This window comes from Adiantum capillus-veneris, chromosome 19 (assembly GCF_014529385.1).
Source record: "Adiantum capillus-veneris isolate H3 chromosome 19, ASM1452938v2, whole genome shotgun sequence".
In the NCBI taxonomy this organism is placed as follows: domain Eukaryota; kingdom Viridiplantae; phylum Streptophyta; class Polypodiopsida; order Polypodiales; family Pteridaceae; genus Adiantum; species Adiantum capillus-veneris.
The window spans coordinates 127387626-127459714 of NC_140949.1; the positions used below are offsets into that span (position 1 = coordinate 127387626).

The window sequence follows — 72089 nt, forward strand, 5'->3', positions numbered from 1 at the left end:
CTCACATATGATATTCAACGAGTCTAAGATGCATAGATAGCTAGTGAAAGAGATCGAATATTGCAAAGTAAGGTTTGAGGATGTTGCCTCTCCACCAGTTACGCAGAATGCTGGACGTGCTAGTGATATACCTTCCACTAGTAGACAGACAAATGTTGCTCCGAAGATAGCGGAATCTAGGAGTTAGGCACTTAGAAGATCTACTAGTTTATCTCATGCACCTGAGCATTTTCAACCAGGATTGGACTATTTGTTAGTCACTAATTGTGGTGAGCCAACTTGTTATTAGCAAGAGATTCAGATGGATGATAACGTGAAGTGGGAGCAAGCTATGCAATTTGAGTATAACTCGATCCTAGCCAACAATACTTGGAAATTGATAGAGTTACCAGAGGGTAACAAGCATTGCCTTGCAAATGGGTGTACAAGAAGAAGTACACGGTAGAAGATCACGAGCCTAAGTATAAGGGTAGATTGGTTGGATTCAAACAAAAGAAAGCCGTAGATTTCGATGAAATCTTTCCCCAATGGTTAAGATGATTGCATTGCGTCTTGTGCTTGGTCCAGTAGCCATATAGGACATGGAATTGGTCCAGATGGATGTGAAGACGGTGTTTCTTCATGGGGATCTTGAAGAAGATGTCCACATGATGCAACCAGAAGGTGTTGAGATAAAGCCTGAGAAGCCAACACATGCAGAACTGGCGTGTAGACTCAAGAAAGCTTTTTATGGACTAAAGCAAGGCTCAAGGAAGTGGTGCATCAAATTTGATAAGTACATTCAATCCCAAGGTTATGTATGGAGACAAGAGGATTATTGCTTGTATACAAGGAGATTGAATGATGGTTCCCTTATCATTCTAATCTTTTACGTGATAAGTGGCCGACTGCCTATCACTAACACTAACTTATTCTTTGGCTATATGCAAGAATAAGGAGTGGTTCAGACTACTCTCACCAAGAGCTCCACCAAAGCTATTGTCCCCTCTCCTCTTCTCCTTCCCTCTTCTTGCACACACAAGCACGAGGATTCCTCCCCACAGCCACGTAAAAGCCTTTTCCCACTACTGTAAAATTGGCAGATTGTTCTTAGTCATTGCTGCTGGCCACTCCCACAAGTTTTGAGTCGACATTCGACGGCCCATAAATAGAGCACCATGGAGTGAGCACAACAATCCTAAAGGCTTCGTAACGCTACTTTCAGTCTGAACTTTGCCTGCAACACATACCCGTCTTCAACTTTATTCAGACTAAGCTCTTTAAGTTTTAAATGATAGTTTTCAATTATACTTTTTCAATATTGCCCGGATGGATGGCGAGCCAAGGGGCATCGGTTCCTTACCCAAGTGAAAGGTGTAACGGATCGCGACCCGTGGAAGAATGCTGATTAAAACAAACACCCAGAGTTAGGGAAGCCCTAGGCTAATTGCGATCACATCACCACTCCTACATCGCCAAACCGGCCTTGGTCATCACAGGGCCCAACGCAGAGGCCCACATGTTCACTGAAATCACATACTCACTGGGCCCGCAACCGTCAACACTGAGATCAACCCCTACTCACCGGCTCACCAACTCCATCGCGGCTATCGCTCACCTTAATTGCTATAGAGCACAATACTCATGCATATAGTGGCACTTTCTTTTCTAATTTGAAAGTTTCTTATTATTTCTTTCTATCTTTTGTGACCTCTTCATGTCACCTATGTTGGCCTAAAATACATGCAACGATGGAGGAAGGTGGAGTCGCTTTGCTTAAACAGCTAACTCAAATTCTGTCAGATCAGCTCATGTAATCCCCCCCCCCCTCCCCCCCCCCCCCACCACACACACACACACACACATGTTCTGCTACTTATTACGCTGTCCTGATGCAGCGACGAGGTGGGCTACGTTCATCCATCTCAACTTGCAAAGCTGCACGAGGGAAGCACGCATGTAGATAATGCTGTTGCAGACCCATCCGTCTTTTGGTGTGGAGAGCACAAACTGGCCATCTCTACCCAAGCCCTGGTCCCTTTATACAACTCCGCAAAATCGTCATTTTTCTCATCACATCAGACCCTCCTAGGAAAATCTAAACATTCTTTTCATGGATCTGGAATTAATGAACGGTTTCAAGAGCTCCTCTCTCTCACCAGAGTTGTAGTAGTGCTGAATCCCGCATTTAAGACGGCTTGGGATGCCAGGTTTGTGATTCGAAGTGTTTTTTTTACTTTGTGTTTCTGCATTGCCGCGATTGTAAAGAACATGAAAATCAGCATGTTGGAAATGGTGGTAGCTTGCAATGTGCACTTTGCCAACAACTGATTTTGGACACTATTAGTAACGTGAGAGGCAGCAGAGAGAGAGAGAGAGAGAGAGGGAGAGAGAGAGAGAGAGAGAGAGAAGTGAATTGAAATGAAATGTTATATTAACGTCTTCAAAAGGCCATAATGACCTATGAGACTTGAAAGTTACAAAGTGGTGGATCTGATACAAAGTCAGAGTAACAAAATAACCTAACAACAGTACAAAACAAAGATATATACTATGGGGTCCTAAGTTGGTCGATGTGAGTCAAGCAAAAACTAAGCAAAAAAATGGGCGGCTTGTTGGGATAGCTGAATCACAAGAGATCTAGCATCGGTCGTTGGCGAATCTCATCAATTTCCTCCATGGTTAGTAGTTTGACTGGGCGTCGTGCATGCCTGACCAGCGTCCTCCGAATTTTCTGTCGTAGCCTCCGTCGATGCTGTGTAGTTCTTCGCAGTCTCGCGGGCGCTTGGATTTCCCCAGTTCAATCGCTCGGGCAATCACTGTGCCTCTGATGTGAGACGAGGGGGAGCTCTGTTGTGGGAGTGGCTCTTGCGGCTGTTCCTTGTCTGCTCTGAAGAAGTCTGTGATCTGTCTTTGAGACTGGCTAGCCTCGCCATTCATCAGGCTATCTCTGTGTTTGTGCAACTCGAGCAAGAACAAACCCAGACATCTTTGATCTTCGTATCCCATGACTCTTGAGAGTGGTCCAAAACCCTCTCTGAACAAGCAATGGAAGCGGCCTCGTATCTCGTAGTAGACGGGGCAGCGGCATATATAGTGTAGCTCTGTCTCAGGTTCCATGTTACGAAGGTCAGAGAGAGAGAGAGAGAGAGTCCATTGTCATCCTCGGAGGTCAGAATATAACCTATTGGACCAAAAGATGTGGCGTGTGTGGAGTTGAAAGTGAGTATGCAATGCTCGGGTGACACATGTCTATGTGTATCGTTGATCCAAGAAGCAGTTTCGGGCTTGATGTAGACAGGTTGAAGAATGTCATTTGAGCTTGGTAATTGCTTCCTCAAGGGTGTTCTCTGTGGTACACCACGGTGAGTGTAGCCCCCCAATCCTGACCTTGAGGCCAAGAGATTCTTGTAGCCGGCATTCTTGTAGGGCCGCTTGTATCTTGGTGTCAATTTTCTTATGTGTTGCTTCATGTGATTCTTTGTGCATTGCCATGATAGTTTCGGTTAGTGAGGCTTCAACTTTGTGTGCTTTTGCAAGCAGAGCTTGGCTCTCTACTTCCTTCGCATCTTCAAGCTTGCGTAAACGTTCTTTGAGTCCCTCATTCTCCTCGATGAGTTCTTGAATATGAGTCTCAAGGGTTGTGATTTGTGCTTCTTGGCGGGCGGCGGGGTTCCTTGGTGCCGTTGCCACCGCAAGAAAGCTCTTGCGTGTAATAGGAGTGCCAAAGGATGACATCAGCCACAAATGGGACTCGTGATGCCTTCGCAAAAGCTATTCCTATTGAACACACAATGATGCTTGGGAATGCTTGTAACTCTGTGTCGAAACAAGAGTGTGGTGAGATCAAAGGCTTATTTTGATTTAAATAAGTGGAATGGAAGCCTTAAGCTACGCTTTGTGTAGGCGGGGCGGTAGAGAAATGCACATTGGCAGAGGTTGAAGAAGCACTATGTGCCTTGGATGCAGGTCGGTAGGAGATGGTGAAATCACGATGTGCCTCAAACATCGTAGAGGGCCTTGCAACCACTGGTGAGCAGGTCGCGCAGGAACTAGGCAGCAAGAGTCGAGCTCGGGCATGGGCAGGGTTCGTGCATTAACGCCCCCCCACAGGCCGCCCTCACCCAAGGGAGACGTGTAGAGAAGAGAGCTTAGGGTTTCGACGGGCTGAGAGAGAGAGAGAGAGAGAGAGAGAGAGAGAGAGAGAGAGAGAGAGAGAGAGAGAGAGAGAGAGAGAGAGAGAGAGAGTAAGGTGCAGCGGAATGAATGTTTGAACTTTGCCCAAGATGAGTGCTCCGAACTGTGCTCAAGGTTCCTTTTCGTTCTTAGGGAAGGTAGAGCCTTCCGTTCTTAATGAGAGAGTGCAATGATCACAAACAAGTGAATGTGGACACTGTGCGTGAAAGTGCATGAGACTGAGAGATAGAGAGAGAAGAGAGATACGACACCAGAGACGTTGTAAAACCCTTCTCCGAAGGCCCCACTCTCGTCGGCAAGAGTGGTCTACTATTGATTGCACAAACTGGTACAAACTGAATGCATGTGACTGATGCAAGTCTAGGCTATGTCGGCAATGACGACGGAGATGGCGAAGCGGCTGAAATCTGCAAGTGTGTATCTGCTGTCCAAAAACGCTATGGGCTGAAATCTGCTGATGCCGAAAACGCTAAGGAAAACGCTGATTCTGCTGGTCTTTAGGGCTGAAAATGATGGTCTTTTAGGGCTGAAACTGCAGGTCTTCATGGCTGAAAATCACCAAGGCTGAAATCTGTAAACGCTGAGAATCTGCAAGGCTTAGAACTTTCCAAAAACGCTAGGGCTGCAGATCTTCAAAAACGCTAGAAGCTGGGGTTTGCTGAAGCTTCTGCTGGCGATGATCTTCTTGTTGGAAACGCTAGGCTGAGGCTGTGGATGGCGATGGGTATCTGATGTAGAAACGCTAGGGAAGGGGGGTTTTTTGCTTGGAGGGGAGACCACCAAGTTCTTGCTTGAGAAGTTGCCTGTTGAGCTTGGCTCTTGTTGCTTCTTCTGCCAATTAGTGCTAGTCTAGGTTTGCTTATATACAAACTTACTCGATTTGCCCTACGTACTTTCCAACAAAAGTCACTTAAAAATATTAAAGTGAAAAATGTCAAAAATAGGGAAAATAGGCCTATGCACTATAAAAATGCTACCGATGGGATTTGACTGGAATCTGATGGTCATGCTGTGTGCAACCAGAGGATATGCATCTAATCTAAGTGTCTGGACATGCACGGTTTGCGAACAGACTCACAAAAGTGCCAGATCACTTTCTATTCTAAACTAACTTGACTGAACTGAACCTTGGTCATGCTTTAGCTTGTCCACGGACAATAGGGTTGGATGTGTCATGTGACACACACACACACACACACACACACACACACACACACACACAGAGAGAGAGAGAGAGAGAGAGAGAGAGAGAGAGAGAGATGAAATGAAATGTTATATTAACGTCTTCAAAAGGCTAAGGTGACCTATGAGACTAGAAAGTTACAATGTGGTGGATCTGATACAAAGTCAGAGTAACAAGATGACAAAATAAAATACTACCGAATCCTAAACTGCTAGGTGTGAACTAAGCAGCTACCTGGGATAGCTAGATCACAAGAGATCCAACATCGGTCGTTGGCGGGTCTCATCAATCTCCTCCATGGTTTGTAGTCTGACCGGGCGTCGTGCATGTCGGGCCAAAGTGATCCGAATCCTCTGATGCAGCCTCCGTCGATGCTGTGTAGTCCTCCGTAGTCGTGGGCGTCTGGATCTCCCCAGCTCGGTCGCTCGGTCGATCAGTGTGCCTCTGGTGTGAGGCGACGAGCTCTCCTGTGGTAGTAGCTCCTCCCGGTGTCCAGTGGCAGCTCTAAAGAAGTTTGTGATTTGTCTCTGAGAATGGCTAGTCTCTCCTCTCATCAAGCTCTCTCTGTGTCAGCGCAGCTCAAGAAAAAACAAACCCAGGCATCTCTGATCCTCATACCGCATGACTCTGGAGAGTGGTCCAAAGCCCTCTTTGAACAAGCAATGGAAGCGGCCTCGTATCTCGTAGTAGACGGGGTAGTGGCATGTGTAGTGCAACTCTGTCTCAGGCTCGATGTCACACAAGGGGCATGTCCTGGCCTCTGCTTGTACTCCGCTGTATCTCACAGTCTCGATCCGCAGCTAGTGTAAAGATGTGCGTATCTGGCCAATAGCACATCGTATCCCATGAGACAAGTGGGTGTCCATGTACCTGGGCCTCGTCACAAAACCATCCTCCGTAAGCTCGAGAAGATGCTCTTTGTAGAAAGCCATCTTCGTGCCCAGCTCCTGTACTAGCTGTATCCATGTCCTCTTGGTGTCGCTGCGTCAGGTCTTGGCGGATGAGCCTGGTGATCTCGGACTGTGTAAGAGTCAGAGAGGGTGCATCCTGTGAGTACTGGAAGGGAGGTAATCTGTCTATGCTGAACCCATGCGCCTGAAACCATGATGTCATCTCCCTACACCAGCATGCTGTATCTCCCTGCATGGCTGACTGTCGAGAGGACTCAAGTGCAAGGCCGGCATATCTGTCTCTGGGAAGTTCCCATATGCGGTGTATAAAGGAGACAGATCTGGTGAGCGCCTCAACCACTAGTGGGGGAGCAGCTAGCTCTGCTCGGACAATAGCACGTGGTACTGAAGCCTTAGCTCTAATGAGCCGCGAGATCATAGAGACCAGAGGCTTCTCCATGTCCCCCCATCCATCAGTGTGGCCTGTCCTCCCGTGATGATCCAATGAAGGTCCCCAAATCTTAGCTCCATAGAGCAATGCAGAAGCCACCAAAGTGTCATAGAGCCAGAGCTTCGTTCGAGGCTCCTGAAACTGAACTGGTGAACACATCCTTTCCAATCTACCCAATGCTGCATGGGCTCTGGTCAATCTAGTCTCTGCTGCCCTCCTCAATGAAAATGCTGGCCCACTAAAAACCACTCCAAGGTAAGTGTAAGCATCTGTATACTCCACTGTCTCCTGGCCGTATGTGAATGCAGGCGCTGACCTCCTGATCCACTATGGGGTGGTATTAAATACCATGACCTTGGTTTTACCAAGGTTGAAGGACAAACCACTTTCCTGGGCAAACCTATGCAAAGCATCTAAGTGACGTTGCATCCCCTCCGGACAGTCGGAGATCAGCTCAATATCATCAGCATATAACAATAGTGGAATCCATGTCACTGCCAGCTATGCACCTCTATCACCATCTCTCTCAATGTAGTCAAAAACCTCATCCACATACATAAATAGAGTAGGAGAGATCGGGCAACCCTGCTTCACCCCAATAGTTGAGTGAACCGGTGTGGATAGACCCTCTGAAGTGCGTACATGCCCCACTACTGACCTGTATAATGCCATGACCCCCCAAATGAGCTCTGTGGGTACTCCCATCTGTTGTAATCTGCGCATCAATCTAGCTCTGGGTACTGTGTCAAATGCTTTGCGGAAATCCACAAAGCTGCAATAGATCCTCTCCCATTTGATTTGCCCTCCTCAATGATGGCTCTGAGTGTCAAGATATGGTCAAGAGTAGAAAAACCCCTCTTGAACCTTGCCTGCCCGGCTGCACGTATCCCCTCCCTCTCTGCCCATCTACTCAGCTGCTGCTCAAGAATAGATGCGTACAACCGTGCCAATGTGTGTCCAATCATGATAGTGCGATAATTCCCAGGATCCATAGGGTCTCCCGACTTGAAGATAGGTACAATAGTAGATAGGCTCCAAGTATCAGGCAAGCCCTCACACATGGCACGGTTAAACATGACTGCTAGAAGCTCTGCTAGTAGATCTCTGGCATGCGTAAAATGCTCAGCCACTAAGCCATTATGCTCTCCCGGTCCTCATCCTGTCAATGGCCTTTCTCACCATCTTAGCGGTGAAAAAAGCACATCTGTGTGGGCATGGATCGAGGGGGTCGGGAAGGGGGGGCTGCTCAAGAACTGTGTACAGAGATGATGCGTACTGGCCCCAAGCCTCTATAGAAGTGATGGCAGGGGGGGGAGGGGGTGCTCATGAAAGAGCTGCCATGACTCACATGAGTCTTGACTCAAGAATAGCTGGTATAGATCCTGCTCTAGGCGAGCCAAAAATGCCCTCTTCTTCCGCCGCACTAGGTGTCGGAAGTCAATCTGTGACTGTCTGTAAGTGATATCCCCCAAAAGCACCTCCCTCTGAAGTCTAGCTCTAGTGTACCGGCATTCCTCATCATACCAACTGTTCTGGGGCATGCTCCCTGAACGGCGTCTCTGCTCAGGCTGGGTATGTGGGTATGCCTCTACTGCTGCACCACCTATGTTGGTGAAGGCTCTGTTCCAGACAATCTACCTCATAGACAACTTCAAACAGACGTCCCCTGACTGCCTTGCACATAGAGCTTTCAAGGCATCCAAATAGCTTGTTGAGGCAGGAGACATAGGTTCATGGTATGTAGAGGTGATACGATGGTTTAACACCATGTGTTAGATATTGATAGCTTTCACCATTGCAATATGGCAGGCATATCCACACCTCACTTGGTTGGAGGAACAATTAGACAATGAAGAGCATAAATTTTTTTGACTATCAAGGCGATGGTCCCCCTGCGCGGTCTCCAGGCAGAGCTTAGATGGCGACACATACAACTTAAGCCAATAACACGTGTAAGTTGTAGGTGTTGGATATCTACAACATAGGATGCTTGGCTCATGGAAATGGCCTCTATTTATAGTGTTTAGCAAGGGTGTAGGTTAGCGTGTGCAACGTGGGCACTGGGCGGTATTGAGCTATGTTTACTGTCTGCAGCCACCACGCACCACCACACTGGCCCCAACTATCGAACAATTGGCCACCAGCCATCGATCAACCGTTCACTACTATAGAGTACATACACATGCTATAGCATCGATGGGAATATTTCAAGGAATATTCCCTCTGAAAGCAGGTATGCCAAATACTCATGGTGCCAATATATAGGCTGGCATGAGAGGTCGAACAGCCATTGATCAACCGTTCACTACTATAGAGTACATACACATGCTATAGCATCGATGGGAATATTTCAAGGAATACTCCCTCTGAAAGCAGGTACGTCAAATACTCATGGTGCCTATATATAGGCTGGCATGAGAGGTCGAACAGCTAAATAACTTAACACTCTGAAACAACCCATGACAAGCCACAAATAAAGAAAATAGGAAAATGTCAGATGACATAATGGTGGCCCGGTGGGACATGCAAGGCTACTGGCAGTGAATTCAGTCATCAACCCACAGCCCTAGGGCTTGTGCACGAATGAGCATAAAGTCTAGAAGTCAAGAACGAAAAGTATTTGGAAGATGAACCTCTAACACTGTCTACATTACAACCTCCGCTTTCTAGGCTGTGCCTTCCTTTCTGACTGATCCAACCATGCCGTGTGAAACACCAAACAAAAATTACATGGACGAGCAGAACAGGAGCTGCATTAACATGATCATGTAGACCTTGCTTGGAAAAGGTGTTGCTGTTTCGGTACAGTTGTTTTTTTGTGCAACTCCTTTGATTTATGATAGTGCATTTTTATGAACACAAGGTTTACTTTTAAATCCACCTTTTTGTCTGAATGTGCAGAAAATGTATTTTTGGAATTCTTTCAGTTGTCAGCCCTCTTCAAGAGCTTCAGCTTTCTAGCTTGGTTCTGTCCTTTAATCCCAAATCTGAAGATGCTTGGGCTCACAGGTCCAAATTTCTGGAAGTATTCTCTAATCCACTCAATGTATCATAAATGTTTTCCTAAATGCATTTTTCCAGTTTTAAAGAGAATGCAAAAGTTCTTTAGTTATTATGCGCTGATAATGCAGGTTTTTCAACGATAGTGTGGTTTATCTGTAAGAGGTGTTCCTAGTTATTTTCATTCTGAGATAATTGGAAAATGGCCACATACGAGAGAGGGTATCAGTCATCAATAAGAGATATTTTATCGTAATGACTTTGTTGTACACATGGCTCCGTATTACCCTCCTTGCCAAGAGAAGGATGCTTCGGTACATGGCTCCCGAGTACGAAGTATTGATCTGTAATTGGTCTGGAGATTGAGGCTAGGGGTTAATCGATGGAATTGTCTACGCAGATTCTGCCAGACAGGTGGGTCAGAGAAGTGCAGATCTGCCCATAAGATCAGGGGGAGGTATCATCATCTATTTAGGGAAGGTTTTGGTCCTTTTAGGAGAATGATGGGAGTACTCAGACTAGGGATGTTTGAAATTTTACCTTACGGAGTTACGAGTTAGTGTAGTCACTGCTAGAGGGAAGAAGAGCCTTGTCGGTAGCACGTCTAAGAACAGAGTAGCAGGTCTCGAACACTAACACAATGAGCATGGGTGGCTCAGAATGTGCTAGGTGGTCACTTTACTTGAGCCCACTCAGATCTTATTATGTAAGGAAACAAGTGGGGCATGTGTGTACTGGCACTGCCCTTGAAAAAAGTACAAAATTATAAAATAGATTGAGCATGAGGCAAATAGTATGCCTAGTATGTTGCTGCTCGTATGTATTTGTGTGCCATGCAAAACAGAAAATGAGAAGTTATTAGCATCTTGGATTAAGAAGTTATCGCTACATCAATGAAGTATAGTTAAAGGCTTTTCCCTTTTCTGGGCAATGGTGTGTTGTCATTTTACAACAAGCTCTTGTTCCTTTTGTATATTCTTCTCTTTAGGTATATGTTGTCCAGGTACTTGCACCTTCAGTGTTTGCTTTCGACTCTATACTTCCTTTGTGGTGCAGTACACTTTAGACTCATGAATACGTGTTTGACGAAGAACTTGGAACTGTCAATTGAAGTGAGTTGAAGTTGTTGTCTCCTTGCTTTCCACATTGTGTTAATGGCTATTTACTTTTATGGAGTTTAATCAGAGCTTGCTCGCCAAAAAATCTACGACTGATAGCTTTCTGCATTTGTTTCTTTTGTTTATCTAAAAAAAATGTTTCAATGCATCACTGAAATGAAGTAGGGGTCTTTTCCTCTTGAGTCCTTTTGCAACAAGCTACTTTGTTTTTCTTCTTCTTCTTCTTTTTTCCGCACAATCTCAGGAATTGCGATTTATTTCTCGTTTCGTTTGCATTTTGTTTTAAGAAAATTGTGCACTAAGTATTTCTTGTCGTGTTACCCCCCCCCCAAAAGTTAGTCTGCTATCCACAATTTGCAGACCACTGATTGCTATCCTCGACTTGCTAACCATAAGTTGATATCCTCAAATTTCTATCCACAGGTGCCTTGTAGTATTACTTTCAATTTATTCTTTTTTGTAGTGTGAAATAAATGGCCGTACAAGAAATAGGTGGCCACAATCAAACACGGACACCGTTGCAAGAGATCAACTGAAGCATCCTTGCAAAAGACAAATCCACACAATTGACTTGCGGACGGAGCAAGCGAGCTTTGCAATAGAGGTGGAGCGCCTTTAGGCCACCTTTGTCATCTGCAAGATTATCCGCACCCGACCCAACAGAGGTGAGGTACGCGACCTCCTCCAGGCCCGCCTTCTTGTGGAGGTGGTAAAGATCATTGACATACAGCTCCTTGGGCGTAATTACTACCAGATTGAGTTTGTGTCACAAGGCTGTGACAACCACTAACTTTAGTTGTTGGTTTCTTTCCCTTGATTTTTATTTAATTTTGGGACCCTCTTGTTGAAGTCACGTGTCCGGACATTGTATGGGCAATGTGAAATGGCGGATGACCGAGCGTTTCACCCGCAGCAACCGGGTCACCACGAGATGGTTGGGCTGATCAACAATGGAATCCGAGTAGTAAAAGGGTGGCTAGGCTGAGTTCAAAGTCATTTAGGCCCCACGTGACACTTTATAAGTTGGTATTCTACTCTATTAAGGAGCTCAATTAACTCTAAAGAGTAAACCGGACACATGGCGGCTCCAGATCAATCTGCCAGACACATCAGCAAGGCTGGGCGCCCCAAATCGATCAAGAGTGAGAGAAGGGCTGATTTGACAAGAGAAGTGAACCACTATGTGTGTGATTAGTTGGTGCTAGTAATCACAACTTTAATGGAAAGCTTTGTGAGGATTAGTGGTGCTAATCCTAGAATTAAGACTAAAACTTCATACTTAAGATTAAATTGAGACTCGGCAGACGAGAACACTTGTTGAATTGATTTGATTGAATGAAACTGAGTACAATAGGCTCCTTATATAGGAGACGAAGAGTCACAAATAAAAAGACACGTCTCATGGTGAAGAGACACGACGTTAGACGTAAAGACACATCCTTTGGACGAAGAGCTGCAACCATTGGGTGAAGGGGTGTGACCAATCGTTGAAGGAATGTGGCTTTTGGCGAAGAGGCATGTCTCTAGAGCGAAGAGTCGTGACCTTCCAAGCGTAGGGGTCCTCCTTGGCATGTCACTTCTTGTATGTAGAACTAGGACTAGATGTAGTAATGTAAGATGGTCACAATCGTAACATTTCGTCCCATTTAAAATAAAGCAAGGGGTAGTTGTAGAAACTCTAGGAGATGAAAATGTATTGTTGTAGTGCTTGTGCAACCAAAGCTCTAATTGTTAAGTCCCATATCATGGCATTATTCTTGAGCACAACTATTTTGCTAACTTGGAAAATGATCATATTTGCAGCTCGTTCCATCTTTGTCAAAAGTATGAGTATCACATCTGCAACTTTGCAAGAATTCTTTTTGAAGTAAGGAATTTTGTCACAGCTTTGAGTTGTGTATGAGAAAGTACCGAATCTTTATTTGCTTTGAGTGAAACTATTGGTAAATTGAGTTGAGTTTTCTGTTGAGTGACGACCACTGGTTGGAAATCTGCAAGGTATTCCATTAGTTTTTTTGGAACACTAAAATCCTCCGAGGGATGTTGTAGATTGAGACAGAGTAGGTACGTCCATGTGTAAAGGTTTATCAGTAGAACAAGTTGTGTCCTAAGATTCAATTGCAGCGACCGAAGTCGTGCTGCAAGAGTCTGCATCTGATTTATCCTTTTCACCGCTGAAGGTAAGGACTGGAGTCTTCAAGTTTGAAAAATTATCATTCACCATTGCATTGGGTATTTGTTTAGAGACAAAGACTTTATTCTGCAAGGGCGGTGACGAGGCGAATTTTTCTACCTAGAACACGGCCAAAGAAGGGGTTATGTGCTTGTTGGTTGTCACATAAGAACCAAAATCTTTTGAATTTTCAGTTGTTTCAGCGGGTATTAAGGCTTCCAATTGAGAAGGGGGAGGTTGAGGGAGTTGTTACCTCTTGATCCTCTGAAGAATCCTCCTGCACAAGGAAAGGATCTTCAACATAACCACCATCAAACAAGAAAGACTTAAATGTAGGGCATGGCTCGCCAAGGGAAACTTGTCCAACGTCGCAACGTTCACGTCCGAGTAATCGACTAGGGTGGGATATATGTGCCACTAGGTAAGCTCATCTTGATATTGCTGATTTCTTTTTAAGACGATATCCTTTGGAAGCTTCATGTTGCTGTTTTTATTGTTGATGATTCCAATAAGAAGTTGATTGCTTAGAACTATAACATTTCCAAGAATATTCATGTCAATACTGTCAGCTCTCAGTATCCCTGAAGCTCAAAGAGACATCAATGACTCTAGTATCAAAATCGAGGCATCTGCTGACAAAGGAGCGGAGTAACTCCCCTCTTGTGCATCCCATTGCACCAGATCTCCAGCCAAGCTGAATTCTGGGTTCCATTTGGAGTAGACTATGCTAAACCAAAAGCCTCGAGGTAAAGTTTCACAATTTGAGGAGTATCTGCCAGGTCCTCCTCCTCCATCCACTTCGCATCCAATGCAGGATAGTTCTTGAACTTAATCAAGAACCGCCTTCGGACTTTAGCTTTATTCTTCGTATCCTTATGTGGCAAAATCTGTTCAAGAACAAGGATCTCCTCGTTTTCTTCCACTTCGGGTTGCTCATCAAGCTCCCCATCATCAGGCACATCACCTTTGAAAGGTTTCAAGAGACTCACATGAAATGCATTGTGAATCCTCCAAGTGTTAGACAGTTTTTTCAATCGGAAGGAGACATCATTTATCTTTTCAAAGATCTGGAAAGGTGCGTAGTATCGCATACTAAGCTTTGGAAAAAGCCTCTCCTTTCCCTTTTTCTTTCTCAGGCGTGCCTTCTCGAAACGTAAGAGCACCCAATCATCCTCCTTCAATTTCAAATCGCGACGATGGCGATCCGCTGCCTTTTTCTGTCGTTCTTGAGAACAATCGGCTCTCGTAAGCAATGACATGGCCTTCTTGCATTAAGACCGCACCCAGACTATGACCACAAGCATCACAATATACTTCAAATGACTTCTGCAAGTCCGGCAAATTCAAAACTGGTCCTGTAGTCAATTTCTCTTTCAATGTCTGAAAGGCAGTCACCTCTGTGGGTCCCCACAAGAAAGGGACTCCTTTCTGTGTCAAGATATGCAAAGGGGAAGCAACCTTTGCAAAATTTCAAATGAACCGCCTGTAGTACGAACACAATCCCAAGAAGCTCCTAACTTCATGGACATTCTTCAAATCGGGCCAATCACAGATAGTCTCTATCTTGGCCGGATCCATTTGCACTCCCGCTGCTGAGACAATGTGTCCCAAAAAGTGTATCTTTGGTAGGAAAAATTCACTTTTCTTTGCATTAATCACTAACTTGTGATCTCGTAATGCTTGAAAGACCTGAAGCAGATGATCTCTGTGTTCTGCCTCATTCTTGGAGAAAACAATGATATCTTCAAAGAAAGTGCCAACAAATAGCCGGTACTCTTGAAAAATCCTGTCCATCATCCGGTTAAATGTCGCGGTTGCATTGGTTAAGCCAAAAGGCATCACCAAAAACTCAAATAACCCAAAAGTCGTCCGAAAAGCTGTCTTGTAGACGTCTCCTGGCGCGATTCTAATCTGATGATATCCACTCTTCAAATCAATCCTGCTAAAGCACGAGGATCCCTGTAATTTGTCGAGTATATCATCGATCCTAGGAATCGGAAATCTGTTCTTGATGGTGGTTTTGTTGAGAGCTCTGTAATCGATGCACATTCTCCAAGATCCGTCTTTCTTCAAAACCAACAACACTGGAGAGAAATACGGTGAAGTACTAGGCTGGACAAGACCCTTTTCCAAGAGGTCTTTCACTTGGTTCATAATCTCTTCATTCTGTGCTTGGCTCACGTGGTAAGGTGGCTGGTTCGTTGGCGTGCTTCCAAGTATCAGATTAATGGTATGATCCTCATGCCCTCTAAAAAGCAATCGGCATGAGTGTGGAGAAAAATCTTGGTGTTCTTTTGTTCAGATCAAAACATATTCGACCTTTATCCATCGTTCAGTTCTCTCCCAAAAGAATGAGTCTTTAAGTGAAGTTCATCAAGTACAATCTCTGAGCCCTTCATTTGTCAAAGTCGCTTTCTCGGCCCGGTAGTCAACCACGGTGTAGTTCTTGTGGTACAAAGGGATTTCGAGTAGAACATCACTTGCGTGCCCTGAACACCCCTGTGATTGCAAACGAAGTTTGCCAATGCTCGGTGTAATGGCAACATCCCGTCCGGGTGCCAGTCAAACTACCTCTGTCTGTGGCCTCAGCCTGTCGGGCGTAGTTCCAAATCGAGCCGCCAATTCCAAGTGAAAAGAAGTTGGTCTTGGTTCCTTCAAAATAGCTTCCCGATCCTTCACTTTGCCTCAAAAGCGGCAATGTTTGTACTTTCATTCATTTGATTCAGTTCAAGCCCCACGCCATGTGGTACCAGTTCTGCTTTTTATCTGCCTTTTCTGCCACGTCTCTTAGCTGCTTTAGAACTTTCTGGCCTTTCTTCATCTTGTTCATTCGGTGCCTTGTTAGGGCACTTTGCGGAGATATGTCCATGTTCCCTGCATCCATAGCACTTGCCCTCCCTGATGAAGCGAGCTCTCTCCTGAAAAGTAAGCTTGGGTCGTGCATCCTTCTTTTCTGGGTTGCTCTTTCTCTTTCTACTTTCATTCGCTGAAGTCCGTTCGGCTTGTTGTGTCATGACCTCATTGGTGGGGTAGGTCAGACTGCCAGAGTGAATGGCAAAAACCCGCTTCGCATGACTCATCAACTCCTGAATAGAAGCTGACTTCTGTTCCAAGCAGTGATCTCGGATCTCTGTAGGTAGACCCAAGGTAAACCGTTCAATCTGTTCTCTGAACAAAATCTTCTTGAATGAAGAGGTGGGTAGAAAAGTGTTAGGTGCAGCGGAATGATTGTTTGCTCTTTGCTCAAGATGAGTGATCCGAACTGTGCTCAAGGTTCCTTTTAGTTCTTATGGAAGGGAGAGCCTTCCGTTCTTAATGGAAAGTGCTATGATCAGGAACAAAGTGAACGGACAATGTGCGTGCAAGTGTATGAGACTGAGAGATAGAGAGAAGAGAGATACGACACCAGAGACGTTGTAAAACCCTCCTCCGAAGGCCCCACTCCGTCGGCGAGAGTGGTCTACTTTTGATTGCACAAAGTGGTACAATGCGTATGCAATGGACTGATGCAATTGGACTATGCCGATGACGACGACGGTGATGACGACGATGACTTTAGGGCTGAAATCTGTGATCTTCTATCTGCTGAATTTCGGGACTGTTTCGGTGGCTGAAAATGACTGTTTTGGCTGCGTTTTTATGGCTGAAAATGGGGGTTCTTCTGCATCCAACTAGGGATGAATCTGCTGTTGCTGAGGCTTGCTGAAAGCGCTGTGTATCTGCTGCAGTTTGGGCTGAAATTCAAAAACGCTGATGCATGGCTGAGCGTTAGTAAAACGCTGGCTTTGATGAACAAAAACGCTGGTAGGCTGAGATTGTAAAACGCTAGCAAAACTGATGCTCTTGCTGGCGATGGGGTGGATCTGCAACCGCGAGGGGACTGATGATGATGGCGATCAAGGCAAGGGCTGAAACACCAAGTGCTGGAAATGCCTGGCGAAGATGGGGATGCAAAAACACTAGGGGTGTTGAGGGGTTATTGCTGAGACGTTGCCTGTTGAGCGGGAAGCTCCTGCTGCCTCTTCTGCCAGAAAGTGCTAACTTGGGTTTACTTATATATTAACTTAGCAAAATTGCCCTACCTACTTTTGTTGGAAAGTCACTTAAAAATAATAAGTGAAAATACCAAAAATAGGAAAAATAGGTTAAATGCACTGGAAAATTTCCCTAACTGAATCTGATGGATTCTGAAGGGAATACTGATGATCATGCTGTGTGCAACCAGAGGATATGCATCTACACTAAGTGACTGGGCATGCACGGTCTACGAATAGACTCACAAAAGTGCCAGATCACTGCTAATCTAGACTTGACTTGACTGACTGAACCCTGATCATGTTGTAGCTTGTCCATGGAACATAGGGTTGGATGTGTCATGTGACAAAAGAGCTCCTGAATCTCTCGCAATAAGCGTCCACTGTATCTCTCTCGGTCATCCGAAGATGGTTCCAAGCAGCTCATATATCGTGTTCATACTCTTGAATCAACCAAGAAGAAATAAAAAGCTTCTTAAATTTCAGCCATTTAACTGGCGCAATCTTGTTTAAAAGAAGCGTGGACCACCAAGTTCAAGCATTCCCCTTAAAATAAGAGGCAGCTCTCCAAATCTTGGAGTGCTCTGGGTAGCGTCCTCCCGCGAAAGCGATGTCAAACTGCTGTATAAAAGACAAAGCCTTCGAAGCATCTTTATATCCTGAAAACGTGTCAAATTTAATTGATTGTTCACCTTCCTTAAACTCTCGGACTTTCTTGCTTTTATCTTCCAGAAAGTCATACTGGTTGGCTTTATAAAAATTCATCTGGTTCGCATAAAAGATGCTGTCATCAGAGTCTGAACTGTCTCTAGACGAGTCCTCTGTAGAACTGTCACTCACTGGGCGAGATTTAGACTTCTTTGCCTTTTTCTTGCCCTTTCCGAAGCATTGTTTCTTGCTTTGCTTTTTTGCCTTTTTGTTTTCTTCGCTCGAATCCGAAGAGCTAGAAGAACTGTCAAAAGAAGAAGAAGAAGAAGAACTGGGTACTCCTTCAAATTGAACACGCTTCTTTTGTTTCTTTGCCTTATCAAATGTCGATTGATGACCCAAATAACCTGGGAAGTCAGTGCCTTTCTTCTGCTTTTTGCCGTGCTTTTTAGCTTTGTTCTGCGCGTCAAAAAGCTGAGCAATCCATGCATCAACCACCTCTTCTAATTCCTTCTCTGAATATTCCTTGTGAGCAGAAGGTTTCTTGAGAGCGGGTTTCGGGGGTGGTGTTGTGGTTTTCTGCCACTGCTCGTGCACTTCCTGAAAAGAAGTCTCGCTCATATATTTTGCCAATTTTGGGTCCTTCGCAAAACTGAGCATCATCTTTGTTGCATCGCCGATCAATTGACGACGCTTCATCTCTCGTTGCTCCGCCTGAGTTGGCCAAGGTGGGCCATACTCTCTGCCGGAATCTTCGTTGTGATCCCTTCTCGCATCTTCTGATGCAGAGGGAGTCGACTGATCCTTGCGTGAAGCCATAGGTGCCGCGAAAAAAAATTTGGGATCGGATTTCCCGTAGAAGAGAAATCGGCCGTGCTCTGATACCACTGTAACAGACTTGGACACTCCAAGTCAAGAATCAATCGTGACAACACCAAATAACCACTTCAAAACAGTTCATTTGCACTGGCCCGACGGAGTTCCGTGCCTAGAGATATTGCCCCCAAAGACTGGCGCCGCTTTTTGTATTTCTTTTTTGTATTAATCAAAGTTCAAAGTACAAGAGTGGTTGGGTCTCACTCTCAGACTCTGCGTCCAAATGCTCTGCAGAGTGGGAGCCCAAATCACTTAGTTATTTACAAGGCTTGCCAAAAAGCAGAGCCCCAAATGCTCAAAGTCAAAAGCGCTCTCTCTCTCTCTCTCTCTCTCTCTCTCTCTCTCTTTCTCTTTTCTGGGCTTTTTCATAACCAAGCAATCTCTCACTTTTAATCAACTAAAAGCAAGCCCAGCGTAGCCAAAAACTGCCGCAAGGAGATCTCCACGCAAAAAGCAAAAGCAGCTGCTGTAGAACAGCCTCTGCAATTTCCGGCATGATTTCCGGGATCTGCCCCTGCTGCCTTTAGGGTTAGGGTTAGGGTTAGGTTAGGATAGAGTTAGGGTTTGGCAGAAATTAGGGTTAGGGTTTCTGGCAGCATTTAGGGTTTCTGCAGATTAGGGTTTCTGGCCATTAGGGTTAGGGTTTCAGCAGTACAGCCATGTCATCCGAGCCCTAATAATCGGGCAGCCACGTCATCGCTTTGTGACAAGGGATGCCTTCTATGGTGCCCTTTCGTGAAGAGGTGCCCTTTTGATGTGTAGTAGCCAGCAAAGAGAATTCAGCCACCAACATGGGAGAAGGGGTAGCCGCCTCCGTGTCAGAGCCCTTTCGCATGAAAGGGTGCGAGCACAGAGGATTGAAGAGGTGCAACCTGATGAAAGGGTGCACGAGGTTCTCCGGGTACGCCGCCGCACACACACATCTGTGTTTTGTCCTTTGTTTATAGAATTGGAACATAAAAAAAATCAAGTTACCTCATGCTCGTATGTGTGTGTGCACCACCTTTCTTCTGCTTCCATGCAACTCAGGGAGAGGGTTAGAGTGTAGCGGCGAGGGTGAGAGGCTCACAACCGTTGGGTTGTGGATTTTTTTTTCTCTGATACCACTGTGAGGATAAGTGGTGCTAATCCTAGAATTAAGACTAAAACTTCATACTTAAGATTAAATTGAGAGTCAACAAATGCGAACACTTGTTGAATTGATTTGATTGAATGAAATTGAGTACAATAGGCTCCCTATATAGGAGACGAAGAGTCACAAATGAAAAGACGCGTCTCATGGTGAAGAGACATGACTTTAGTCGTAAAGACACATCCTTTGGACGAAGAGATGCAACCATTGGGTGAAGGGGTGTGACTAGTTGTGGAAGGAGTGGGGCTTTTGGCGAAGAGGCGTGTCTTTGGAGCGAAGAGTCGTTACCATCCAAGCTTAGGGGCCCTCCTTGGCATGTAACTTCTTGTATCTGCAACTAGGACTAGATGTAATAATGTAAGATGGTCACAATCGTGACAAGCTTGCCTTCTTCTCTGTTCTAAGTAGCACGATGATTCTGCTCTCGTGCACCTCTCTCCCCTTATGAATACAAAATCGTGATGCCCAACTCAAGGGCTATTCATCTGTATGTACAATTATGTGGGTTCATGCTCGATTGCCGAGGCAAGAGCCTCTTGCACAGGCACCGGATTAGCTGATTGCTAATTTTCAGCAAGTACGTGTTGATTCAGAGAGATTTCTCACAAGAAATCTCTTCCAAATCAAAGGACAAGTAGCTACAGGTGCAGGAGCTTGAGGGCTTGCTATGGATGCGAGCGGCACGTGAAACAGAGCCCAAAACAGAGAATTACAGCTTGCTGTAATTTTCTGTAGGTTTAGGGTTTTTATCCTTTTTGATGCTAAAAAGTCCGAGGAGCTTCGGGAAGCTAGGGAACTGCGAAACGGTGTTCCGGTGCAGTTTAGAGGCGAAAAACACAGATTTTAGCATGCTGTATTTTAGGTTTGTCAAAGTGCTCTCATGCGTGTGGGAAGTCACCTAGTCCATGGGGATTTTATCTGTGAAGCCTTATATTGTCGTTATGCTGTTGAAATGGGCTAGAGTAGGCCATTTTTAGCCCAATAAAAGTGGGACAGCACGTAGAAATATTGAAAGGGGCGCCAACCTTTGGGGCCAATGCGGTGTCACTGTCTACTTGGTAGCACCCTATCTGCCAAGTCGTGATTTGTTTTGAAATGTTGAATTCCAGTCACAGGTTTGTTCATGAAGTTCTTTTGTGTCGTAAAGTACTGGTAAAGTTAATCAAGGTAAAGATAGGGTGAAAGCCAAAGTCTATCTCCCTTTAGTGAGTCTACTGGCCGGTTTCATGGTTCTCTCGCTGAGACAACATCACTTTTTCCTCAAGAAGTGAGCCTTGTTCTGTTTTGGGTAAATACACAAAGCACGGGAACTTGGAATTACACTATGGTTGACAGGACGAATGACACCAGGGAAGAGGGTTCCTCTTCACAGGAGAGACTGGCTGTTCCTCTAGTGTTGAGGTTGGCGAGAGTTCACGGGCACCATTGTCTGTACCATTCATTGATGTAAATGCTCCACAAGTTTATGATTGGGCAACTAGACGAGGATGCGTTCAGGACAAAGTTGGTTGTTGCCGTGAATGTGTTTACTCGGTTGGTGCAGAATCCCAAATTTATGGAATTTTTGTAACTCCACCAGTGTCACAACAGACAAGGCAACTTTTTCATTCAGTAGAGCTTGTTGCGGCTCAAGCCCAAGTCCCTTATGCGTCCTGGCAAGGCAGGGAGCATTCGCATGTTGCGGAGTCGGTCGGGGCTCCAAGGAAAACTTTTTTAGTCTATGATCAGGTGGCTAGAATGCTAATTCCACAGGCTATACCAGTTCAGTCAGCCACCTTTCAGAGTCCAAATTTTCGTTTAAATGGACAGGGAACTACTTTCCAGGCTATGCATTAGTGTCACGTGACACACACATCCAACCCTATGTGTCCGTGGACAAGCTACAGCATGATCAGGGTTCAGTCAGTCTAGTCAGTCTAGATTAGAAGTGAACTGGCAATTTTGTGAGTCTATTCGTAGACCGTGCATGCCCAGTCACTTAGTGTAGATGCACATCCTCTGGTTGCACACAACATGATCATAAGCATTCCCATTAGAATCCATCAGAATCCTTCAGGGGAATTTTCCAGTGCATTTAGCCTATTTTACCTATTTTTGTCATTTTTCACTTATTATTTTTAAGCGACTTTTGTTGAAAAGTAGATAGGGCAAATTGAGTAAGTTTATATATAAGCAAACCTAAACTAGCACTAATTGGCAGAAGAGGCAACAGGAGCCAAGCTTAGCAGGCAACTTCTCAAGCAAGACCTTGGTGGTTTCCCCCTCCAAGCAAGAAGAACCATCCCCCATTGGCGTTTTTTCCAGCAAGTAGCCACCGCCATCAAATTCTTGCCCTAGCGTTTTGCATCAGCAAACCATCGCCAGCAGAAGCTTCAGCAACCTAGCGTTTTGGATTTGCAAGCCTAGCGTTTTCTACAGATTCTCAAGCCTAGCATTTTCAGCAGGTAATATCTCAGCCATGCAGCGTTTTTCAGCAATGAAGCACTTGCATATTCAGCCCTAAGGAGTAGCAGATTTAGCCCGGAAAGACCATCAGTTTCAGCCCCAAGAAACCTCAGTTTCAGCCTAAGACCTGCAGATTTTCAGCGACAAAGATCATCAGAAAAGAGCCCCAAAATCAACGTTTTTGGACTAGCCGCAGATTTCAGCCCATAGCGTTTTTGGACAGCAGATAAAGATTTCAGCCCTTAGGTCGGTCTTGTCGTCCCCGTCGTCATTGCCGACATAGCCTAGACTTGCATCCGTCACATGCATTCAGTTTGTACCAGTTTGTGCAATCATAAGTAGACCACTCTCACCGACTAGAGTGGGGCCTTCGGAGGAGGGTTTTACAACGTCTCTGGTGTTGTATCTCTCTTCTCTCTGTATCTCTCAGTCTCATACACTTGCACGCACAATGTCCATTCACTTTGTTTGTGATCGTAGCATTCTCTCATTAAGAATGGAAGGCTCTACCTTCCATAAGAACAAAAGGAACCTTGAGCACAGTTCGGAGCACTCATCTTGAGCAAAGCGCAAACATTCATTCCGCTGCACCTTACAATTAGGTTTTTCCACCACCTACGGTACATCTTGGGTATTTCGAGGGTGGATCTGTGTTAAGCATGGCTGGTTATGTGCTTGGAAATCAGCAGTACATGCTAGGAACAGTCTTTGAGGGTATCCAACGCATGATGCCAAACCCCATGTATGGTAATATCGGCTTACATCCAGGGTTTCATTGTAATCAGGGCTAGTTTGGGGTGCCACAAGCCGCTTTTGGTATGGCTGGTTTTTCTGACCATGCCCCCCCCCCCCCCCCTTACTCGAGTGCCAACGACAAATTGAACGGCAATAACTACGCTCATTGGAATTTGATCATGCGATTCTGGTTCTCACGGAAAGGCTTATGGGACATTGTCGACGGCTCGAAGCCCCATCCTACAAGGGGTCATTTGGCTAAAGATTGCAGATTCAAAGGCAAAGACAGAGACTCATATAAAGGACAAAGGTAAAAGCAAGTATCATGAGGAAAGCAGTGATAGTGACTCAGGGAAGGACATCAAAGAGGTTGTTGGTATACTGGAGTCTACACTTGCACGGACTCCCGCCTTCTAGTCACATGGAGATTAGTGCCGCCATCAGCTTCAACCAGAGAGAGGCTTGTGAGTGGCAAGGAGGGGCAAACAGTGCTCCGTATAATTAATTGGGACCCTTGTGTTGAAGTTCAAGGTACCGGTGTTTGAACCCGTGAGTAGGAGTTCAAGATGCATCTGGCTGGGAACCAATCAAGCGTATCTAAAACACTAAGGATGAGTGCGCCAATCCATTGTTGTCAGTTAGATCATGGACATGATGTATTGAAGTTCAAGGTACCGGTGTTTGAACCCGTGAGTAGGAGTTCAAGATGCATCTGGCTGGGAACCAATCAGGCATATCTAAAACACTATGGATGAGTGCACCAATCCATTGTTGTTAGTCTGACCATGGACATGATGTGTTCCACAATTCCTTATCCCAGAAGTATTTGGGACGTGATGCGTTCACAGTTCACGAATGGGGAATCGGGATTCTTGGACGTAGTGTGGTCTACAGTTCAATTTTCTAAAAGGCAACCGATGCTCAAGATGGCATTCTTCTAAGGTACAAAGTTAAGGGTAGCAAATCCGAGGTGTATCCAACAAGGAGCTGTTGCTGAGGTGTCCATGGTAGCTTCTTCATCGACTTGGTCTCACTATTTATGTCCACTATGAGCTGCAGAGAGGATGCTAGAGTTTTGGCATCTCAAGTGAATTGCCCAAAGTGATCCCATTATTTATTTTGGCTTTTATGTATTTGCTTTACTTATTTGTCAAAGTCTGGGTAGGGCAATTTACTGAGGTGGGTATATATGTGACCCCCTTGCCCCCATTGTATTACACATTCAGTTGTTCATTGCCAAGGTTGATTGGTTCAGGAGACTCTCTCTCTCTCTCTCTCTCTCTCTCTCTCTCTCTCTCTTTCTCTCGTGCTCACTCTCCTTGGTCTCTACGCTTCCACATCGTACACTTTGACAAACCCTACTTGAGGACGCCGCTCGTGGTGCAGGCTTCTCCTTTTGCATTTTGACGTTTGCCAACGATGGGACTTCTTCGCCTACAACTTTACGCGGTTTAAGAGAATACCTAGTCAACCTCATAGGTTCCAGACCATGCTATCTTCAAATTAGGGTTTCTTTGGTCCCAATTTTGACAGATATTGCAGTACGAGATCACCTTTCTTGAACTCGCTAACCTTAATTTTACTATTATGCTAGTGTTTCCTTCTTTGCTTGCTTTGCTGGACAACCTCTTGTTCTAGCATCGCGCACTGTCTGATCTCATCCAACTGTAACAACTCATCCAAACCTCTGTTTTAGATTCTTGTTAAAATCTATTCCATGTTCAATTGTCAGTTTGAGACTTGAGATTGCAAATTCCATTGGAACCACTGCGTCTGTCCGATACATCATTCTGAAGGGTGTCATGCCAGTAGTGACCTTGTAGGCAGTCTTATAGGTCCATAAGGTTGTCTGGAGTTTGACATCCCATTGATGTGGCCCTTTTTGGACTATTTTGGTTTGAATGGTCTTTATAGTCTTATTGTTGCTTTTTGCCTGATCATTGCACTTGGGATAATAGGGCGTAGATTTTTGGTGTTTAATTGAAAATATCTCAGTTAGTATCTGAATTGTTGTTTATGAAAAGCGTACTTGATCCTAGACAATCTCAATTGGACATCCATATTTGCAAATGATACTCATATAAGAACACAGCTGTTGATCTGGCAGTATTATTTGGTAGGGCCTTAACTTCCACCCACTTGCTCACATAGAGGTAGCCATGATGATGTACCTATTCTTTCTAGGAGTAACCTTCTTGAATGGCCCCATAAAGTCTAACCTCCACTTAAAAAAACTCCTAGTGGTTGAATTAGAGTCAGAGGTGTCATGTCAGCTGCTTTTGGCCTGCCCATACACTGACAAACGTCGGAAGTCTTGCAAAATGCTCTGACATCCGCAATCATTGTTTGCCACCGGGGGCCTGCTTGTAGAATTTTTTTAAAAGTGATATAGTGGAGAAATATCCACCTGCACCACTTTGTTCGTCTGTCAAGATCAACTTTGCTCAAGCCATTGTGATTGCCAAAATGGAATGAGCTAAACATTTATGACAACTATTTTAGGTTGGTAGTTAGAGTTAGTTTAGATCAGCTTAGAACTTCAGATCAGACAAGACTGGAACTGAATTATAGACGAAACTGGATCTGAATTATAGACACAACTAGAAATGAGATAGAACACTAAAAATGGAGACTGGAACTGGAATGTATTTTGATGAGTATAGACAAGTACAACAATGAGAGCCAAGTCTGCTCTGGGTTTGATAAAGTTACAAGAGCGTAAAGAGCTCCAAGATACAAGTAGTGATAGTGAAGTGTGTAGAGTGTCTTGAAAACGGAGCCCTATCAATAGTCCTCGGACTGGGTCTCTGTCTATTGTGTACTGTGCCAGTTACTGTGGTAACTGACCTTGGTAATTACCTAGTCCTTGGGCCTTCCTTTCTCATCACTTTCCTTCTTGCCAACTCTCCACGCACCTGTGTGTGTGGCTTCAGAAATACTCATGCGCTTCAAGAGCTCTTGCACTTCTTCTTCTACTTTTCTCGTGTCTTTGAGACCTGTAACATGCACATGAAGGGCTCTAGTCTTTCTCTTTTGCTCCTCCTCAATTGTCATATTGATGATAATCGATGTCAGTGTGGCTTCAGGCATCCTTTAATCTTTTCTGCATCACACATTCCGTTAGATTCACTTCTGCCCTCACAATCGTCTGCATTTCGGCCTTCAATGATGTGTACATGTCGTCACGCTTACTAAGCATCTCTTTGTCCAATTCTTTCTTCATATCTGCATACATAGCTTTTTTGTAAGTTTCCGCATTTGCATACATCTCTTTTTCAATGTCAACCCTCAAGAGGCTCAGCTCTGCCTTAATCATCACCTGTACCTTCTCATACATTAAGTCATCTTTGACTCTAGACAGTTTCTCTGCTCTCACAGAACCTGGCAATATGTGCTCTCTCGAAACCTCTGCTTAAATGTCGCTTTTGATTTAGGCGGGGTCATAGATGCTATCATCCCCGACATCGACTGGTTGGTCCATCCTCGAGCTCCTGAACAATTCCTTGCGATGGGATCACCTGGGCCTGTGAAGATGGCTATAGGTGCTAAGGTATTGCTGTCCTGAATGTCCTGAGGTTGAAACTGAAGCTTCTGCTGACTGAAAAAACTACTGAGGGCGGAGACTAGAATCCTTCTGGCTGAAAAGACTTGAGTACTGCAAGTTGAATGGCCAAGTGCTGAATACTGAGGCTGGGCACTCGCGATGGCAGCTGGCTGCAAAACACAGGCGTGGGACTGCTATCCTGAAGTCTTATTTGCAAAACGCAGACTGCTGTGGGTTAACGCTGGCTGTTTTCCTCCAGCTCCCTGTATGTACGAGCTGCTTCCCTACTGCCCTACCTTCAGCCCCTGCCCTGTGCGCTCAGCCCCTGGTGCAAATTCCGCAATAGAAAATAATGCTTGCGATAGAAGACTTAATCAAGAGAGAGTTAGGAAATGCGATATAAAACATTATGTGATAGAAGACTTAGCAATAATGTCTTCTATCGCGTTGAGCTGAGAGTGATAGAGAGAGAGCTGATGTGGGAGCGAAGGTTGGCGTGAGCCTGTCACGTGACCTTGCTGAGAAGCCTTTCGTGTGAGTCTGCTTCTGCAGTATGCTATTGCACCCCTGTTGCTGCCCCTCGCACCCTCTCGTGCCCACCTGCACTTGCAGTCTTGCTGTCGCGTACACTTGCTGAACCAACCAACCTTGGCAATGAATAACTGATGATCATAATACAATGGGGCCAATGGGTTGTTTAAATACTCACCTCAGTAAATTGCCCTACCTAGACTTTGACAAATAAGTAAAATAAATACCTAAAGCCAAAATAAATATTGGGATCACATTGGGCTATTCACTTGAGATGCTACAAACTTTAACAACTTCTTGAGCAGATTCAGAGCAGTTTACAGTACTTCGTGAGGAGATTCAGAGCATTCAATTGTGAGACATGAGGGGGGTGCAGAGCAGTGTCAGAATATTGTAGATGCTATACCTGTAGAGTGGCACACCCCTTTTGACCCGGAAGCTCCCTGTTGGATGGGGGCTTTCATGGGAAAGCCATCCTTTGGTGCAAGTGCAATGGGACCTGGGGGAGTGGTTTTGGTGAGATCCCTTTACTCCAACCGATCACCTAGGGACCCCCTTCTTCCAGTTATAGCTCGGCTGGGTTGCCATATACTTACAACGTGGAGAGAGGGTCATCCTGTTGTAGCGGTTCACTGGGCAGGAGGAAGGTCTTGCGTCCGAGTTCTTGGCAGGATTTTGGGAGCGCTTGTTGGACAACAGACAATCGAGGAGAGTCACCATGTTCCAATGGCTAGTTGCACATTGAGCTATTGTAGTAGGGAATTGGCTGGTGCAGAGTGGCCTTTTGGCGGTATGTGCCTTCTGTGACCACCCACTTGAGACCCAACGTCACTATCTGTGGGACTGCCCCATGGCACAGCAGGCTTTGCTTCGGATTCTTCAGCTGATGCCTGCATTGTTTGCAGCCAGCCAGTACACTTGGGGTGCTGCAACTTGGTCCACACTCATGGGCCCAACACTTCGCTTTGAGATGGCTTCCGTGAGCAGGATGATTGTGATACAGGAGGGCCGACCTACACTACAGCCTGCCACAGAGCTTGTCCCTTGGGAGTGGAGCAAAGATAGAGAGTGTTGGGATCTCATCTGCAGCCCTAAAACTGGTTCATCTGGCAAACCCTCTTCTTCCGCATCTTTGAGGCTCGATCCGTCCCACCATCGGAGACTATCCGTGACATTTGACTGGAGCTGATCCATACACTTAGTGGCCAGTTTGAGAGACTTCATGGAAGCTCCGACTGCATGCGGGAGCGCCGCGAGGTCTTCTTGCGACTACAGCGAACAGGGCCATTCTTCACCATGCCTCATGGCGCGTTTAAATGGCAGTACCATCCACCAGTGTGGTTGTTTTCTCCTCTCATATCCCAATTTAGCCATCATTTTACATATCTTACCTTTTTATTGGGAGAGTCTCCCCACATTTTGATGTAGCTCTCTCTAGCAGGGGCAGATTGTAGCCCATTGGGCAGTTTTTCTTAACTAATGGAAGGATCTCTCTCTTGCAAAAAAACGTTCGCCTTTTAAGGCTGTGTCCATATGATCATATATGATGAAGTCTTCCTACTCATTGAAGTGCAATCAAGGTGTAATTCTGTGAAAGTGGATGGTAAGCCAAAATTGTCTCAATTATCTGAGCTTAAATGATTTGTAGGAGGTGGACGATCTGTAGTAGCGTTGAGTCGTTATTTTCGCACCAGATACCAGAGCATTTGCTTCAAGAAGAGTTCAAACTTGTAGCTATGATTGCTGATGTATTACTCTTACTCTTGTCCAAGAATTACAATGGAATAATTCCATCTTTTATGAACTAGGCCTAAACCTAAAGTTAGTTTAAAACTTTTTTTTGATCTTTTATGACATGTTGCAGAGGTCGCGAATGAATTTTTGCGCATGGCGACATTGCTGTTGGCTGGTGCAGTGGATGTCTCCTGTACAGGTGATGAAAAGCCCAAGGTCGATTGTAAATGGGGAAAATTAAATTTACTGTGTCCATCCGTATTTCAGATGTTGCAAGAACTTCAAACGTGGAAGAGTTGGGCACAATTGCACGTGGCGGAAAGTTCTTGCTTTCATTTCCGCAGGGTGGTCATTTGTTCATATTACTGTTGTGGTTATTTTTCTTGATCAAACCTTCAGTTCTGGCTTTAATGTTCTGTTGTGTTGCAGTGTATCTTTGAGAAGCTCTTGACTGACGAGTGTCCTTTGGTAAAGGTGAAAGACGCTTGGCTGGTAAAGTCCAGCTGACAAAGTATCATGTAATGTTTTCACTTAATGTTAGCTTTCCTATTGCAGCAACGTCACTCCTTAGGTACCTAAAGGAAGTATTAGCTGGGTGTTAGATGCAGTCACAAGAGTTAGAAGCGAGAGAGTTGAAAAGCTAAGCAAAGTTAAGTTTGTATTTAGGCAAAGGAAAAGGAGAGTGTGCGTGTGTGTGTGTATGTGTGCACGTACGTGTGTGAATAAGAAGAGGAAAACAGAATAACCTTTCTATCACCCAAGCGTGGTAGACTGGTTATCTTGTTTCCCTCTGGAGTAATAGGTCTTGAGTTCAAGACTAATCGGATAGATCTATTAGGTCTCTCGGGAATGTTCCTACGATGTGAAAATTTCTCTCTTCTTCTGGGCTAGTACAAATTTCTATACTGACAGCTAAGAAAGGGCTAAGGAGTTTTACCTTAGCCGTCCTGATGAAGCTTTTGATGGATTGCAGGAAGAATTAAATTGGATCAAGAAGTTAATCAAGCTCTACATTGGAAGAGAGGTTAGACATAGGACTCTGTAGCCTAGTTTTTTTAGTGTTTTAGTAAAATTTCCTACCGAAGTGTTGCATTTCCCAGGCACTATGGATGCATCAGCGGTTCCTCTTTTTCTTGTGGGTTCATTATTTCAAGCCAACAGATCCTGCAGAAAGCATTGGGCACCCTTTTCCTCTGGTGGAGATTTCATTTGCTAATTCATGCATTGAGAGCTGCGGTGATGATGAAGACGGTCAAAGGCAGATTGCCTATGCATCGACGTTCAAGTTATGGGTTTTGTGGGTATGTGACACACTGGAATGTTTATGGATAGTTTCATACTTGCAGCATGATTGACTTTCTGTTGATACTGTTGTTATAAACATATAGAAATGCAAGGAGAGCTCAACGTGGTTCGACTATTCGATGTTGAAAACCAGGGAACTGTTTAACATAGAGCAGCTGCTAAGGAGTAAGGCTGCTTATCAGAAGGCTCTGTGGGAGGGGCTCTATGAAAGAGTCAAGGCCCGGTCAGATGAGGAAACCTGCTAACTGACTTTAACGACTTTTAATGTACTCCAAGAACCAGGTTTTCAGATTAGTGCCATCTCTCTCATCTCTCTCTCTCTCTCTCTCATGGTGAAAACAGCGGTTTCATATGACTCATGTAGTATTAGGACACATTGGAGCCGTCTAAGAAACCAGTGGATAAATCCCTAACATACAAAGCATGATGTGAGAGTTTTGACGCGACTTTCATGGAGCTTTTCAGCACACCTGCAGAGGAATTCTCAAGCATAAAGAGAAGAATGCCCTTCTTCTCCCTTTACGCTTAAGCTCAGTTTTTTGCAAACACGGGGGATGACTTGGTTTATAAGTATGCCAAATGCGGTCCTTACAAAAGCATGGGTGAAAAAGCTTTGGGTTCATTTCGATGGATGCAAAGGGAGTGCCTCTCTCGAGACACGTCCTTGTATCGGGAAGGCATGTGGCATTAGGCAAGACAATGAATTATGTAAAAGATGGTGCCTCTCTCTTCACTTCCTTGTATCGGGAAGGCATGTGGCATTAGGCAAGACAATGAATTATGTAAAAGACGTACTTTTAAGAAATCAGGGGCTCTTGGAAAATTACTTTGTTTGCTGCAAAGGGTCAACATGTATGCCAAAATTGGGCAAGTTGCGTTGTTTGGTGCAGTCCACATTCATGAAAATACGGTGCCAAAACGAAGCACAATAGATTCTTGATTAGCTCCTTGACTCGGATGGGAGTGTGAGGTATGCCCAACAATGGGTTGGTGAAGCTATCGGTGATTTAGTGTGGCAAGTATATCTCTTCAGATGTAGTCTTTTGGAAGTCCTTATAGGAGGATATGGCCACGGATGCTTTGAATTTTTTCTTGGATGCAATGGGAGTGCATCTCTCCGAATGCAATTACTTTGGGAGGGTATCTCTTTAAATGCAATCACTTTTGTTAATATGCATGATGCACGTAGTCAATTTTGGCTAGTAGATAAGGTGAAATCTATTTTGGGGACGTAATGGGAAGATATGTTGAGCTGTTACATGGACCCATTTTGGACTTGCAAGGCTTTTGGGCAAGGGTGCGAATGCGAGGGAAAATGTGTAGTCCCATCGCATTATTATCATAACAAACTTGAATTTTTGCAACTAGTATTTGTGCAAGAGAAGACTCAAACCTATCGACGTTCCTCAAAGCTAAGGTCCCTTGCAAGGTAAGTGATGCCCAATCAAATACAAGAACAAATATTGCTCCACATGAATGGGTGCCAACTAAGTTGATTCTAGGAGTGCGACTGTTTAGCCCATTTAGTCAATGACCTTAAGGAAACTCCTAGCTTTTATAGCCTGCACTTGGCAAAAGCATCACTTCAAAGAGGAGGATATCAAATTCGAGGCTACCACCAAGGTAATTACTCATACTGCATATGAAGACATTTGATGCTTCAAGCTTTGCTCCCACAACAAACTTTCAAAGGGGAGCCAAACTACATTAATGTGGAGACCATGCAAACCAAAGATAAAATGAGGTCTCTAATAACTACCAAATCTATGTGGGTACCTAAAAGTGGGTTCTCTAGTTTCCAACATTTCAGTGCATAGCTTTCAACACACACCGGGTAAGGGATCCTATCTATAGGAGCAAGGCTAGCCTATACTTACACTTGGTTGGGTGGAGCTTAAATGTGCTTCCAAGTTTCTTCTCAATCGAAAAGAGACCAACCTTTCAAGGCGAGTCGGGGAGCTTGTTACATGCGCCAATGTAGACCACGACTCCCTATGTTGCGATAGTAGTTGCGTCCTTTGGTTAGCTTCTCCACATCAAGGCTTGTATCCTTGTCACTAGACAATAGTAACTTGATTATCCACCAATAAGAATGATGTTTGACCAACTCTTTGCATAAAACACTAGCAAACGCCATTATGAGGGGAGCATCAGAATTTGTTCATGTAGGAATGATGAGATGAAATATGATAAGGAGGATAGCAAATGCTTTGGTGGAGAAGGGTTACGAGAACAAAGGGGAACATTAAAAAATGCACGTACTTGCAAAGTAGGGTGTTAAGTGATGCTTTGATAAAACCCAATGTGTATAAAAAAAATGGACACTTAGAGGGGATGCACCCATTGTAAGCCAACATGCTAAGTATTTCTGTGGCTCTCTCTCTCTCTCTCTCTCTCTCTCTCTCTCTCTCTCTCGGGATAGTTTCCTATGACGTTGAAACAATCTTCTTCTCGTGTGTGTGTGTGTGTGTGTGTGTGTGTGTGTGCGCGCGCTAATAAAAAGAGGAAAATTCTATAACCTTTCTATCACCCAAGTGTGGTAGATTGGTTATGTCATTTCCCTCTTGAATAATAGGTCTTGAGTTCAACTCTCCTCGTCGGATAGATCTTTAAGGTCTCTTGGGATAGTTTCCTAGGATGTTAAAACAATCTCCTTCTCGTGTGTGTGCGTGCGTGTGCGCTAATAAAAAGAGGAAAATGGTATAACCTTTCTATCACCCAAGTGTGGTATATTGGTTATGCCATTTCCCTCTTGAATAACAGGTCTTGAGTTCAACTCTCCTCATCGGATATATCTTTGAGGTCTCTTGGGATAGTTTCCTACGACATTCAATTCTTCTTCTCGGGTGTGTGTGTGTGTGTGTGTGTGTGTGTGTGTGCGCGCGCGCGCTAATAAAAAGAGGAAAATGGTATAACCTTTCTATCACCCAAGTGTGGTAGATTGGTTATACCATTTCCCTCTTGAATAACAAGTCTTGAGTTCAATTCTCCTCGTGGAATAGATCATTAAGGTCTCTTGGGATAGTTTCCTACGACGTTAAAACAATTGTCTTCTTCTTCTTCTTCTCTCTGTCTCTCTCTCTCTCTCTCTGAGAGAGAGAGAGAGAGAGAGAGAGAGAGAGAGAGAGAGAGAGAGAAAGAGAGAGAGAGAAGAGAACTTGACACAAAGGAAGTAACAACTTAAATGGGAGAACAAATGAACAATAGAATGTACAAGAGTGGTGGCTTATATAGCCACAAAGATGATGCAAATAACCTCGTTGACTGTCAATGTACAATGCCTTAAGTGACTATGATAGGTGTATGGTGCTAACCTAAAGTAGTATCCCATAGAGCTAACAAAACCCCCTTCAACTCATAAGGTAAGTCTCAATCTATGAGGTGACACAAAGCTCAAAAAAGGTGGTCGTATTGGGAGAGTAGGTAGGAACACTAGTATAGACTCTTTAGGCTCAAAGGTGATGATGCACCAATGTGACTCAAAATAAACTATCCATGCGTGGCTCACATGACTCAAAGGCACGTGTTCTGGTGTTCAGAGGTAGGGTCACAAATAGCTTAAGCACAATTAGAGGCTAGTAATAATTTACCAAAATACAAGTCCTTTAGGGGAGAGAGCTGTGGATGTGTGCTCATAGATTGAACTCAATACAAATGTTGGGAAAGTCAATGCATGGGTAAACTTATCACATGATGCTAGTAGCATAGATAGTGTCTACACCCAACTACATGATATATCCAGTCAAAGTAAATCCCATAGAAAAAACCTTTGAGGTTATTCGTGCAATGTAGTACAAAAGTTTTTTGATAAAGGTTTACTTTATGAAAAACAAAAGTTCAACTCTTAAGATATAGAAATTCATATGGAAGATTGTCACAACCGGCGAGCCCAAACACATTCGATGTGACATCAACATTCTCAATGGATCGACGACAGAAGTAAGGTAGCTAATTTCAACTCTTCTACAAAGGCCTTTCAAAGGCAAAGTAAAGAAGTGCACCTTTTGCAAACTATTAGGTACTACATTTTGAAGTTTGTTTCAAAAATCTAGAAAAGGAACAAGGCCAACACCACGCACAATTCATTTCTACACAATATGAAAAAGAAGAAGATTCTGAAGCAGACAAGGTACTACAAGTACAATTGCTCGAGAAATAAGACTTATAAAGGCTTGGTAAATTCAATGAGAGGATAATCTTGTATAGGAGACACAAAAGGGTGTGTGTAAGAGATCATATGGCAAAGAATCTAAACACTGGGCCTTTTGGAGGAATGTACTTTTGCTCTTGTTGTGAGGCGCCTATTGGTGGCCAAGAGGGGCGCAATGCTTGCAACTAGTTGCCATAAGTGGAGGTGCAAGGAGAGAGAGGATGTTTGAATGCCAAGTGTGGCACCCCCTTGAGTGGAGGTGCCCCTTGAGGGCTTGTGTAGAGGTGTGGAGAGCTAGCGCTCAAGAGCTCATAGCCATGACAAATGGCAATGCACAGAAGATGGAAAAAATGCCACGCTTACAAAAACTCAAGCCTTTGAAAAACTTTACAATTTGAATTTGATGATGAATTTTGTTGGGATTATGGCCTTTGGCCTAAACCTTTCCAACCTTTATGAGTACTACCTCTTGTACAGTCAAGCAGTCCAGTCATCCTATGAGCATGTAAAGGCACATGGTTCAACACACATGGCATGGTGAGTCACACAAGAATCCAAAGCTCTTCCTAGTCATCACGCACTCGTATAATCGACCCCCGTTATGTGTAGCTGCTCTTGGCCTTTGGGAGATGCCCCTTGACCCTTGGGAAAAATGCTCGTAACCCTTGAGAGGCGCACCTAGCCATATGCTACCACTCCTTAAGTGACCAAACATTGTACACACTCCATACTGTTGATTGTTCATTTCATTATCAAATATTGTTATTAATTTTCTACTTTGTGCATTGTCCAATTGACCTCTCTAATTTCCCAATATGAATGTTACAATAATCATGCTCTAACCTTTCAACTAGTATCGGAGCCACATAGCGGTTGGTATTTTCTAATCACACATTAGATCCCTTAGTTTAATCAATCCCTAATCAACATCCTAATCTTCTATGTGTAGTCATGTTCTTGGTGAGGTCAAATGAGCCACTACCCTCTATATATCGATTATAGTAGATTAAAGAGTTGTAGGTGTCATAAGCGTTTAGTGTTTGCATTGAGCAATTTTTAGATTGATTGTAAATTCTCTCCCCCCATCTCCAATCAATTGGATCACTTTCACATCATTTTAGCATGCATATTGGTGATTATTTTTGCGAATTTTGTGACTCCAATTAGTTGCATCTTAAATCTCTCCTTCCTTTGATTTTCAAGTGTGGAGATAATGCCCAACAAGAGCAATCTATAGAGCCCCTAAGCTTTCCAATCCGACACCATTAGCCCACCTCATTATTTTTCTAAATAAAGGCATGTGTGGGAGTTGTGTGTGTGTGTGTGTGTGTGCGTGCGCGTGTGCATGTGCGTGCACGCGCATCTACTATCAAAGCCAAAGATAAAATATTTTTATTTGGGACCATCCAGAAGCAAAGTGGTTTGTCCACTTGGCTAAGCCACTAAAGATAGGGCGCTCGTGGATTGAATGCCAATTTTAGGCAACGCGGACCGTGGGTGGACTTTGACTCATAGAATTCAATTCTGCTTATTGTTTCAGCTAGGTCTGCAAGCACACCTTCCCATGTACAACACACAACTTCCCTTTTTGTGACCTTGTCGGCTTTGTAAGCGGCTGATCATCATGCTGATCCTGCTTGTAAGCTTCAATTCATGCTCTCCAAGGAAAAACACCTTTTAAAGGGGCTCTCCTACTAGCACAATCCAACACCCAATCCCTTATAAAGGGCCGGTTCCCGTGCTACAGAGTCACTAGCTCAACTGGGGCTACTTCCTGCCCAACTTCTCTCTTTCTCTCTCTTCAAGAAGGATTTCCTACCATCGACAAGAGTTTAAGGCTTATAGGCTCCAAAGCTATAAAGGCTTCTTTGAACATACCAAGCAACTAATCAATCTACAACTGAAAGCACACTTACCAGAGCCCAAATAGAACAAGCTCAAGTTATAAAGGCTTCTTTGAACATACCAAGCAGTTGAGCCATCTACAAATGAAGGCACACTTACCAGAGCCCATATAGCACAAGTTTAAGCCAAAGACGAGCAGGCTGTTGGTGTAATTATCACCTCCTTCACAATAATTATGTGCACTTCATTGACACTTGCACCATGCCAATCCAAGCATGGATCCCTTTAGAGGAAAATTTTGGTATAAAACAAGAAATGAGCAAAAAAGTTTTTTTACAAACTCACAATGAATCAAGAGGAGGACATTTCAATCCTCATGAATAGGTTAATGAGTATCATAACTCAATTAACTTACATTGAGCGTTAGATCTCTAAAGAAGTCAAGGTTGCCATGCTCGTAAGTGTTGTTCCCAAAAAAAATGACAACATAGTCACAACGCTAACAAAAAGACCCAAGACCTTCTTTGCAACAAGCTATCAATGCTTTAATTGAAGAAGAAAAGAAGCAAACAAAGAAGATTTCAACCAATGGAGGAGATTTCATTGCATCATCATCTAGGTCAACATCTTCATTAAATAGAACAAATAACAAGAAGTATTACCAGTCGGGCAAAACAAAGCACTTTTCTAAAGATTGCTCTAAAAACAAGTTTTGTAAAAAATGAGGTGTCAAAGTTCATCCACCAACAAAATGCCACATTAACACCACTAGAAGTAGAGACAAATGCATAGTCAACCTTGTAGAGGATGAAAACAAAGACAGATCAAGAGGAGGAGCACTCCATGTTTGTAACAACTTTATTAATGTTTTATAGAGGATATGAATGGTCTTCTACCTTCTTCGTTTTAGGGAAGGATACTTTAGTCTTCTGACACCATATTAGTTCAAGCCACCTTTTAATCTATGTGACCAAAGTGTGTGTGACTACTTCAATATCTGTGACTACTAGTCTATGTGGCATTGTGTCTCGATCCAACTTGTTTTAGTGAAGGAGTACGAGCGGAAGAGCGACGCGAGAGAGAGTGCGAGAAGAAGAGCACGACGATATGGTGAACTCGCTCTACTGTAATGTGTAGAGCATAGTGAGTTCTTATTAGGTTTTTATAGAAGAATATGTGTACATACCTGGCGGCCCGCCCGCTTACCTGGGTGACCACATTGGGCTTTATACCCCAACAACCTCCCACTTAAAGTCCTATGTGGTACTTTAAGTGTGAGAGAAGCTACTATACAAGCTAATATACAAGAGATGTAGAGAAGTGATGTACTACCCTACACCTATCTGCTTGCGAAAATGCGCAAAGCTCTCTGAGGGAAGTCCTTTTGTAAGTAGATCAGCAGGATTTTCTGTGGTGTGAACTTTGACAAGCTGAAGTTGCTTATCCTCGAGCATTTCCCTAATGAAATGATACTTCACATCCACATGCTTTGTCTTTGAGTGATAAACTGGATTGCGAGCCAATTGTATAGCACTTTGACTATCACAATATAACACAGGCATCTCTTCTTTGATTCCCAAATCTGTTACTAGTCGATTAAGCCAAATTGATTCTTTGCCAATTGTATAGCACTTTGACTATCACAATATAACACAGGCATCTCTTCTTTGATTCCCAAATCTGTTACTAGTCGATTAAGCCAAATTGATTCTTTGCATGCCTCTGATGCTGCAACATATTCACCCCCTGTAGTAGACTGAGTAACACAATCTTGTAATCTAGAACGCCATGATACTGCTCCACCAGCCAATGTAAAGACATACCCTGACGTAGACCTTCGGTTGTCTAAGTCACCTGCATAATCTGAGTCTGTAAAACCCTTTACACTTAGCTCCTGACTCCCATAGCATATACGCATACTCTTTGTAGCTTTCAGGTATCTCAATATTCCTTTCACTGCCTCCCAATGTTTCTTGCCTGGGTTTGACATGTATCGACTTACTACTCCCACTGCAAATGCAATGTCTGGGCGAGTAGCAATCATTGCATACATCAAACTACCCACTGTAGACGCATATGGAATCTTATCCATTTCAGCCTGTTCTTCCTCAGACACAAAACAATCTTGTTTGCTAAGTTTCACATATGGTGGCAATGGAACACTCAATGCCTTTCCCTTCTCCATATTGAAACGTTGCAAAACCTTGTCAATATACTCTGTTTGAGATAACCAAATAAACTTCTTTGATCTGTCTCTCTCAATGCGCATACCAAGTATATGACTTGCCTCACCCATGTCTTTCATGTCAAACGATTTTGCCATCTTTGACTTCAAAGCTGAAATTTCTTCCAAGTGCTTGCCAGCAATCAACATGTCATCCACATACAAAATAAGGATCATCCAACTGCCATACTTAGCCTTCTTTGTATATAGACAGTGATCGAACTCACTACGTTTGTAGCCTTGAGAAAGCATAAACTTGTGGAATTTATGGTACCATGCCCTCGGTGATTGTTTTAAGCCATAAAGACTCTTTAACAATTGGCATACCCAATCTTCCTTGCCTTTCTCAACAAACCCTTCTGGCTGCTGCATCTAAATTTCCACATCTAAATCACCATGCAAGAACGCTGTCTTGACATCCATTTGGTGCAACACCAAATCTAATATAGCAACCAATGCAAGAAAGCATCTCAATGTAGTCATCTTGACCACCGGAGAGAAGACTTCATCAAAGTCAATGCCTTGTTCTTGCTTAAAGCCCTTGGAAACAAGCCTTGCTTTGTACTTTGGCTGACTATCATGAGCGGTGATCTTATACCTGTAAACCCATTTACAAGGTAGAGCCTTTTTGCCCCGTGGTAATTTAACTAGCTTCCATGTCTGGTTTTTATGCAGAGCTGTCATCTCTGACTGCATGGCCAATTGCCAATTCCCGGAGTCCTTCATTTGCACTGCTTCCTTGTAACATGAAGGCTCATTGCAATCAGTCAACATGACATAGTTCATAGATGGAACAAACCTATCAGGAGGTCGCGTGATACGTCCAGATCTGCGCACAATAGGTGGCTCAGGCTCAGCCACAACTTGTGGTTCCACTCTATCCTGTCCTTGCTCCTCTTGAGCCCTGACATTTTGTCTTGCACGTGCAGGTCCATCTTCTTGGAAGACAACTCTTCTAATCTCCTCAACCCTCTCTGGTTTAGAATGATATTTGGATTCATTAAAGTGAACATCATTGCTGCGGACAACCTTTCTGGATTCGGGATCCCAAAGTCTGTACCCCATCTCACCAGAATTACCATAGCCTAGAAAGATGCACTTTCTACTCTTTGGCTCAAGTTTGTTCCTAAATTCCTTTGGAACATGAGTATATGCCTCACAGCCAAAGACTCGTAGATGCTTGTATGAGGGCATTTTGCTTGACCATACCATCTCTGGCACTGAATCCTTCTGCAAAACCTTGCTAGGAGATCTATTTACAAGATGAACAACTGTTGATACAGCTTCAGCCCAAAACCCATTTGGCAACTGTGCATTAGACAACATACTTCTGACCTTCTCTTGTATGGTCCTATTCATCCTCTCAGCAACACCATTTTGAAGAGGATTGTAAGGAGCAGTAAGTTCACGTTTTATACCTTTTGACTCACAAACGTCCTGAAAGGCCTTTGAAACATACTCTCCACCATTGTCAGTGCGTAAGCATTTAAGCTTCTTGCCACTCTGATTCTCCACAAGTGTCACAAACGTTTTGAAAACACTAAACGCTTCATCCTTGTGCTTGAGAAAGTAAACCCATACTTTCCTCGAGTAATCATCTATAAATGTCATAAAGTAAGAAGCTCCCCCTAGAGATAGGTTAGGCATAGGTCCACACAAATCACTATGAACAGGTGCCAACTGTGTATCTCTTCTACTGCTTCTATGCTTATGTGGCTGCTGTGTTTGCTTACCATATAGACAATGTTCACAGAATTCAAAATCATTAAATGAAAAGCCAGGCAAATAACCAGAACGAGACAAGATTTCCATTCCCTTCTTGGACATATGTCCTAACCGGCTATGCCACAAAGAAATGTTCGGCTTCTCGGTTACATTGATTACATTTTTAGAGACATTTGATACATAAATCATGTAAAGTCCTCCAGACTTTACTCCATGTGCTACTGTCATAGAACCCTTGGATATCTTCCACATGTTCTGTCCAAAAGTGGTGACGTAGCCAACATCATGAAGTAAACCTGTGCTGATCAAGCTCTTTGTAATTGCGGGAACATGTCTCACATTCTTCAGCGTGAAAGAAGAGCCATTCTGAAACTTCAATTGAACATCTCCAACACCTAAGATCTCACATGTCTGCCCATTGCCTAGCCGAACATGATCTTTAGTGGGCACATAAGAGGTAAACCACTCCTTGTTTGGAGACACATGAAGTGATGGCCCTGAGTCTATAATCCAGTCACTCAATGCATTTCCATTAGATGCTGTAAGAAGAGCTGAGTCCATTGTATTCTTCAAGAAGTAGATGTCTCCTGACACTGGACTGTCATCCTCTGCAACAATGTTTGTCACATTTATTTCTTGAATCTTCACTGAGGACTTGTTCTTCTCACCATGGTCTTCAGCTTTCTCTTTGCCTTTTTCTGCTTTCCATTCTCTACAGTCTCTTTTCATGTGACCCTTCTTGCCACAATGGTAGCATTCTATGTCACTCTTGCCTTTAGCACTGCGGGACTTGCTACGAGACTGATTCCTCTTTCCACCTTTGTACTTTTCTTTGGTCCTTCCCCTGACAACTAAGGCTGTTCCTTTGCCTTTGCCCATTGTCTTTCTATTGGTTTCTTCAGTAAGCAGACTTCCTTCTACACCTGCTATGTTCAAACCATCTAGAGGTGCAGAATTACTCAAAGCTGTGCAAAAAGTGTCCCAAATTTCCGGCAATGTGATCAACAGGAACATAGCTCTAACAGGTTCATCAAACTTGACACCTTGAGCTGACAACTGACTATAGATTGTGTTGAATTCATTCAGATGATTGGACATAGGTGTCCCTTCTTTCATCTTCAAGTCAACAAGCTTCTTAAGCTAGTATACCTGTGAAGCTGCACTCTGCTTCTCATAAAGATCACTCAGCTTTAACCATGCTTGATAAGCCGACATCTCGTCTGCTACATTGAAGTAAACGCTTTCTGCCAAAGTCAGCATAATGGTAGAAAGTGCCAATTCATCCATTTCGCTCCATTCATCTTCGTCCATATCTTCTGGTTTTATCCCCTTGAGATTTATAGGTTTTATCTGCTTCTTTTGTACCAACACGTGTCAAATCTGCTTCTTCCACAATGGGAAATTGGTTCCATCCAGCTTCTTGATATTGTAAAGAGCAGTGTCCTGTGATCCAGCCATAGCTACGCTTCACAGTGGTTTACTTTCCTGGGAAAAATTCGGTAGAGTTTCCCCTGTAAACTGACCTCTGAACCAATATCAACCTGTCAAATGAACCAAGAAAGTTTCAGATTCTGCATAAATTTCGGCAGAGTCTCCTTTGTAAAATGGCTATGGTGTAATAAAAAACAGACCCAAAAATAGCTCAAAAACACTGTCTCTCTGACACTGTAAGATGCGGGTAAACCTGTCCTGCACCTGTACTGTCTGTCACTGTCCTATAAGCATAGACTACGACAATGCCTCAACGGAAGTAAAGCAAAGATGCAATCCCAACTGTCTAACTCACAGTCAATACATCCTAGCTGCCTATCTGAGGGTGCTCGAGGGATCGCTCCAAGACCTGTATCACCTAAAGGATCTCAACATTCGAGAATCCCCCAGCTCAATAAAACCTCACTCGACCCTCAACAAAGGCTGCAGTAAATCTGACAGTACATAGACTTCCCACAAAGTCATACATCCACAAATTTCCCACTGTATGCTGTAACCGCTACGGCGGTTGTTTGCTGCGTGACTCACAGCCAGCAAACCCTCAACAGACATACATCATCTCTGACAATACATCCCATGTGGAAGTACCTGCAATGTCAGGATGAAATCTGGAATATCAAGCAGCAAACACAAGCTACCTGATGAACTAGTGGATGCCGCCTATAGTCTATGTGTAGATGCGCCTGTGTCGTATGTGACACGCCTCCAAGAACTGTGAGCCGTCCTTAGATGTGTAGACAGCCACAAATCAACACTCTGGGAGTGTCAATATCCTCAGCACCTGCAGTCGTAGGCCGAAAAACCCCTAATTTGCAGAGTCGGATCTGCACCCGTCGAGACCACGTAGTCGAAAATGGCCTGCGCAGACCTTTGTCGAAGCCGAACGGTGGCCGAGATGACCTCAGAATGAAATTCTGAGAACACCATGCCCTTCGGGCTCACCCACAGGATTTGGGGCCGTGTCTTTGCCTGTCGAATCTCACTCCAATCTGAGCAGGTGACTCTGGCTACCTGCAAGTGCTGCCCCGAGCCTCGATCTGAGCTCTGATACCAGTTGAAGGAGTACGAGCGGAAGTGCGACGCGAGAGAGAGTGCGAGAAGAAGAGCACGACGATATGGTGAACTCGCTCTACTGTAATGTGTAGAGCATAGTGAGTTCTTATTAGGTTTTTACAGAAGAATATGTGTACATACCTGGCGGCCCGCCCACTTACCTGGGTGACCACATTGGGCTTTATACCCCAACATTTAGTATAGTTCAATGTCCAAGGGGAAGATTGTTGGGCTTATGGCCTTTGACTAGAGCTCTCTAATCTCTATCGCTACTACCTCTTGTATAGGCAATAGTTTAGTCATCCTGTGAGCATGTAGTGAAGGCACATGGTTCAACACACATGGCATGGTGATATGCACAAGAGTCCAAATCTCTTCCTAGTCATCATCCACTTGTATAAATTAACACCCCCCCCTCCCTCTGTGGAGCCACTCTTGGCCTTTGGGAGATGTTCCTTGATCCTTGGGAAAGATGCCAGTGACCCTTGAGAGGTGCACCTAGCCATATGCTACTACTACTAAAGTGGCCAAAAATTGTACACACTTCTTAGTATTGAATGTTCATTTCATGATCAAGTATTATTGTTGATTTTTTACTTTTTTCATTGTCCAATTACTCTGTCTAATTTTCCATTATGAATGCTACACTAATCATGCCACCTTAACTCTAACCTTTGAATTCAGTGCTTTGGTCTACCATGGTCCATTTTAAACAAGGAATCCACTATTTATGGCCAGCCAACTATGGCCAAGTAGATAAGTCAAGTATCTCCCACTCCAATAAGCTTCTCAATGCATAAAAAAAATCAAAATGAAAATAGGCTTTAGATAATTAAAATAAAAATCTTAACTAGGAACCCCGCTCTGATACCATGTTGGAGAGAGAGAGAGAGAGAGAGAGAGAGAGAGAGGAGGGGGGGGGGGGGGGGGGGGGGGGAGGGAGAGAACTAGGCACAAGGCTAGAGACAAATCAAATGAGAATGTACTAATTGGAGAACAAGTGAACCGTATAATGTACAAGAGTGGTGGCTTATATAGACACAATGAAGATGCAAATGATCTCACTGACTGTGCCAATATAGAGGGCCTAAGCTAGCACCCTACACATGACTATGTCAGGTGTAGGGTGCTAGCTTAGAGTAGTGTGCCATATAGCTAATAGATTTTACACATGTTGAATACAAGGATTTCACATGGCTCTTGCAATAACTATGACATGCCTATCAGGGCATTGGAGTGGTCTAGGAAACCAAAGAACAAACATCATGATTTGAGAGAATTTAGATCCTCAATCATGATTTGAGAGAATTTAGATTCTCTCTTTACACTAAAGATCAATTTTTTTTCGAATGTTGGGATTTGACATGTATGAAAAATATGGCACTCTCACAAACAAAAAAGTTGTGTTTCATGAGCTTCTTGGGTGTTGCCTCTTAGAATTTTCTATTGTAGGATATGTTGGGTGGGATGCAAAGTGAATGTCCCTCTCCAGACATTTGATTGCACCAAGACGACAACATTATGCAAGAAAATGAATGGGAAACATTAAGAAATCATGAGCTCTTGGAGAAATATATATTTGTTGCAATGCTTTGGTCAACATGTATGCCACAATTTGTGTCCCTGTGAAAGAAAGTTAAGTTGCATCATTTGGTGCAATATCTTTATGCACATGTAGTATGACAATTATGATGTGTTTATGAAAACACGATATGTCCTTGTTTGGGATGGTATTGGAGGTTATGCCCAATAGTTGGGTGAGGATTCTATTAATGTTTTCTAGTGTGTGCGAAGCAAGGATTTCTCTTTGAACTTAGTCTCTTGTAATTTCTTATAGGAGGATATAGCCACAAATACTACAAAAAATTTTCAATGGATGCAATGGGAGCGCATCTAAACTATTGTCGATTGTTGTAGTGGGACCTCATCCTTCAAGATGCAATCACTTTGGGAGAGGATCTCTCCAAATGCAGTCACTTTTTTTTTAAAGTGCATGTTAATATGCATTAATACATGAAGTCACATTGATCTAATAGATGGGGGTAGAATCTTTTTTTGAGAGTGTGATGGGATAATATACCATACAAGAGAAAACAAAAAAAATATCAATGTGTGAGAATGAATAATGCTACACAACAACAACAACTAGAATGGACTTGCTAGGTTAATGTGAGCAGGAAGTCTTAGCCAATAGTGTGTCTTCATTCAATAGGAGTTCCCCACTAACATGTGGAGGACACTTCTTTTATGATGATTGGGGAGGACTACAACACCTTCTTGAGCACACTTCTTTGATGACCATGTGTGCAAACTCTTTGCTCACTATTGGAAAACATTCACATGTGATTAGTGTTCCAAACTCATAATATTAATAAAATTTAAAACCTATAATTAGATAAAGCATCCAATTAAATGAGCTTTGTGGATCCTGATATATCATATGTGGCTCTTTGTTTAGTGAGTTTAATCAATCTCAATTTGGTGTGGTGTGTAATGGAAATTGATAACTATTTATTTTTTGCACCTGACAGGTGGCAAAAGCTAAGGTTAGGCGAGGATATCACATTTTATGTACATATATTATTCAAGTGCTCATTATGAGCTATGGCCATTTATGCCCGACCGGCCAATGTATATTCATTTTTTTAGCATTGAAGAATCTAAATAAATACGTGCAAGAGAGAAATGATCACTTTTGCACAAGGGGAGATTGCACTCAACGTCTATATTATTCTTCTCTCCTCCTCCCTCTCCTCTCTCGCAGTGCCAGTGTAGCACTATGCTCTAGCAGGTGCATCTGCACGTGCTCTTCTACTCTCTCTCGCTCCCTGTCTCTCTCTATTCGCGCATAGTATGGATCATTTGTTGTGCGATTCGTCAGGCATGCAAATTTGTATGTTTATGGTTTTTGCTATTTTGGGTATTTTGCATGGCCCCTTGCATCCGTTTTTAGCATGGTGTACTACTCTTGAGGGCTTGATATGATCATCATTTTCTAATGCAAGTGCATCAATGTCACGTATGTTTGAGTAAGAAGCATGGATTGCATGATTGTTGTTGAAGAAATGTTCCAAGGGGAGTGCATGTAAGAAGTGGTATATGGCTCATTTGTGCAACGAATTCCTTGATTTCATTGAAAGTTCCATAAAGCATCATCATCTAAGGTCATGTAGATAACATTGGAGAAGTTAGAATACTTTGAGGATGATCCTAAAAGTGCATATTCATGTTGAGGACCATAAGGTGATAGGAGAAAGACATGTCATAGTCAAAAGAGGATATAAAAATTAGGCTATTTAGTTTATTGCATGCTTTTCCTAATTTTTATGACAATGAGTTTGAATCAAATGATGAATATTGTTTGCATGGTGTCTGTAAACCACCCATAACATAGATGGAGATGAAGGAGGTGCAAAAGGAGGTTGGCCAAGAGAGCCTAAAAGAGCCCCCTAGTTACCCATACCCTACCACTAAAGTGTATTCATGCAGGGAAGGAGGAGCATCCATTGCTCACAATCAAGAGAATTATGCCATTTTCATACAAAAAGTGTTATGGTAATCACAATTTTTGTGAGAAAAAGCATAGTATACCTGATAACAATGTTGTGTATGAAGATCATAGTGCATTTGAGGATGCAAATAGCAATCAGATGAAATAGGAGGATGATATTGGACTATTTCTTGACAAAATTGAGTATACAAACTCAACACTGAAGGATTCATAGCCAAAACATGTTGGAGAAATTTTATCTAAGCCTTACAAAGAGATATCAACACCAAAATACCAATGGGAGGAATTGAGAGGTATCTAAACCTTACAAACAAATATTGACACCAAAATAACAATGGGAGGAATTTTCAACAATCAAATACATATAAGAGGAAGCTAGAGGAACATGAATAGAATCTATTGATGCATATTGAAGTATGTCTATTGAAAATTTTGTGAGAATTATATTTTTGGTGGTAGACAAATGCCAAGAAAGTTACTAAACTTGTTTGGAGGAAAAGATTATTCATGAGGAACATCAAACGTTTATGTTTAAAAATGTGAAGGATGCAATGATTAGAATTTTGACTCTCAAATGTTGGAAGCAGTGTTTTAATGACTAAAGTTGAGCGTGGCCTTAAAGATGATTCAATTGCAAGAAATTTGGCAAGGACAATTGGTGTATGTTTACATTTTGATTAATGAATCATATTAGGTTTTTGGTGATAGGGTTCATTAATTAGATCATCAAATATATATGCTTCAGATAAATAAACAATTTTGAAGATAAAATTTTGAGGATTAAATTGCAAGCTTATGAGTTTTCAATTTTAAATCCATTAGGGATTATTTTTGGGAATATTTATTGGAATACTAACAAATATCTTGTTGAAAATATGTTTCTTATATTTGCCAATGTAGAAGATGCAAATTTTGGAGAGGAGGAATGCTAGAAGTTGATATCTAATTGTTGAAATTCAGATTTTGATGTGTTGTAAATTTCTACTTGGCTAAATGAAAAAAGAGGAACGCATTTAAGTGTACATTATATTCCATATTTTATCTTTACATATTACATCAACTCTAAGCACGTTTGGAGGATTTTAGACAATCAAATTTGGAATTTTTACTTGTGTCGGTCAAAAATGATGAAGGGGTTGGATTTATTCCACTCTACATGGGGATTTGATTTGATATCATACTTTATCCAATTCCATTCAAGAGGATTATTCCAAAGCAAAGAAACATTCCACAGGGTAGCAATCCACAAGGAAGAAGCTTGTGGTACAAAAATTAGTGCATATTCAGAATGTCAAAGAGAAAATTTTAATGGATTTCAGAAAACCATCTTGATTTTTTACCTACACTCTACCTTTGGAGTAGAGGATTTCTAATTGATTGTTGGTTCCATGCGTTTATTTTATATGAAAAGATATTATATTTGAGAGATTTCCTGCCTTGATGTGTTGCCAAAATTTGGAGCACCTGTATTTCCCTTGATCGAAGGAAATGCACAAAGATTTGTGATTTCACATGTAAGGGACTAGAAGAGTTGGAGAAGTGTACTAATGTACCTTGGATTTGGTTCTAGCCACTATACTTTACAGCCTCACTAGTCTATCTAGATTATCTTTTGATCAAGGGATTGTGGATATATCATCAAAATTTGGAAAAAATATCAAGCCACCAAGTAGTGCCTATGTTAGGTGTATTTTGGGCCAGCCCTCTTGGGAAATGGAGAGTCATAGGATTTGGAAAAGTCAAGGGAGTGGATAGTTGGAAAGTCATAAAGCTTGGTGCTTGGAAAGTCATAAAACTTAGTAGCTGGAAAGTCATGGGACCTAGAACTTGGATATTTAAATGCACTTGTACTCTTTCTATTTTTATTATATTTAAATACAATTTTTATTCTTTGTCAATGTACTCTTTCTCTCATCTCTTGGTCGAGCTTCTCTATATCACCTTGTCTCTTGCTAATGAGCTTGTAGCAGCTTTAAATGCAACATTTGGAATTTGAGCTAGGGAGCAAGGAGATTCAGTAGAGCTAGGCTCATTGAAACAAAGTAAGGTGTTGAATTTTGAAGTGTAGCTAACTTCTAAGGATTGTTGAGTTGTATGCTTCATGAAAACTAGTAGAATCAAGCTCTGTGGATGTGTTCTCTTCACTAGGGTGACCAATTTCATGCTCTTGGATTTCTCTCAAATGTCAAATTGACCATAGCCTTGATTGATCTTACTTGCCTCTCCCAATTTTTGACAGTAAGTTGAGAAATGTTATTTTGGAGAGTTTCAATGAGAATTCTTATTTGTATATGGAATTGTTATCACATACAACTCAAGTTACAAAGGCCCTCAAGCTTTTGATTAAAATTTCAATGAATTCATCGGTTAAAGGTTTACTCAAGGGCTTGTTTATTGTGAATACAACCTCATTCAACTTGATACCTCATTCTATAATGTTTTTTAACGATCATGTATCAATCAAGAAAGTGTTTTTTGTAATTCTAGGGTTTTAATTCACAACCAAACAAAGCTTTCATGTAGAAATTACTTTTCTTTATGAGATAGTTTTTTCAAGGATCTACTCTAAGCTTTCCATACTTACTATAGTTGAGAATATGGTGGCAAGAAGAACCTGTAGGATTCTATCAACACCGATCCTAACTTTATATAGTACATTGAATCAATGATGACAATTTTTATGTCGAGGATTCAACATCAAAGAGAATGTCCAATTTCTATATTTTGTGTTGATTCTCAAAGATTGGGCAAGCATAGATTTTAGAAAGTCAACATTTGAATGTGCTATCAAATTTGGTATCTACATGTAGACATGAAGCCAGAATTGCACACCAATAAAAAATTAATTTCCTAAATGCATATTAGAAATGCATCCTCTTTTATGTAAAAAGGGTAGACACTAGCTCCATGATGGGCTAAGATCCCATTCAATGCACATCATACATAGATCATGAATGCTAGATCCACTTCTATGGTGTAATTGATTAGAATCTAGTAAAGCCTTCACAAAAGAACAAACGAAAGAAATAGAGATCACTCCAAGAGGGGACAAAATTTATTATCTTAAAGCTTGGATAATTTGCATCTCACCCACAACTTCTGTAAGCTACTTAACTTGTCACAAAGCCACAAATATTAAATGTGATAACACTTGAGAGGGGGAATTGTTGCGGAAATCAAGTATCATTCACTATGTGGGTAACCCTCTTAAACCATGCTTAATAGACACCACAAAAATAAAGTAAATGTAGATTTGCACAATCATTATGCATGATATTGTTTTGTACTTAAAGAGTATTTGTTGATGTGCACTTTCTCTCTATGGATATCTTTTGGTCAACCTTCTCAGTATCTCCTTCTCCCTCCCTTGTGGTGTCATAGTATCTTCAAAACCAACACACCTATGTAGAATCTCTTGTAGCTAGCTTATCCTACTTTACTCTTGGGAAGGATAATTATTTCAACTCATTTAGGCAACTCCCTAGATAAACCTTTTACTATTCACATTGTGGGTGAGACCAAATATCCCTTTTGGAAGGACCAAAGTAGGGTAGGACTTGTTTCTATTTCCAACACTACTAGACATCACTTTAAATGCTAGAGGAAATTGCTTGATTTTATTGATCTACAAATGATATACACATCAAGGGACATCAAAGATCACAGATGAAAAAATAAATTCACAATACCATGTGAGCTTGAATTCAATATATTTTTTATATAAAGTGGGTGCTTATCAAAGGACATCATTTCACAAAGTAGAAGTAAATGATATCGTGTGAGTATCCAAATTATGTTTGACAACGAATGGATCCTCTAAGGACTACATGTCATGAAGTTGTATGTTATAGCATTTGTTTCTTGCCTTTCAACTTAGTCTCCCCCCATAATTGATGTAGCAAGGAACGATGGAGTGCATCCAAGGAGGCATGGAAGATATGGGATCCAAATAAAAATTCCATCATTGATAGAGAGAGGAATGGTGGAGTGCATCCAAGGAGGCATGGAATATGTGGAATTCAAATAAAACTTCCACGTGATATACAAGATAATCCTGCTTCAAGAAAAGAGAGATCTAGAGTCAACACAATATAAAATCTAAATTTTTTCAAAATGCATTTAAACTAAATGTGGTCTACAATGGATCACAAATATAAGAACTAGTTAGACAACTATAAAGAACATGTGATGGCCGATTCTCTTGTCCAAGGTCTCATTGCCAAAGAAGTGAAGAATTACCTTGATGTAATGCCACAAAAGTTGGCCATAGAAATCCAAAATCCAAACAAGAAACTCCAACACAAGAGTGTTTCCCATTCAACAACAAGGAACAAATGAATTTTTGAAGGAAAAAAGCCAATGAGAAAATTCAACGCAGGTTTCAGAGAAGATTGCAAGTGCACTTTTTAATCGTTGTGTACAAAGTCGTTGCCGGTGGATCCATGAAGTGTTGAATCAAGCCACCAAACTTGATGGGCATTTTTTTCTTCACATTGTAGCTCCTTTACGATGAAAAAGTGCACTAGTGATAGGTTGCATACATCATTGTATGGTCAATTCTAGGCTCATATCAGTACCATTTCTTTGTTATCATGTGCCCTTTGAGAGAGCACGACTATTGGCTATGACCAACATCCTTGCCACAAGAATTATGTGGTAGGCTAAATGTAATTTCTTTATTGACTTGTAATTCAAAAAATTATGGGAAGGCCTATCATCAATAAACTCTCCAGCGTGGTGACCCACTATAATATATACATCCTACCAACTCTGGAGGGTTCACTACCGTGCAGCTTGATAGTCAAGCAAAACTCACCCAAAATGATGGGAAAGAACTTGCACCATGTGTATAGACTTATCCTTTCCTTTGGCCTTATTTTATGAATTTTAATTTATGTTAGAGAGATTGTTCTTCTCATGATCATTCAAGAGACAAACATAACCTAGCTTATTTTTAGAATCTCACTAAAAATTCACATTGGAGAGAGGTCCATCATCCCCTTTAGACTCCATAGTTGACTCTACTAGAGGAGAGTGAGCTTCCATCTTCCTCTTATTGGTGTGTGCACGAGGAGAATAATTAGTTTTATGATCCCATCTCAACTTGGAAGCACTCTTCTTGTCTAGAGAATCATCATAATATAGGTTTTGGGATATTTTTCTCTTATGTAATATTTCTATTTCTTGTTCAGAACACGTATATATTTGTGAACCATATGGAAGTCTTCTAGGTTCTCCATCTTGAGGATAACTCACTAATTTTAATAAGATATACAGGTGCAGGGTCATACCTTGCATCAAACACATATCCCAATCCTTTCAATTTAGGTCTTCCTCATTCTCTGGGAAAAAGTTCCTTTTGGATTTTGTCTCAATACACTTTCCAAGCAATGGGTTTAGGCTTCTGACTTATCCACCACCTTGTAGGCATTTCCTTCAAGAGACAGACTAGCCTTTGCTATCCATAACACATCCGGGGTGAAACACAATTGATGCAAATTCACTTCACTAGTGGAGGAATCTATCTACACCATCCTTGTAATGTTTCTACTATTTACTAAAAACAAAATTCTTGACATTCTTAATTTAGGCATTGGGATCGCTCGTAGGGTCCACCTTCCCATATGGAAACATATTTCATGCGTTTATTAGGATGGGCCCAATTAGATAGAATCTATGGGTAACTTGCTAATATAATTTAGTGATATTTTTTTGGTTTTCAGACTAAGGGCCAAATGTCTTCAACTGTGTGTGTGTGATAAGCTTTTGGTACCCAGATTTGCATGGTTCCTTGCAGACCTTTCTTGGTCTTGGTTTTGATTTATCTTTTTTTTTTTTTGCTTGGTGATTAGTTTTTGTGTAACTTTTTTATTGGGACTAAACAAGATGGTTTGTTGTCCCTCCAAATTCTATATTGTAATGGAATTTGTGTTCCAATTAGGAACTGCTTTGTACACTTACCCAATGAGTCCCCACATCATCTTTTCCCCTGGCTTTGCATCTAGTAAGTATGTAGAAAAGGTGCATGCCACCTTGACTAGCTATTGTGATGGCTAGTTGGATGTTTACTAGCATAGTGTACCCAAACACATTTGCTGTATGAACATCCAATTGATGTGGCTCCGTGTTTGCTGTTTCATCTAGATGTATGTGGTGTAATTGATCACATTGACTCTTGTACTTGTGTTGATCAAAGCTATTTTAGTATGAATTGTTAGCTATAATCCCCATGTCCACGCCATCTAATAGTTTGTAAAATAGAGTGATTTGACTTATATCTACAAGTGAATGATCTTGTTGCAAAATCCTTGCTGTTCATTTCTATATTTGAAAGAGAGGCTCTTGTTGTGTCTGATAAATTATTTCTTGCTCCCTCTTCTTCCATTCTCTGGCTACATGTAATCTATTTAGCATCTCATTGGTAAGTAGCATATGATATTTACATAGTCAACACCCACTAATCTGTTGAGATGTCGAGCTCTACACCTTGAGCTGGCATCCACTACGGGTCTTGGCCGCTTACGGCATTTACTCACTGGCGTGTTAGGTGACCGACATGGAGGATCTCTGCCAGTGATTCTACAGCTGGACTACACATATAGTGCCAGCCTAGTACGCTTCTAGTGAGTTCACACTTAGTGACTACATGTACATATGTGCTACTTTTCAGCTTTAGCACTTAGTCATTTTGTACTCTCTTTTCTGTGAAGAAGAAGAAGAAGCTTTCCATCTCTGTGTGCTTTGTGCTTGTCTTGTGTAGCTCTCTTGCATCCTCATTCTTTACATGGTATCAGAGCCTGGTGTAGGCAAGAAAGGCTAAGAGAGCAAGAGCATCACAATCCCTTCGTTCGCAATCCACGACCAGATGCAGTATACAGAGATTTACTGTACAAGTACAGTGGTTGTATGTACGCTTGATTGTGGACACTCGTTGAGTGTAGAAAGCGTTACAGGTACCACGATAGCAGGTTCAGCAGATTTGCAGGTTTTTGCAGATTGCAGCTATTTTGTCTTAGTGCTTCAAGATGTCTGACGGTTTCAGTCAGATTGTTACTGAGAAGCTTGAGAAAAATAACTACCCTGCATGGAAGTTCAGAATAACAAATTTCCTAAAAGGAAAAGGTTATTGGGACTATGTAGAAGGAGACAATGAAAAGGAACCAGAGATTCCCGAGGCAAATGCTACAGCAGAACAAAGGAAAGCTTTGAGGGACTGGCAACAAGGCCAGCGCAAAGTGATGTATTGGATTTCTATGAGCATCACAGATGGCATGATGGGCTATCTACAGGATGCTGAAACCCCCGCCATTGCATGGAGAAACTTAGGCAGAGTGTTCGAGGTGAACACCAAGGCCAGGAAGCTTCAACTAAAGTCGGAGCTAAATCAGGTTAAGAGGAACAACCTCTCAATCAATGATTATGCCTTGAAGATCAAGAGTATCATTGAGGCTCTTGGATCTATTAAAGTCTCAGTGGAAGACGATGACATTGTCCATGCATGCTTGGATGGTCTAGGAGATGAGTATGTACATTTTAGGTCTTCCATGAATACAAGAGACGACATCCCCGTGTTCCAAGATTTGATTTCTATGCTTATTTTTGAGGAGAAGAACCTTGACACATCTTCTTCTCATGGCAGAAATAATTATGAACAGGCCTTCTATTCTAACTCCAACAGAGGTAGAGGTAGAGGTCGTGGTCGAGGCCCAAGGGGTTGCAGGGGCCAATTTTTGGAAGGTCAATCAAATCAAAACAATACAGGTGGCAGGGGAAACCAGTCTCAAGGCAGGGGGAGTCAAAGAGGTCGTGGTGCAGGATCAAGCAGGCAACAACATACTCCAGATAGCAGAGAATGTTGGACTTGTGGTGAAAGAGGTCACATGTCACGTGACTGTCCAAAGGGAAAAGCAAGTGGAAAGAGAGAACATGGCAACTATGCATCTACTAGCAGAGATGCAGACGACAACAAAAACGAGCGCATGTTTGTTATGCAGCATGTAATGAATACAATGACTGCAGAGAATTCCACCCAAGATGATGTTTGGTATGTGGATTCAGGTGCCTCTAATCACATGACGTCTCCTAGAGAGTGGTTTAGAGATATGCGCAAACCAGATGTGTCAGGCTATGTGCAGACAGAAGATGACACAGCTCACCCCATTGCTCATGTAGGGACATACCTCTAAATACGAAGAGTGGGAAATCAAAGTACTTAGCAGATGTACTTCATGTCTCAAACATTACAAAGAATCTTGTTTCTGTTGGACAAATGGTCGAGCAGGGTTTGCAGGTTCGCTTCAATCCAAATGGCTGTTATGTAGAAGATTTCCAGAATGGCTGTAAGCTGATCACAGAGGGCAAATGTGTGGGCAGAATGTTTACGCTGAATGTAGACATGCCTGAGGTAAAAGCTGCATTATTTGCACAGGGCACAGGTGTTGTGGCTGATGTTGACATTTGGGACAAACGCATTGGCCATGTCAATGAGCAGAGATTGCGCAGCATGCAATCAAAACAGATTGTAAAAGGTTTGCCCAAATTCAAGGTGGATGGTATACATAAAGTGTGTGCAGCATGCCAGTTTGGAAAATAGTCAAAGGGCTCATTTCCACATGAGCGCAATGTATGTAAAAAGCCACTTGAGGTGGTTCACACAGATGTTTGGGGTCCAACCGATACTGCAAGTATACATGGTTGCAGGTATTATGTCTCTTTCACTGATGACCATACAAGGAAAGTATGGGTCTACTTCATGCATAACAAAAGTGAAGTGTTTGGTCACTTTCAAGACTTCAAAGTCATGATTGAGAAGGAGACAGATATGCAAATCAAGACATTGAGGTCAGATGGAGGGGGAGAGTACTTCTCCAATGATTTTTCAGATTTTCTGCGAATGCATGGTATACGCAGGCAGTTTACATGCAGATACACTCCACAACAGAATGGGGTCGCAAAAAGGAAAAACAGGCACATTGCAGAGGTTGCAGGTGCATTGATGAATGAGAAGAACATGCTCATCATTTCTGGGCTGAAGCCGTAAATACATCTGTGTACATTATGAACAGGACACCTACAGCTGCGGTGCATGATGTAACACCTGAGGAAAAGTTTACAAGTACAAAGCTTGATTTGGCACACTTGAAAGTGTTTGGCTGCATAGCTTACATGCATGTACCAGATGAGTTGCATAGGAAATTGGATCCTAAAGCAGAGAAATGTATTCTTGTGGGATATTCCCTTGAACAAAAGGGGTACAGGTGCTACAATCCTACTACACGAGAATTACGAGTGAGCAGAGATGTAGTCTTTGATGAGATGAGCAGGTGGTATAGTAATGCACATGGCACTATTGGGGCTGATGTAAAAGATGATGTGGTTGTACAAAATGTGAGGCCACAGTCACAGGTTTTGAGTGGACCACAAGAGTCCTCTTCTCGTGGCTCTGTTGAGAAACCATGGAATGGTAGACTACATACGCAAGTTACTCCACCAACAGGTACAGGGAATGTATCACGAAAAGGAAAGGAAAAGGTTGATGAACCTCCCTTTATGGCTGATGCATCATCAGGTTTTTCACATGTAGACATGGATTCAGATGGTTCTGAACAAAGTCTTGATGAGGAATTTGGAATTTCGGCTGTCAGGACACCTGGTGTAAGGAAAGTACAAGAAGATGCTAGAGGGCAAAGGAGTGACCCAGGACCGCGCAGATCTAATAGAGTCAGAAATCCAGTTCAGAAATTGACTTATGATGGGTATCTAGCGCATCACCAAGCCTACATGGCTAAGGTGATACAGGATGTGGAGCCCACATGTTTTGAGGATGCAGTTGGAAATGTGCATTGAGATGATGCAATGAATGAAGAGATGGCTGCATTGGAAGCAAACGACACATAGGAGTTGGTGCCATTGCCAAGTGGCAAGAAAGCTATTGGTTGTAAATGGGTGTATAAAACCAAGCATAAGGCTGATGGTAACATTGAGCGTCACAAGGCAAGGCTGGTCGCAAAGGGTTATGCACAGACGTATGGCATAGACTATGAGGAGACCTTTGTTCCAGTGGCAAAGATGACGACTGTGAGAGCTGTCATAGCAGTGGCTGCATCTAGAGGATGGATTATGCATCAAATGGATGTAAAGAATGCCTTCTTGAATGGTGAGTTTCAAGAGGAAGTGTATATGGATCAGCCACCTGGTTATGTCGATCCAGGTTACCCAGATTATGTATGCAGACTTCTCAAAGCTTTGTATGGTTTGAAGCAGAGCTCTAGAGCATGGTATGATAGGATTGCCAAGTATCTTGTCAGTATTGGTTTTAGGAGAGCTCATGCTGATCATTCACTCTATGTACGTGAGAGTGATGTGGGGATTGTGGTCATTACCATATATGTAGATGACCTTATTATTGTTGGTGACAATGCTATGGAGATTGACCATGTGAAGGGTCTTCTCATACAGGAGTTTGAAATGAAAGATTTAGGTGAGTTGCGCTACTTTCTTGGCATTGAGGTGATCAGGACTCCAGAGGGTGTATGGCTATCATAGAGACTGTATGATTTGGACATGTTGTCAAAGTATGGTATGGCTGATTGTAAGCCAATTTCTATTCCCTTGGATGTGAATGCAAAGCTGAGTGCAGAGAAGGGTGATGTTGTTGAGGATGTCAACATGTATAGGAAGATTGTGGGTAGTCTAATCTACTTGACTATCACGAGGCCAGACTTGAGCTACACAGTAGGCTTGGAGAGTCAGTTCATGCAGCTTCCGAGGAAGCCACATTTGGATGGAGTACGATGCACACTTAGGTATGTGCAAGGTACTCTTGGCTACGCATTGTTCTATGCAGCAGATGCACCATTAGCATTGTATGGGTATACAGATGCAGATTAGGAAGGTAGCATTGTTGATAGGAGATCTACGAGTGGCTTCATGTTCTCTTTTGGGAGTGCTGCTGTTACTTGGAGCAGCAAAAAGCAGCCTACGATTGCTTTATCGAGCACAGAGGCCGAGTACAGAGGTGCAGCAGTTGCGGCGTGCGAGGTAGCTTGGATACGCACATTACTTGAGGACTTGGGAGTGCAGGTGGACCAGCAGATTTTCATCCATTGTGACAACCTTAGCAGCATGCAGTTGGCTAGGAACCCAGTGTTCCATGCCAGGACCAAACACATAGAGGTCCATTACCACTACGTTCGAGAGCGAGTGTTGGCGGGCGACATCGACTTGGTCTACGTCAGCACAGAGGAGTAGATAGCGGATATCTTTACCAAGGCCCTCGGAGCTGAGAAGCTTCAACGTTTTTGGACTATGCTTGGACTCTGCGACATGCAGAGCTCGAGGGGGAGTGTTGAGATGTCGAGCTCTACACCTTGAGCTGGCATCCACTACGGGTCTTGGCCGCTTACGGCATTTACTCACTGGCGCATTAGGTGACCGACACGGAGGATCTCTGCCAGTGATTCTACAGCTGGACTACACATATAGTGCCAGCCTAGTACGCTTCTAGTGAGTTCACACTTAGTGACCGCATGTACATATGTGCTACTTTTCAGCTTTAGCACTTAGTCATTTTGTACTCTCTTTTCTGTGAAGAAGAAGAAGAAGCTTTCCATCTCTGTGTGCTTTGTGCTTGTCTTGTGTAGCTCTCTTGCATCCTCATTCTTTACATAATCCAATTGGCCATGCCATTTCTGTCCAAAATTGCGAGCTTGACTGCTCCACTTTGCGAGACATCTTTTATCACATATGGCCCATTCCCTTTCTTTTTAAACATAGGAATATGCTGCTTATTAAGGGTGTACTAAGACTAGGTCTCCTTTGCTGAACTCTTTGGTGAGAGTCAAAGAGCTATTTCCACTTTCAATTTTTTTACAGATGTGAACAATGGCTGCTAGTATCTACTCATGTCTAATTTTTCTAGTTCTTTAAGTCTTTTTGACAACTCATGCCTCATCTATTCAAGTCAATGTGCTACTCTCAAAGTGGGTGATTAAAACTCCATAGCTTGTATGGGATCAAGTCGATAGATTAGATTGAATGGATTAATATTCAAGTTAGTTTTAAATTCCACTCTATATGCTTGTATTGCAAAATACAAGTGTATTTCTCAATTTTCTCTACCAAACTAAAAATCTTTGTAAGGATAGAGATTAGGATCTTGTTTGTGTGTCTGTCTTTTGGCTATTTACCTATAAATGATAGGGTGCATGTTTTCTTACATATGATCATCTACTCATTTAACAATGTGTTAAATCACTTCATAAAAAAAATGTGTTTCCTTGTCACTAATTATTTCTATCGGTAGACCATATCGCATAAGCACATACTCATACAAGAACAAAGCCATTGTCTAAGCATTGCTCTTGTGCATGGATTTTTCTTCAACTTAATTTGTCAAATAATATGTGACTACAAAGATATATTGATCTTGGCTTCTATATGATAGAGGTTGTATGGGTCCCACAAAATATATTCCCCATTTGGAAAATGCCCCCGCTCCCCCATTGTTCTCAAAGGCATTTCCTCTGTGGTATGCTTGCCCTTTTGCCTACATGCATCACATCTTTCACCATAATCTTTGGCATGAGAAAATAGATTTGGCCACACAATTCAATTGTCGTTATTTATCTTGTAGCTGTATCTATTAAAAAATGCCCCATGCTAGTCTTGCATGTGTTTTGTCTGAGATAGGGTTATATACATCTACACTTGCAATTAAGAAAAGTTGTTGATCTTTACCTTATGTTTACAATCAATCTCCTACCATATCATATTGTCAAGCCTTGGTCTCAATTAATTTGAGAGTTAACATTAATGGAATTCTTGTATCAAATTGCACAATCTTCATGAGAGTCACAATACTTTTAGATCATCTAGGTGCTATTTCAATTGAGCAAATGGATATGTATTTAGTAGATCATTAATGGAATTCTTGTATCAAATTGCACAATGTTCATGAGAGTCACAATACTTTTAGACAATCTAGGTGCTATTTCAATTGAGAAAATGGATATGTATTTAATAGATCATTAATTACCCCTTTTGGTACCTCAATATGATGTAGATGATTAGCCTTAATATGTGTAATACCCTTCTTTACCACATTAGAAAAGTCAAATTACAACAATATTATGAACAATTAACCTTATGCTTAGTGTGACATGGTTTGTTACCTAAGTAGAGTAAGGCGTAGAGATCCAATATAAATTTATTTGATAATAAATAGTGTCAACATATCTTCACTACACATATCATTCCCAAATTTTACCTCTCAATTGGTGTGTAATTCTTCTCTAATGTATTAGGTCTCCCCAATCTCTAGTTGCCTATTTTCCCTTTAGAGTTGTCTTCTCTTTAGAGTGTCCTTTCAATATGTAAATAGTGAATATATATTTTTTGAAGCCATTAGGAATACTTAAGCTGTCTACTTACATAAAAGATTAGAACCATGGTACCTTCGCCTAGTTGTGCCAATACGCATCCAATGACAAAGTTTGATGTCTTGACACACATATAAAATATATGGTGCTTTTAGTAAAGGAGATGACACCGATGTGTTGTCCAACTTCTCAATAGCTATTGGCATTTGTTAATAATCAAGGTAAAAGTAATAATAGGCCATAAAGAGACTAAGCTACTACAATGTACATGCATATGAACCTTTGTTAATATCCAACTGCCCCATGAATATCTATACTTCATGGACCATTGGGTGTCCAAATAGTTTGTGCAATTGTCTTGATATTTTTGAAATCCGTCATTGATATCCCAATTTTTAATGCTATATGTCCAAGTATTTTACCTTGTGGCACCATGAATACCCACTTCTCAGGATTTAAAAAGATCCTACACTATTTGAAATTTTGAAAGAAGGGTCACCCCTCAACGAATAATTCGAAATTTTGAAAGAAGGGTCACCCCTCAACGAATAATTCAAAAGTCATTGATATACACTTCCAAGAATAATAGTAGGTACTCTTTGAATGCAAGGTTTCTCAAGCATTGCTCAATCCAAATGGCATGACTCTATAAGAAAATATGCCTCACTTTGTAGCAAAGGTAGTCTTATGTTGATGATTTTGATGTATAGTCAATAGTTATACCCCAAAACACAATCTAGAAAGCTATAATTGTTTTTTGCTACACATTCTAAGACATGTTCATTGCTTGAAAGAGGATAGTTATCACAAATGATAGTTGAATTCATCTTTTTGAGAAACACACATGGAAATATAAAAGGGTTTTGGATCTTCATCAGGTTGGGATGGACCTATATTTGGCATCATTGGGTCCATCATATGACTTTTTAGGTACCAAGAAAATACATCCTACTATTCCTTTAGGGCATTGATCAAAATATCTTCCTCCTCTAGGGATTCTTTTGGTCCGTCATATGTCTTTCCAGGCTCCTGCGTGAGTTGTTGTACCACTAACTTTCTTTCATGAAATGTACACTTCTTGTAATGGGACAGAAAATTGATGGCCCATCACATTGTCCACCATTGTTCAATTCCGATTATATAGACATTTTTAATAGTTTTCTTTAACTCTTGGTATTTTTCTTTTCGTTGGATTTTGTTCATTCAACCCTATTTCTATTTATTTATTTTGTCTTTGGTTTAGATTCCTTTTTCTTTCATCATTTAGGCTCTTTTACTTGTGGCAAATGACATCTTATCTTGTTCTTGAAACAACCTGCCTATTTACTAAAATAAGGTATTGCATTTTCTCTTTTAATGTGGATCATATCCATGAAATTTGCTTTTCCTCATTTTTATTTTGGAAATGTTTTGTTTTAACTGTTTCATTGGTTGGGAAAGTCATATAGTTTTCCCTCTGCATGCCTAGCTAACAACTGCACTCTTTTATACTCATTTTTGCAATCCTTTTGAAGTGATTGAAATTTCTTCGATCACATTTGCAACATCATAGAATGTTGCTTCATTTTCTCATTCAACCAAGTCATCTATGTATATTTCTTTGTGTATCTTGAATATAGATGTCTTCTTTGGTTACACTCTTTAAGTTTTAAAAATCTTATTTAAATCACTATCATCCTTGCTTGCTATGGACACCATTTGAATTGGGATTATATGATATCCCTCTTCATCATAGAGCTTGGTACGAGTTTATTGTTCATGCATACATCTATAGTAGCTCACATTTGGGTCCATTCAGAAGGTTCAAGCACATGCTCTAGAAATGGCACAAGAATACATGCTTATCTGCTACATCTCTTTCCAAGAGGCAATCTTATCTTTGTGAAATATCATTTTCCAAATCACCACATATTGAGTGGTGTTGTGTGGTGAGGGTGACCATTCTAGAACTAATGATTAATTTTTTACCTTGAGGTTGTTGAAGATCACTCTTTTCCTTCTTCACTCAGTAGGTTGTGAGGGAACTTGTTGGTTGATCAAATACCTCTTCATATGCGTTTAAGTGCGGGGAGACTTACGTTTTCTAGCTAGGGGAGGTGGTTGAAGAGTCTCTACATTCTTCTTCTAGGAAAAATTTGGAAAACTAGTCTTCACAAACTTTCTCATGGCTTCTAAGGTGGATACTTTTTGTGGTCATGTTGGAGATTGGGGTAGCCAACTTATTGATCCTTCTAAAACTTCTTTCTCATGGGTGCATGATCATCTTGAGGATTGAACCAATTTGGTTGCCCCTCCCCTTCTATTTATATTTTGTAAATACTGCATTGGTGGTATATGTGGCAGAGGAGTCAAGTTTTGTTCTTCATGCATCAATGTGTATGTGATTTGAGTGCTCGAGGGGAATTGGGGGGGGGGGGGGGTGGTGGTGGTGGTTCACCTTTAAAACACTATTCATATAACATGAGTTCAAAGGGTATTAAAAAAACCCTTTTACTTACATGCTTAAGGTAATAAAATGATCCATTTTTTTTCAAAAATTTACATGTTTTTCTCTAAAATAAATTAAAAAATCCCTTCTATTAATATAATTCTATTAAAATTTTAAAATTTTGACAATTAAAAAAACCCTTTCATTTGAACTCACGTAGTAACTTACATGTGTAAGAGGTGAACCCCCGAGTTTGAGTGAGTAACAAGGAGCCACTCCTTTGTGCATCAATGTGTATGTGGTTTCAGTAAGTGGTAGGGACTAACCAAGGAAAGACTTCACCTTTTGTTTGGATTTTCTTTTGCCTATGATCACAGTACTATGAAAGTTTTAGGCCTATGATCACAATACTATGTCTTGCCATTTGAATGTCATAGTAAAGGGTTAGGGTCATGTCAAAGATTGAGGTCTTTCTATCAAAGTTTTGCGCAATGTATCCATTAACTAGCCAAACTTCTAGGGTTGTTCACTTTCAACAATATGCCAAATGATTGCATTGGCAAGGGAATTTCTTGAAATCTTAACTTCTTCCAAGCTAGCTTCTTGGTGGAAGGGCCAATGAGCTCTCGAGAATCCAGGCCATGGGTGAGGTGAATTGATGTTTGGCTGCATGGCCACAAGCTCATCACTTGGCTTATCAAGTTCGGGGTAAGGTGGATGGTTCTTTGTTGGTCTTGGAGATCTGTGAGACTACTACTCTCCCTTGGTGGCTAAGATTGCATATTATTTTATACGTTCTTGGTTGGTCTTGGAGATCTATAACTACTATTCTCCCTTTATTATTGTTGAGATTGCATAGGATTTTATAGGATCTTTGATGGTTTGGACCCTATGGAGAAAGTTTGAAGTAATCTTGAAGCCTGAATAATTTCCAAAGGTGATGATCTATGTCTTCTTGTGCTTGATGTAGCTTTCAAGTTGAGGTGTTTGGTAGATAGGTAATAAATTCTTCACCTTATGGAGTTTTGAAACATCCCCTCATGATATTAGCATCATGTCATACTAGTTGGTCTTCATCTATCCAACATTTGGTGATGAGGTCCCCAAAGAGTTGGTCTAACGGTAAGGCTTTGGCCTCTCAACCTATGGGTTGTGGGTTCAAATCCCCCGTTGGGTCACACTCTAGAGGGACACCTTGTGCTCACCTGGTGTTCACGTTGCTAGGGCTCTTGCCCTTGGACACTCGAGTGCATCCTCCTCCTGGGGTGGGTCACCAGAGGAGGAGGTTCCTAGCTGGTTGCTACGAGTTCTCTCCATCGTTCCCAGCATGTGGTGCATCAATTAGGTGGCCATGGTGATGCTTACGCGTGGCTCTTGCCCGATGGTACGCGGCCCTTGCCCGACCATGTAACATGGCTAATATTTGGAAGGGATAAGCACCTCCCCCTGTGGGCCCTATGGTGTGTCGGAAAAAAAAAAAACATTTGGCAATGAGAGCTCGTTATAGATCTTGTATGGTTCCTCCTTTGATTGGGTTTCATCACCTTAGGAAGCTCGAGCTTCATTTATTCATTCCATGGAGGCACATTGGTTGGTTGTACTCTACCACCTTTGAAGGATGCTCCACCACTTGCACCATCGACTTCTCTAGAGGGTTCTCTAGAAATCCTTCTTTTTTTTTTTTTGTGGGAGAGGTACCTTCTTTTGCATTTTTTATGTCATTTTTAAAACATTATTGAACGTTCTTAAAAGCTTCCAAATAGCTTTCTAATAAGGAAAGCTAGGAGGAAAGAAAAGCTTAGGAATACACCTCCTCAATGAGAAATTCAATCGCTATCTAGAAGCTTGGGAAGTGCTTGATTAGGATACGGCTGATGCTTCCTTATATTGTTAGCCTCGTGATTTCTTGACCACGAAACGTAGTGTAAAGAACTAGGGGTGACACAAGTTTTGGCTATAGCTCCATGAGAACTAAGCACATTCTCATAGAGCTATACAACCTCGCTCTACGAACTCGCCTACGAGGCGGGTGATGTGGGTGCTCTACTCGCTCCATTCCATTTTCTAATAGCCGAAATCTTCACAGATTCTATCTCAAAGGTCTCCTCCTTCCAACAAAAATGATCCTTCTACACTACTTAACATTAACATACTATTCGATCTCCTGACGTTCTCGCTTAGATTCGAGCTTCTATGTTAACCAACACATCGTCAGCTCTGCTGCTTGTTACGAGTTGGAACCCTCTAATTCAACGTTGGGACTACCTATTTTTGAGTTCCATATTCAACATTCCATTCGTTTTAGTATCCCTATGATACTAAATCCTAGTATCCCTATGATAAAAAAAAAAATTATTTATTAAAAGTTGAAACTACATTGCTTTTTTAGCTTAAAAAAAGAATATTTGGTATCATTTTGGTTGCAAAAGATGAGCAAAGTCTGTGTGAAGAGGGCTCTCATTATACTTGTAACTTGTATTAGCAAGACTTAGAGAAGCTACCTAAGCAAGCACTACTAGGTCATGGTACCAAAGACTTGCAAGACCATGATAAGGTCAAAGAAAAAGCTGGTACTGAAGGGTTACTATTGACAAGGAGAGTGTAGCATTAGGAGCCCCAAGTGACATGCAAGAGAGCAAAGTGCCAAAAATTGGTGATGTTGTTCATGATGTTGATCTACTCTCACCCTTGTGTAATGTAGAGCTTGCATATCTTTGCAGCTCTTGGGTCCACCGGGTCTTCGGATGTTTGATTAAACTTCTTTTGTGCGTAGACCTGAGACCAGCTTTTCTTGACACAAATATGAGTTGCAAGGTCATAGAATATCAAAGTGAAGCCAGAGTAGTCCTATGCCTTGCTCAACCTAATAACTTTGATCAATGGCTACCCAACATTTTAGCAATGCAAATCTCTCTCTGTCTCTCTGTCTCTCTCTCTCTCTCTCTCTCTCTCTCCGCCTCTCCGCTTGAACGTACAATGTTCTAATTTAGTTTGTGAATGGGTCGGAAGCACATTGATCAACCCCTATAACAAAATGACGGCAATTGTTTGGGAACATTTCTACCATATTGCCGGTAGCCAAACATATTGCGTTTTAAAGTGCAATAGGTTTTAATCTGTAGTAAGGATTTAAAATACAAAGGCATAAGCATTTCACCTCGTTACTTTGATAAACGAGAGAGAAAAATCTACAAAGGTTTCTCCAAACTTTCAAAGAGCGAGAGAGGTACTTTCAAGCCAAGAAAGCTTGGTGGAGGCATGTGCTCTAGTATCATGATTTAGGTGGTAGTACAAATTTTTCAACAATGTCCCACAAGCTTACAGTCTTGCAAATTCTTGTGGGTGTTAAGACACCCGGAAGGAATTGAGGAATTAAGGTCCCCAGGGAGTCCACTATGTAAAAATTATATATAACAAGTGCGAACAAAAGGTATTTAATAATCTCTAACATGTATATTTCCAAGTATTATATGTACCCCTCAAGCCCGACACTAGATCTCCCAACATTTGGGCGTCGGGCGGGCTACCCCATCATATTCTAGTGCATCTTAACTCCTCGCACGCCCACGTAGGTGGAGTAAACGGGTTTCACCAGCAGAGTTACTCCCATTTTAATTAGACGGGGCCATTCCCTTGCGATGATGACCAACTTGGGCATGACAATATAAGCAAACTCCAAGCTGCAAGACAGGCGAGGCAAGATGCCGGGTTCTTCACACAGTCACCCGCTGCCAACCCACCAACAGGGCTACATCATGGGGCTGCTGAAGGCATTGCCGCTGCATTCGCTTATACTGCTGCTGTCGAGTCTCAACCAGGAAGCCCTCATGCAGGAGGCTTTGGCAAGACTCCAGACGGTAAGCCTCTGGTCATTTTACATGTTCTTCAAGTTTGCAAAACCCAAAACAATTTGGAAAACAGAGCCCTTATAGGGTTGTTAGATGGGCCGTGTCCCCCTGTCGAAGTTATGAGAGACTGGATTAGGAATCAATGGGGTGCGATAGGGGTGGAAGTACAGACCATTCAGGCCCTCCCCAAGAATCAATACATTTTTGTATTAAAAAATGCAGACATGGCCTTTATCTCAGCTTGAGACAATGGCTTTTGCTTACTTTCCCTATGTGCCTATTCAAATGGAATAAGGAATACAATGCTGAAAGAGACGCGCTCTCGCACTTCCCTGTGTGGGTAGAGTTCCCAAACCTACTATTACACTTTCACAAACACCTTAGGGTGATTGGCTCTCAGCTCGGTAAGGTCCTAGGAGGTTGCCCACGAGGAGACTACATCCCTTCCTGGCACCCTCAAGCCCTAATCGAAATGGACATCTCAGAGGACCTCCCGAAAGCTATGGTGATCGCTCTAGATGATGGAGAATGCTTTGAACAACCATTGATTTACAAATACCTTCCAAATGCATGCTTTCACTGTGGAACTAAAGGGCACTTTGTCCGGGATTTCCCTATCAAGAACCCTAAACCAGAAACAACCCCAACCAGCTCTGAGAAAAATGAACGCAATAACCAATCACCAGCAGCAGCAGTCCCCCCTCAGACCACTAGAGTGCCACGACCCGCTGTAGACAAGCAAGCAAATGATAGAGCTAAACCTAGGAAATCCAACAAGTATGCACTATTAGCCTCACTTCCTGAATGGGAAGATGCTGCGAAGGCAGATTCAATTGGTCAAGACTCCGAGGAGGAAGAAGACACAGAATCACGGCTGGAAGAGCAAGTAAACAGAGCAGACAGAGCCACTGCCATAGATCTTAACAAAACCTCTAGCAACAATGAACACAACAAAGAGAATGTGGCCCCTAGCCAGGTAGGCAACCCCGAGGTAGGCCCCTCACCAATGGAAGTACACAAATACAACAAAAGGAGCCGCAACTCAGTAACCCAGCCCTCTCTTAAGGTTCAGAGCAAAAACCAAAAAGATAGAAGAAGTAACAAATGAAGCTACTCTCATGGAACATAAAGGGGTTGTCTGACCCTAACAAAGCTAAGAAGATTAAAGCGTTGTCATGCAGCTCCGCTGCCATGTAGAGAAAAAGAGTAGAGAAATGCAAGCTAAGCTTCTTTGAAGCCTACACATTTAGTGAGCAACGATGAGGGCTTGTTAACAGGCCAAGTTTAATTATTAATGTATGTCAGATGCGGCTTAAAAGGGCCAACAGATGCCTCAGTGATGCCAAAAATGAGTATGCTGAAGTGAGCACAAATGGGATATTATCATCCAGAACTGCAGTGCTTGAAGTGCTCTACCGGTCTGTCTTTACGGCTCGTCCATTGGAGCTACGGGGAAGAAGTTATGGCAGTTTGAAGTTTGAGTTAATGCAGATCCGTACCGGATTGGGCAACTGCAGCTGAGGTGACAGAATTGAAATGAAAGCACGAACTTGAAGAGCTCACTTTGTGGAGTGCATCGGTCTTTTCAGATTAGCGATCGGAGTTCCGGTTGCCAAGATATGGGCCGTTAAAGATTCACCGGGGGCCGGTTCTGTACCAGTCCAGTCCGCTCAGTCGGTGTGCCATTTTGGAGTTTTTAGCTACAGCCAGGGTTTCAAATGCAGTAGAATAAGTGCTCGAGGTAGCAGTGCTTTGGTTGAGATGCATGCCGGATGTGATGCACTTCAGAGCGCACAATAAGTGCTTGAGTGGGATTTTTTAAAAAGGGTTGTCTCTTGCTGTGCAAGACCTCGATACGGACAACAAGACTCATGATGAGATTGCTCAACATCGGCTACTGGAGAAATTTGTTGTGCCTTGAAAAATATTGGTCGATGTTTACACCAAATGTGGTGCCTTTACGAAAGCATGCCTTGCTTGATAAGCATGCTTAATGTGGTGCCGTTACGAAAGCACAAAAAGCTCTTGATGAGCTCATTGTTCAAAATGTCGTCTCATGGAGTGTGTTGATTGGCCGGCGTGTATGCCAAATGTGGTGCCCTCATAAGGCTGCCCATAAGCCATAACTTAAAGGCAACCCACTAAGATTGGGCGCCCACCAAATTAAAGGTCGCCCACATGATTTAATTGAGTGGGAACAAAGAGGAAAGAAAGCATGGCGTGCAGGCAGCGTAGAATGGACTGTGCAGCGGAAGTTTCTTAGCATCTCCGCGTGCAAAATTTTGACACTAGTCCCGTCGGGTTTCGTGATGGTCGACGATCGGGATGCCACGTCACCTGGAGATGCTTTTTATGCCCCTGGCAACGACGGCGCCGTCGTTGCTTAGGGAGGGCTAATAATAGAAGAAAAAGGGGAAACGAGTTGCTGAGGGGAGAAGAATGATAGGGTAACAACGGGATTGCAACGGGGTGAAGCAGAAGGGGCGGGCACAAGGGAGCTCCCTTTCTCTCTCTCTCTCTCTCTCTCTCTCTCTCTCTCTCGTTTTCACAAGGGCCAAGCCAAGGCGAGGAGGAAGAAGGCAAGCAAGCGGAGCTTGAGAAGAGCTTGTCGAGGCAAGCAAGCAAAGCAAGGGAGGAAGCGTGTCGAGGCAAGCAAGTAGGCCGAGAAGAAGCTTGTCGAAGCAAGCAAGCTTGACCAAGGCAAAGCTCTCTCAAACTCTCTTTCGATCTCGTTCTTGAAGCTAAGCAAGGAAGAGCTTGGACGACTACAAACCCCTAAGCTATCGGGGCGAGTTTGGCAGATCCCTTAAGGGAAATTGAAGGAGTAAAAGTGAGGAATCAGTGAAGGAGGTCAAGACCGAAAAAGACTGGGGGGGGGGGATGTTGAAAGATCTCTTTCAATCTTTCTCTCAATTAAGCATAAAAAGGACGACAGAGGCGATCAGAGGATGCTACATATAGATAGCTTGCAGAGAATTTGGCAATAATTGAAGCATAAAGATTGAGGCAATGAGCAAAATTGAGTAGAGAGGTAGATAAAGCGACATAAGAAGATTTCCATCATCGTCATCAGCTAGAAATTGACTTAGCATTCTGTTAAATCCGGTGTCGTTAACGGCCTCGTCAATTCTGTAAATCGGGAGCTTAAACTTCTAGTTAGCAGACTATCTAAGGATGACGCTGTTAACAGATGTCGGGGGATATGTGTTCGCTACGTGAGCCGGGCAGGCGCCGGGCCTCTGGCTGTGGGAGGTGTGAAAGAGAGAGAGCAAGAACAACAGATGCAACCGAATCTGGAAATCACCGTAATCATCAATTAATTGATTAACGCTTGAGTACAACTTAACCTTTCGCCAAGGCGGGCTGTTAACAACACCGTCACTTGGATCATCTGCTAACTAGGAGCTTAAGCTCCCGTTTACAAGATTAACCGGGACGTTAACGACACCGGACTTAACAAAATGCTTAATCAATCTTCGGAGTGATGTCGATGATGAAAATTCTCTTCTGCTACTTCAACTGCTTCAATTGCCCCGTGGATTCTGCAAGCTTCAATTCAATTCACTACCTCGATCATCAATCTTCAATTATTAAAAATTGTACTGCAATTGCCCGCTCTTTATGCTTTGGATTGGCTTAACAGCCATTCTCTTCAATTGCTATATGATGCTTTAACCCTTGCTTTGCCTGCCTCATGATGTCCTCTTGCTTCTTACCTTTCTTGCTTGCTTGCCTTGACAAGTTTCTCGTCTTGCTTCTTACCTTTCTTGCTTGCTTCGACCTAACTTCAAGCTCCTTCCCGCCTTGCTTGTCCTTCTCATGCACGGAGAGAGGTAGGCTCCTTGTAGAAGCCGAGAGAGAGAGAGAGAGAGAGAGAGAGAGAGAGAGAGAGAGAGAGAGAGAGAGAGAGAGAGAGAGAGAGAGAGAGAGAGAGAGAGAGAGAGAGAGAGAGAGAGAGAGAGAGTTTGTCCTTTGCTTGGTTTGGAGACTGAGAGAGAGAGAGAGAGATCTCCCTTGCTTATCCTCCTCGTTTCTCCTCGCCTTGCTTAGATTAGGGATTGAGAGAGAGGGCTCGCCCTTCTTGGCCCTTACCACCTTGCCTGAGCCGGAGATCGAGAGAGAGCTCCTTCCTTGCCTCTTTGGCTCCTCCCGAATCTCCTCGTAATCTCCTCCTTCACTTCCTCCTTTGTTGATAGCCCCTATTCTTCTTATGCTTGCCTCCCCTTATGCCCTAAAAAAAACCCATCTTTTAATAGCTCCTCTAAGTAGCACTGGCGTCACTGACGTGGCATGACTCGTCTCTATGACATGGCAAGCCCGGACGGTGATCAACGCGAAATCCGCCGTGTCTTGGACTGAAATGAAGCGCGAGGAGCTTCTAAGCACTTTTCCCTTCTTAGTCGCGCTCAACCGAGCTCTCTACAGCGCGCTACAAGTGATTCTTCTTCCGTGCGCCTGCGCCATCGTTCTCTGCTAGCTGCCTGCTTTTCTTTCTTTTTATTTTTACACTCAATTAACTTTAAGCCCTTGTGGGCGGTATCCCATGGGCGGCCATTGAATATATTGGACGGGCGGCCCTAGTGGGCACCACATTGCATACATGCCGGCCAAAGCACTGCCAAGCTCAACATCTTGTATACATTCCGGCCAACTCAGTGCTGCTAAGCACAACGTTTTCTCTCAGCAGCACTCAGCTAACAATATCATCGTGAATTTACTTACCCGTAACAAGGTCCTGAGAATAGTGCCACATGCCCCCAAGATGGAAATATAAGTGATTGCATTTGGTGAAAGACATTTCCTTTGCACTCAGTTGTTTATTACTTGTATCAGCTTCTCAGATAATGCCAAAATTATCCAGCTCAACACAGTGCCGACAGTTGACACCGGCCTCAATCCATATTATCTCATGAACCCGGACTCGGTTTGGCGAGCCGTTAATTCCTTTAGACTTCTCAAACTACATAGAACCCATACGAACCCTACTGAGGTAGCCAAAATTCTCAGATGGCACTTCGACCGAGCGGACTGGACTGGCACGGAACCAGGCCCCGGTGAATCTTTAACTGCCCATATCTTGGCAACCGTAACTCCGATTGCTTATCTGAAAAGACTGAAGCGCTCCACAAGTGAGCTCTTCAGGCCCACTCATTCATTTCAATTCTGTCAGCTCAGCTGTAGTTGCTCAATCCGGTACGGATCTGCATTAACTCAAACTTCAAACTGCCATAACTTCTTCACCGTAGCTCCAATCGACGAGCCATAAAGACAGGCCGGTAGAGCACTTCAAATAGTGCAGTTTTAGATCATAATCTTCCATCTGTTCTCACATCAAGCATAATCATTTTTGGCATCATTAAGGCATCTGTTGGCCCTTTTAAGGTACATCTGGCATACATTAATAATTAAACTTGTCCTGTTAACAAGCCCTCATCATTGACCATTAATCAAGTAGGCTTCAAAGAAGCTTAGCTTGCATTTCTCTGCTCTTTTTCTTATCATGGAAGCGGAGCTGCACGACATCCACCCCTTCTGAACCTGCACAGCCTCCGGTCTATGCCAACAACACTTCAATCTGCATCTGCTACTACAGGTACCTTAAGCTCCTTAGACATCATTAGACTCACATAACTGATAAACATATGAAAAAAATATGAAATAAGGCTCATACCCTATCATCAATGTTCTAGCTTAATCATTAGGTAGCTGTCCATCAAAAATCTCTGAACTGTATCTGCCGTATCTTCAAAGCATTCAATTATGGATATCATGTTTAGTGAACCCCGCCAGACTCAAGTGCTCCAGTTAATGATGCACACGACTTGACCATTAAGCTCTCTTTAAGGAACCCTGTCAAGCTCAAGTATGCCTTACTCTGTCTGCACACGGAATGGCCGTCAAGTCCTTTACCTCAAGTTCTCTTAGTAGAACCAACTCAAAAGATGTGAAGATACTTCATCAATTGTACAAAGAAGTTAGCTGGAAGCCATCCATGTTATCTTATTAAATGCATAATCAAATACTCTTCTAACTTGGCATAATCTAGAAAACAAAACCTTGCATCATGCAGCCTGCTACATCAGGCATCTGGTATCCTCTACATCTGCAACTTGCACTTAAGTAACCCCCAGGATCAAATGGGATAATAAGAAATTTCCCAAATACTATAGCATCATAATATCCACATGAGCATACATTTCCTGTATCAATCAACATCAAGCATTTCTGGTTCAAATATGCTACCCTTGGTGCAAATATCACGCAATTACTATGCATACTGATCACTATCAATCCATATTGAATCTGCTTATGAATATCCTTAGAATCTCCTGGATCGAACACCATTGAGATCACATAGCATTGATGGGCTCCGCAATATACTAGAGCTTCACCTGAAGCATAGTGCAGCACCCACATCCCGTAAACTTTTGGCAACTTAAGCTCGTTACCAGAAAGCATT

At 42.5% G+C, this 72089-nt stretch overlaps 1 protein-coding gene across 2 annotated transcripts; it reads left to right on the forward strand.

Annotated features, from left to right (window-relative positions):
• Positions 1-1679: 1679 nt before the first annotated feature.
• LOC147434831 (Protein prenylyltransferase superfamily protein) lies at positions 1680-30798 on the forward strand. 2 transcript variants are annotated; one of them, XM_086491243.1, is made up of 10 exons: positions 1680-1792; positions 1878-2189; positions 9602-9709; positions 28585-28684; positions 28801-28869; positions 28938-29015; positions 29100-29162; positions 29644-29694; positions 29771-29971; positions 30059-30798. In XM_086491243.1, exons 1-10 carry the CDS (start codon positions 1731-1733, stop codon positions 30218-30220), a joined length of 1206 nt encoding a protein of 401 aa, XP_086347369.1. In that variant the 5' UTR covers positions 1680-1730; the 3' UTR covers positions 30221-30798. The 2 variants fall into 2 exon arrangements, with proteins under 2 accessions (XP_086347369.1, XP_086347370.1); XM_086491244.1 differs by lacking the exon at positions 28585-28684 and having other exon boundaries at positions 9602-9725.
• Positions 30799-72089: the final 41291 nt, after the last annotated feature.

Excerpts from the sequence above, each read along its gene's own strand:
- LOC147434831 (XM_086491243.1), top strand. The coding sequence starts at position 1,731 with ATGGAGGAAGGTGGAGTCGCTTTGCTTAAACAGCTAACTCAAATTCTG. Across the intron at positions 9,710-28,584 it reads GAAGATGCTTGGGCTCACAG|GAGGTGGACGATCTGTAGTA; the intron begins GTCCAAATTTCT and ends AATGATTTGTAG. Across the intron at positions 29,163-29,643 it reads AGGTGAAAGACGCTTGGCTG|GAAGAATTAAATTGGATCAA; the intron begins GTAAAGTCCAGC and ends GATGGATTGCAG.